The 67,500-nt window shown below is 41.4% G+C and overlaps 2 protein-coding genes across 2 annotated transcripts; both read right to left on the reverse strand.

Moving 5' to 3' along the window:
- Positions 1-11,532: 11,532 nt before the first annotated feature.
- LOC137617143 (uncharacterized) lies at positions 11,533-23,028 on the reverse strand. The gene is made up of 2 exons (XM_068347000.1): positions 22,846-23,028; positions 11,533-12,099 (listed from the first exon to the last, which is right to left on the reverse strand). Exons 1-2 carry the CDS (start codon positions 22,954-22,956, stop codon positions 11,560-11,562), a joined length of 651 nt encoding a protein of 216 aa, XP_068203101.1. The 5' UTR covers positions 22,957-23,028; the 3' UTR covers positions 11,533-11,559.
- A 656-nt stretch (positions 23,029-23,684) lies between these two features.
- RpL24-like (ribosomal protein L24-like) lies at positions 23,685-52,882 on the reverse strand. Its single transcript, XM_068346999.1, has 4 exons — positions 52,724-52,882; positions 40,423-40,609; positions 32,293-32,450; positions 23,685-24,214 (listed from the first exon to the last, which is right to left on the reverse strand). Exons 1-4 carry the CDS (start codon positions 52,802-52,804, stop codon positions 23,837-23,839), a joined length of 804 nt encoding a protein of 267 aa, XP_068203100.1. The 5' UTR covers positions 52,805-52,882; the 3' UTR covers positions 23,685-23,836.
- Between the last annotated feature and the right edge of the window lie 14,618 nt (positions 52,883-67,500).

Raw genomic sequence — 67,500 nt, forward strand, 5'->3', positions numbered from 1 at the left:
GGATTATCGTCTTCTACTTTACTTTTTTTTCACCGGTTGTAACAAGGCCGTCTCAAATAGGCCTACACTCCAGATGGCCTTGGTTGTAGGCCTACAGAGAAGTCCGTGGCTACAGGCTGCTACAGGTCTGCGCCTTTATGGGTCGTTAATCCTAACGTTAATCCAGACGGACCCTTGTTTTCGGCTGAAGCAGAAAACGCACAGATGAACACACACACAAAAGCACCCAAGCACTCACACAAAGGGATAAAAAAAGCCAGATAAATAACACGTGAAAACATTCAATATACTGTGTATATGTATATATATATATATATATATATATATATATATATATATATATATATATATATATATTATATATATATATATATATATATATATAATATATATATATATATATATATATATATATATATATATATATATATATATATATATATATATATATATATATATATATGTGGAGAATTTTTTGATGGTTATGTTCTGAGTGGGAACTTAGTCCGGGAAAGTCTCCTTATAACAGTTACACAAAGTTCAACAGGGGAGGATAGGAGCACTTACTCTCGGGGCACAAACACCCTGCTAATACTTTACTGTCACAATTCACAAACCAACACTCTAAATACAAATGGGGGAAATTTTACTGTCAAGAGGCCGGAGAACTCCACACAATTTTGAAATAATTTATAGCCTACTCTAGCTTTGTCAGGGCTAGAGTCATCTCACTCTAAGGCTCTGTTTCGATTCCGTCCCAGTGACCCCAATGAGATGCTGGACAGTTATTTTACGTTAATGTAAGGTAGACAAAATCCAAAATGGGAGCAGTGATGTAAAGTAGTTTAAAAGTTTAAAGATAAGGATCTTTACCTTCGAAGCAAATATATTAATGCAAAGTTCCTCGCTGTTACCACCTATAGACTTACTTAGGTTTTCTCTTTAAATATTGGGTACTTTGTCCCGTGAACAACTATTCATTTCACACATTAAAATAAATGAGGGAGCAAAAATACTAAAGAGGTTTAATTAACCTAATATTGATTTATTCACAAATTTACATCAAAACACAACGGACATCTTAACAAAGACAAAAATGGAATTAAAAGAGATGCAATTCAAAGCAATTCAAAATTATAAAGATGATGGTTTAGACACGCGGTCTGCAATAATCAAAATCAAAATGGGGTCTGGCACGTGGCCCACGTGACCCAGAGACTATGTTAGTCTCAAAAGGCAAAAAATTGTATAGAAAAAATATATACACACAATCCCACCGCACACAGTCCGAATAGTGTAACTAGCCAGGTTCCCTATAAAATTAAAATTAGTCTAAGCTAATGAAAAATGGGGGAAAACTAAATGGCCATTGATGTAGTACCTGCACTCCTTTGAAGTTTAGTCCTATGCCCGAGATAGCTGCTGACCTGGTTGTTGCACTAATTTCTTGCCTGGCTCACCCCAAGAATTCTCACTGTAGCTGTAACTAAGTACATCAGGGTCCTCTTCTTCTCAATCTCTCCGACCGGCAGCCACCTTTTGTGAGTCGAGTTTTGGGAGAGAGAGTGCGGGGGGGGGGGGGGTGAGCCAGAAGTACTCGGGTTCAATGACCAGGCAGGTCAGCAAGCCAGGGCAGCTTCTCGTAGAATGTCATCGACACAGAGGTCGAGGAGATCACCTGGCTTCACCTTGCCAAACAAGTGACGGTCATGATGCGCATGGTAATCCATTGGGGTTGCCATATCGGGACTTAAGGACAGGGCAATATATTGTTGAAAGGAGTGCAGAGGAGGCAGGATTTTGTACTAAATACTCAGATAAATCTTGCTGCTCTGAGGGAGGTTATATATACAATAATCCTACCTATTCTGGCTTGCTAAAAATTAATATTTAAAATGATTAACTAGCAATGGACTGGTACGATGGGCATACATCTTAAAATTAACAAACCTTAATTGGTATTGAGAAATATAAGATGCATTAATTCAGCAGTATTGGAATTTATATAAAAATGTAGTTTAGGAATTTTAATCTCGACCCATGTAGTTTAAGGAAAGAACCAACATACGCCGTGGTTACACTAAGGCCCTCTATCGTGCGTATCTACGCTGTGACGTCACGAGCATGGCGTGCGCCGCTGTCAACAAGTTTAAGTTAGTCCTCCCTATGTTTCATTAAAGAAAACTAGATGTAGGAGAGAATGTTTAAGGGGTAGCTATAGTATTAGTAGAAGAGAGCTAAAAATACGATTAAAAGAAGAAGAGTGAAGAAAATTCTTCACACTCTGGGGATAAAGGGGAGAAAAAAGGGAGAGGGGTTAGTTCCGGCAAATGTGATTCAACTACTTGTTAGTATGAGTGAGATAAGGTTACTGGCTGAATGATGAGTGAAGTTGTTCTTCACATCATCGTCCGTTTAAAGTTAACAAAACGCTGTTGGCGTTAATTAAAATCAATCGAGTCAAAGTTATGCTTTCACGTGAATCTGGGGAATATCGAACCACGCAGGCAATGCTTCACGGAAGCGTTAAGATAAGTAAACAATCAGTGTTAACTTTAAACGTACGATGCAATAATAACAGAACGATTAAAAGTACTCGGTTCTTCCCACCCTAGGGGTACGGATAGAGCAAACAAAACGTAAACCAATATCGGTCGAGTTCAGCAACAAGTCAGGCCAAATGACAAATTAAAAATTATGGGGGTGAATCCCAATCCCGGTCTGACACCCAACGTTTTACATGAAATGTCTTTACATATAAAATGACTGGCGTGATGAAAAGTTGGTATTCATTGCCTGACAAAAGGAGAAAAGTTAATTCCTTCTCGGCGTTACAAAGTAAAAGGTTATTTGACACTAGCCTGAATAATAAAATGAGACAAACTAGGTCCATGGGGACATCGTCTTTCTGACAACTAAGGTCTTGGATGTCATCTTCAAGGGAAACGTTTAAGATGGGAACATAAAAAACAAAACTTAATTTCAGCACGAGCTGAAGGATGTCAGGGGGATTATAGCAACATGACAAGTTATCAAGGCAAAAATTGAATTTACGCTTTGAGGTTAAAGCAAGGGATTGACCTGGAAAATGCTGCTGTACGACTTGGCAAAAATAATAAAGGTTTAATGTGACGTCATATAGGACTGAATAAAAATAATGAATGGTGTTCATGGTACCGTTATCCTTAAGCAAAGTTATTTGTAAACACGCTCTAAGCTCTGGTGCTAGGTCTACATGTGTGACCTTCGCTAAATCCACCGTCAGTGCGCAAGGTTCATTTTTGACTGCTAAGGTCTTAACCTTGTGATCAGGCGGCTCTTCCTGAGGGCTGATTTCAAATCCTGACGGGGATGTCTTAGCGTCGACACGGGTAGGAGCGGAAGTTACTGGCTTAAAGATAGGACGATCAGGCAACGTGGGCACTGGTCCATGGAATGGTACGACTTTAATGATTGAATCTACAACCGGTACAGGCCTCTGCTGGCCATCACGCACACGGTTAAGTTGTGGGGTATTTGAGCTACCACGAGGGGGGTCCATGACAAGACAATGAACGGTATTTCCTCCGGGACGGACTGTCACCGGCGGCAAAGACAAAGGGGGTTGAGGGCGATGGAACGCTGGTGGCTTAAGGTTTGGAGATGAGGACGGAGCACGTGTGACTGACACAAATTCACTAATCGTATGCCGTGTTGGCAACATAGTATTGAAATGTGATGATTTTACTGGTTGGGGAATTAAGACAAAATTATGAACATTGGGCTTGACTGCCATAACATTAAAAGGATCAACTAAGGGATCATTAATGACATTTTCAACGGGACGTGTCACTGAAGGTGTCGTCCTCGTTGAAGAACAAGACTGATTAGGTTTAATTATTAAATTGGGATGAGCCATGAGGCTATTAAAAGCAATCTCAATTTTACTCGACCAGGCAGCAAGTACGGGATAATTTAATTTAACAATGGGATGGTCGTAATGACGTCTCCAAAAATTCTTGTAATGGTTAAGTTCATCTCTTACTTTACCAATTTCACTTTTAAAATGACCCACGGCTTCAGGACCCATGTTGGGAAAATCTACAGAAGCAAGAGCATGAAGTGCTAGGTCTGCGTCCTCACACACAAAGGTGAACGTCAACTCCTGTTCCTTAAGCCTAGCGTTAATCTCCTCTGGGCTGAGCGATTCCGCCTTAGGCGTTGGAGGGATGTTTACGTTACTAGTGAAGTCCGCCATCTTGGAATGACCACGTTTTGATGAACGGATTCGTAAAAGCAAACAAATGGTAACTGAATTTTCAAAAGGAATGTAAAAATGAAACTTTACAAATTTACAAGGTTGATAATTGAACATTTAAATTTACTCATGATGAGGAAAAAGTTAAATGATGAGAAACATATAAATCATGAAATTACTTTAAATTTCAAAGTGACCGGGTCCAACAAAGCAGACGATGCCCAGGTCACGTGACTTTAGACTTTGCTAAAAATGAATTATTTACGCACGTGGCGATAATGACTAATCAATTTACTTTAAAGTAGAACATATTAGAAAGCACATGGGCTTATGAATGCAAAGATTCAAGTTAAAATAACAGGTCGAGGCTGACACTGTTGTGACGATTTCACAATTACGGGCGCACTAAGGCAGCCACTGATCTATTCAAAATGTAGATTGGCGCACAAGGCAGCGACTTTAAAGTGCACTCTCGTGGAGGCTAAACAAATATAAAATTTCCCTCACGCGGAGGTAAAACAAAAATATCCTCGCTAAAGGACAAAAACAATATTTCCTCGCTAAAGGAAATTAAATTAACTACACGCAGTAATTTACTTACGGTAGCAAACAATTACGAACCCTTAGTTTGGGCTGTAAACAAGATCCGCCATCTCGGAACAAACACGTGGAATGAAACGGACTTGGTGAAATTAAGTTTCTACGTTACTCGTAAGAAGACTTAAAATTATGTTACGCCAATTCGCTCTTTAGGACAAGGACACGTGCTAGGTATACGGTGATGTTAGTTAGAAAAGTTAAGGTTGGTTAGGGAAGGTAAACGACACAAAGGAAGGTAGACCAAGGTACAAAATGTTACAAATTAGATGCTTAGCTAGCAAAATTAGTTGACAGGACGAGTACACCGGCGCTCTAGCTGAGCAGTAAACACGGGCGTCTGAACAACAAAAAACCTTAGTTCAAGTAGCTTAGAACTTTCTGGTATAAGAGGATTCCGCCACACGTGGGTGAACGGATCCGAGATTAAGTGAAGTTCCTACGACAAATTCTAGTCTTTCTGTAGAGAACATTCAAGCAACAAATTAACCTGGTTACGTAGCTCTTTCCTTAAACACGTGGTCGATACAAAAAGATCATGTTGATTACAAATTTCTCTTCCCAATTAAAGTCTGGGCATTACACATTCGACAAACTGGCTGTGTGCGTGTGGGTAAGTGATATAGCGAGTTACTATATGCTTAATCAAGCTGATTAATTACGTTAATGCTTCACAAGTCAAAGGTAAAAGATCCGGTTCGAAGGACCACTCGTGATGTAAAGTAGTTTAAAAGTTTAAAGATAAGGATCTTTACCTTCGAAGCAAATATATTAATGCAAAGTTCCTCGCTGTTACCACCTATAGACTTACTTAGGTTTTCTCTTTAAATATTGGGTACTTTGTCCCGTGAACAACTATTCATTTCACACATTAAAATAAATGAGGGAGCAAAAATACTAAAGAGGTTTAATTAACCTAATATTGATTTATTCACAAATTTACATCAAAACACAACGGACATCTTAACAAAGACAAAAATGGAATTAAAAGAGATGCAATTCAAAGCAATTCAAAATTATAAAGATGATGGTTTAGACACGCGGTCTGCAATAATCAAAATCAAAATGGGGTCTGGCACGTGGCCCACGTGACCCAGAGACTATGTTAGTCTCAAAAGGCAAAAAATTGTATAGAAAAAATATATACACACAATCCCACCGCACACAGTCCGAATAGTGTAACTAGCCAGGTTCCCTATAAAATTAAAATTAGTCTAAGCTAATGAAAAATGGGGGAAAACTAAATGGCCATTGATGTAGTACCTGCACTCCTTTGAAGTTTAGTCCTATGCCCGAGATAGCTGCTGACCTGGTTGTTGCACTAATTTCTTGCCTGGCTCACCCCAAGAATTCTCACTGTAGCTGTAACTAAGTACATCAGGGTCCTCTTCTTCTCAATCTCTCCGACCGGCAGCCACCTTTTGTGAGTCGAGTTTTGGGAGAGAGAGTGCGGGGGGGGGGGGGTGAGCCAGAAGTACTCGGGTTCAATGACCAGGCAGGTCAGCAAGCCAGGGCAGCTTCTCGTAGAATGTCATCGACACAGAGGTCGAGGAGATCACCTGGCTTCACCTTGCCAAACAAGTGACGGTCATGATGCGCATGGTAATCCATTGGGGTTGCCATATCGGGACTTAAGGACAGGGCAATATATTGTTGAAAGGAGTGCAGAGGAGGCAGGATTTTGTACTAAATACTCAGATAAATCTTGCTGCTCTGAGGGAGGTTATATATACAATAATCCTACCTATTCTGGCTTGCTAAAAATTAATATTTAAAATGATTAACTAGCAATGGACTGGTACGATGGGCATACATCTTAAAATTAACAAACCTTAATTGGTATTGAGAAATATAAGATGCATTAATTCAGCAGTATTGGAATTTATATAAAAATGTAGTTTAGGAATTTTAATCTCGACCCATGTAGTTTAAGGAAAGAACCAACATACGCCGTGGTTACACTAAGGCCCTCTATCGTGCGTATCTACGCTGTGACGTCACGAGCATGGCGTGCGCCGCTGTCAACAAGTTTAAGTTAGTCCTCCCTATGTTTCATTAAAGAAAACTAGATGTAGGAGAGAATGTTTAAGGGGTAGCTATAGTATTAGTAGAAGAGAGCTAAAAATACGATTAAAAGAAGAAGAGTGAAGAAAATTCTTCACAATATAAACTACTGCATATCTATCGTTAAGCATGTAAGAGAATTAAATCATTTAGCTTTTTTTTCACTGCTGAATAAATGTTTAATTAAGAAGGTTGAAATCGAAGATGAAATTTCCAGGAGAAATTGACATTCATAGGCCTAGCGTGCTACTTCAGCATTCTTTGTTAGAAGAAACTCTATTAATGCCATAGCTAAAGCAATTTGAAAGTAAACCCTTACGACAATTCTATATCATCATTAAATCTCGTAAATTATATTAATATTAATAACTTATACGTTACGTTTACAGCCTCCTCAAAGAAATAAGTGTATGATTAGTTAGAAAAACAAACTGACCACGTGGTCATGGGCGCTTGGAGAAGCCGGCCCACGTTCAAACACAAGAACAAGCAACAAACAAACAAGCAAATGCGTTAAATGACGAAGTAAACAAATATATCAACTAAACCACCATAAGGTTATTTAAACTAAGTGTTACTTATAGAAATGTTTGATTACATTACCGATAAACTTGACTTTTTAATTTCACTTCACAGTTGACTTCTAAACTAAGAATTGAGTGACTGGGACCGTCTGGGTGAGTGGGACAGTAACTGTGACGGTGACTGACTGACCCAAGTTCAAAGTTCAAACGGAAGGACCAACCTCACTCAGGGAGTCAGGGACGGGTAAACAATTTTAGGCCTGGAGGTCCGGCCAAATTTCACTAATCCAGATCTATTTGTTCCTTCAGTACAGAGACTCTAAGGATAAATTTTGTTTGGCAGGCTTTGCCCTCTGGTGTGTAAGTGTGTGTGTGTGTGTGGCGTCAAAGTCCTCTGTGATTGGTCAGATGCGAAAAAGAAAGGTTTGCAAATGGAACTTCTATTTCGAAAACACTTGATGGGAAAATATTAGGGTAGACCTTCATGTAAAGTAATTTATATATATATATATATATATATATATATATATATATATATATATATATATATATATATATATATATATATATATATATATATATATTTATATATTTATATATATATATATATATATATATATATATATATATATATATATATATATATATATATATATATATATATATATATATATATATATATATATATATATATATATATATATATATATATATATATACACACACAATTGATATGGTTGGTAGCACAATAATAGTGTAGACGGTAAATATTTAATTCATGAATACGTTTTCTATAGTTATTTGCGTTATGAATTTACTTTGTTACTGTTACAGCTTCTGTTATTTATCATTATTCCCACCATATAGTAGTTTATAACTAATGAATTGTGAAGAAATGTGGCCGAAGTTAATAAATTGGGATATAATAGGATTGGGAGAAATTTGAATGCGAGATCTTATATCGAAAAAGGCTATATATTTTGCTTCAGAGGGCATGAAAGGAACAAGGAAAATAGGATGGGTTTTCTCATTAACAAAAATATTGCAGGCAGCATAAGAGATATTTGTAGTACTAGTTATATTATTGTAGGATTAATTATCAAACTAAACAAGAAGTATAAACTTGCAATAATTCAAACGTATGCAAAAGAAGAAATTTATTTTTGTTTTGTGTGATTTCAATGCTAAATAGGTCAAAAGAAGAGAGGAGAATTTGCAGTAGGCAAAGTAAATATGGGATAGACTCAAGAAATGACAGAGGTATTATATGCTTGTAGAATTTGCTGAAAGAAGTGCCTAAAAATCATGAACATATTTTTTTCTTCGTCTTTTACGAAAAGGAACATAGAAAATGGAAATAGAGAAACGAAATATGAAATAGATTTTACTCTCAGTGAAAATTCTAATTTAGTTAAAAAAATGTAACCGTATTAGACAAATTAAAGCAACCATAAGATGGCGAGAAACAATTTTTTTTTCAGATCTAGGGAAAAAAATAGAATAATTTTCAGAAAGAAAATAGACACTTCTAATAAGAGAAAATTCTGATAAGTTCAATCGAGAAATAGAAAATAAGTACTCATAGCTTCATTATGAAGTGGAAGAAAATAAAGAATAAATGAACAATAATAACAAAATTTGTATTGGAATCAGCGCAAGAGATAGGTAGAAGAGTTCCAAAATAAGATCAAGGAAAACTATCATAAAACATGAAAAACCCAATGAAGAAGATTGGAAATGAGGGTAAAATCTGAGAGATGAAATATTGTTATCATAAATATCCAAAACAATAAAAAAACTAAAAAAAAAACATGATTATAAACACAATCAGACCAAAATTGAGGAAACACTAAAGAAAGGAAGAAGCATCAAATTGATGAAAAGAAGACTTGGAACTGGGCGCAGATATCGAGGGCTCTAAGGAACATGGACCTTAATGCAGACAGTTTAACATCTGATTTATGACATGAAGTTACATATTATAAGATAATTTGTGGGTTTCCTGTATATCTTAGATTTAAAATTAGAGTTCACACTTGACCTTCTATTATCTAAGAATGAAATAACACCATCGTCTTCTAATTCGACAGTAAAAGTTATGGAGGGGACTAGATTATTATCAATTAAAATTCTATGAATATCACAGCAAGCTTTCAGTAATTAGAGTAGGCCTATGGATCAAAAGTATATAATATACTGCCTCTATTAATGTTAGAAACACCCAGCAATGCATTTTAGATAAGATCAGATTATGCTTAAAGTAAAATTATCTGAAAAATCCACATCGGTGTCTTATCAATCGATTAGGCCTACAGTGACAGATTTTGTCTATCATTATTCCCTATATATTTTCTTTTATTCTATTAATTTCGTTTCGTTCATACTTGGTTATTCCATTACTTCTATTTAATTATAGGCCTAATCTTCTTATATACAAAGAAAATTATGTTTCTTATATTTTTACGGAGGTGGAACTTAAAATAGGTTACATTAATGAACAAAATAATTAAAATGAGATGTCTTAAACTACAGATTTCGAGTTAGCAGTTACTTCGTTTAAAACCTCACAGATTGTTAATTGTAAATCATTCTATCCTTTCAATTGATTATTATCTGTTACAACTTTATTTTAAGCTGAAACGAGGGAAAGATAAAATGATTGCTGTCTGTCCTTTTTGCATCTGAAACAGCAACTCAATTCTCTTTATTTTAGCAAAAGTCTTTTAGTTTAGGCTGCACAACTAATTCCTAAGTGAAAAAAAATGTAACTGAAATATGTGCCTAATAAAAAAATAGGTCAAGCTCACTAATCCACTAACAGCATCTAAAAAAATATAAGAGTAAATAAAAGAAATTGCTAATGTCATGGTTTCAGCAAACAGTAGCTTACACATAAACAAAATATCTTTTCAGCCTTTATTATTCTTTTGACCTTATTAGCAAGGTCAGACACTCGATTCGACTTTTTCCATCCATTTCTATATTTTGCATCTTTTTAACCCTGTTGGACCTCATCACATACATGATCCTTCCATCTGATTCACTGTCACTGACACCAGTCACCCGGCACTCAGCCCCCCCCCCCACCCCCTTAGGGGTTCTTAGCTCTCTCTTCTCATTAAATGGCTAAGCTACTTAATTCTTGGGAAACATAATTGATTTTTGTATCATTGGCCTTCACCCAAGGGGTTAACTACTGTACTGTAATTGTTCAGTGGCTACTTTTCTCTCGGGAAGGGTAGAGGACTCTTTAGCTTTGGTAAGCAGCTCTTCTAGGAGAAGGACACTCCAAAATCAAACCATTGGTCTCTAGTCTTGGGTAGTGCCATAGCCTCTGTATCATGGTCTTACACTGTCTTGGGTTAGTGTTCTCTTGCTTAAGGGTACACTATTCTATCTAATTTCTATTCCTCTTGTTTTGTTGAAGTTTTTATAGTTTATATAGGAAATATTTATTTCAATGTTATTACTGTTCTTGAAATACTTTATTTTTCCTCGTTTCCTTTCCTCATTGGGCATTTTTCCCTGTTGGAGCCCCTGGGTTATAACATCCTGTTTTTCCAGCTAGGTTTGTAGCTTAGCAAGTAATAATAATAATAATAATTGTAATCCGTGTATATAGTATCTAAGGCTTATTATGTCCTGAATAAAGTAAAAAAATTTCATTTAGAAAATATATACACTTCTCACCAAGGTTATTTTCAATTATTCTCTAAAATAGATTATTTAATGGCAGAAGATTTAAGATACATGTTCCCTTAAGCTTTGGAACTCCAAACTAAGCCTCTACTTGGCCAGAGTTTAGAGACTACAGCTTAACTTAAAGGTTGAAATACATTGGATACATGGTCGTACTTGATATAGCGCAGCCGAGTGTCATCATCAAATTAACTCTGTTGCCCAGATAACAGTATGAAACCTAGCGAAAGATTGCCAAATAGTTCATTTTTTTTTCTTTTCATGCTTGTTAATCAATTATACAACTTCTTTTACTATAATGGCCAGGGGAAGTGTAAACCACACATCGTGTCTCTACCGTGGCCAATTGGCCGTCAAACTTACTAATGAGAATAGAGGCAGAAGACTGCCATGAACATTAAAACACTAAAAGAATATCAGCATATTTATTATATCGTATCAAAATGCGGTGTCTTCCAAGTCATTAGGATCACTACCAAGTCTAGTGTAAAGTCTTTGTACTCTACTTGCAGAATCTCTCACAGTAACTACCCACAGGACCAAGAAAGGAAGAAGGAGTACAAAGAATGCTGCAAAGGCCAACACTCTTAGGTCTTCTCTAGACCATTTAGAGGTATGAATTTTTGGTTGAGGCAGTGCAGTAGTAGTGACCGGAGAAGAACCACTGAGCAGAGAAGATAGATGCGTAGATTCTGGTTGGGGTAGCAACATAGACAATGGATCTGCCGAGACTAACGATGAAGGCGGTGGCTCGGCTGACAGTGAAGACAGTTTTGTTTGATATAAAGGTGATGAAATTGGTTCTTCTGAAGGTGATGGTGATGAGACTGTTTCTACAGATACTAACTGATAAGAACTTATTTCTGTAACTGGTGGAGCTACAGCATTTAAAGCCAAAATCGACGGAACTGAAAGTCCTTCTGAGGAGTAGTTTGAGAGCAGTGGTTCTCCTGGAGCAATTGGTGAAGGAACCTCCTCCTGCAAGCAAAAAATAGTAGAATTTAAATGAAACGGAAGATAATTTCAAAATATAAGAATACTGTAGTTTTTGAATAAAATATAATCCTTCTCACAAAGATTATTGTTATGAAGATATTGCACTTATAGATTTAAATTAAACAATGAAATAAAATTCAAGGACTTGTGGTTAGATCAAGCTACCATTCGTTCTCCATCCTTGGTCAACTTTACGTCAGTAATAGCAAAAGGGGGATTATGGCTTAGAGCCTTGATCTTATGATGATGTCACATCTCCACCAAATGATACACGAGGAAATGACTGATAAAGGACTGGAAATTTGACCAAGATCTTATAGATAGATGGACTGGCCACGTGCTGAGAACAGGAGAGAAAATGGTAAGAAGCTATGTAAGTGAAGTGGGAAGGACCAAGAGGGAACTCTGCCACATGGCAACTTTAAAAATGTAGAGTATAGAAAGGATGAGATTATTCATATGATTTCCTACCCTGTAATGAGAATGATAATGAGTCACTTGATTTATAGTTTTACAGTATATATATAATCCGAGTCTTTGCTTTGCATTGCTCAGTTCTGAGATTACGAAACGGTGGTTGTGCTTTGCGTCTTCAATACAAAAGTAGACAAAAGAGGAGATTTAAGTTTGGAGGTAAATGATAACAGAGAAGATTATGAATTTGTATTCGGAGAGTAGCTTGATTTTTTTTAAATCTATGGTTTCATGAGAACAATAATCAGGTGTACACTTGATAAGAAGATTGAGGAGTTAATTGATATTGTAATGATGAAGAGATGAATAGCTGGGGGCATATCTAATCATTATTTGCTAGAGGTGAAAGATAAAGTTGAAGTATGAGGGGTGGAACTGTAGCTGTAGAGATAATCAAGATAAGTTAAATTAGTAACACAATATCAAGGAGAGAATTTACAAAAAATGTCTAAGATTAAAGAAACCATTGAAATAGCACATAAATTATGCAAAAAGGTTGGCAAGGATCATAGAATTTGCAGGGAGCATTCATGTGATTCTAAGAGGGCAGGAGGAAATAAAAGAGTGAGATGGGGAAATAAGAAGCATAGAGAGGGAACAACTGAGGTCACTCAAGGTGTAATTGTAACAGAGACAAGATTACGTACAGAAATAAAGGAGGAATAAGAGGATATTAGAAAAAAAATATGTGAGAAAAATGGGTTGCAGATAAACAATTACTAAATGCAGAAATAAAAGTTAATGAGCAAATGTATCTCAGAAACAATAAAATGCTGGCAGAAGGGAATGCAAAGTCAATGTTGCACTTCCTTCTGTTGTGAAAACAAAGTCAATGTTGCACTTCCTTCTGTTGTGAAAACAAAGTCAATGTTGCACTTCCTTCTGTTGTGAAAACAAAGTCAATGTTGCACTTCCTTCTGTTGTGAAAACAAAGTCAATGTTGCACTTCCTTCTGTTGTGAAAACAAAGTCAATGTTGCACTTCCTTCTGCTGTGAAAACCAAGTCAATGTTGCACTTAGAAATTGCATGATGCAGATTTTTGCATCTCCATCATTCTACAGTATGTTGTCAATGATTTGCCAGTAGATACGGTATGGAAAAAAGCAATACTGTACTTCATGCAGTACAGTATACGACAGATGGTATCACAGACGGTCAGGGCACCAGCCACCCATTGAGATACTACCGCTAGAGTGTTATTGTCTTCTTTGGCTGGCCAGATAGTACTACATTAGATCCTCTGTTTATGACTCATTTTTCCTTTGCCTACACTTACACAGAATAGTCTGGCCTAATATTTCTGTGTTCTCCTCTGTCCTCATACACCTGACAACACTGAGATTACCAAATAATTCTTCGCTGAAGGGGTTAACTACTGCAATGTAATTGTTCAGTGGTTATTTTCCTCTGGAAAGAGACTCTTTAGCTATAGTAAGCAGCTTTTCTAGAAGGACACTTCAAAACCAAAACATTGTTCTCTAGTCTTGGGTAATGCCATAGCCTCTGTACCATGGTCTTCCACTGTCTTGGGGTAGAGTTCTCTTGCTTGAGGGTACAATCTGGCACACTATTATATCTTATTTCTCTCCCTCTAGTTTTAAGTTTTTATAGTTTACATATGGAAGATGTATGTTAATGTTATTACCGTTCTTAAAATATTTTGTTTTAATTTTTCATTACTTCTCTTGCAGTTAATTTATTTCCTTATTTCCTTTCTTCACTGGACTATTTTTCCATTTTGATGCCATTGGGCTTATAGCATCCTGCTTTTCCAACTAGGGTTGTAGCTTAGCAAGTAATAATAATGTAAAGAGCGTAATACATTTCTGATGCTTTAAATGTGAATGAAGAAATAACAGAGAGGTGATTGGACTGATCAATTTGGGCTACAGTCTTGCATTGGGGCTTATGAAGCCATTTAGTTTCTAACTGCCACCGAGAAAAAATCAATTACACCATGAGGTAAAAATGAAGCAGGCATGGAGATAAAGTAGAATGATATAAATCAGGTGCAGCTAAGGGCAAAAATAATGTTTACAGTGCACGGGAAGAAGAAAACCTAATGGCAAGAGAAAAAGACCAATTCCAAAAGTCATTATCCTCATTCTGTAATCTACTAATGGGAATTATTATAAAAGAAATGATATAAAAATCCTTCTAGAAGTCAATGAAAATTGTAAAACAGATCACATTGTAAAATATGAATCCTAATACTAATAAAGGCCAAGCATTACTGTACTATGTTCTCAAACACTCCTAGTACAATATTGTATCCTGATACATGAATAAACTGATGGGTAATGTGACATTGCATGTACTGCACTGTATCTGAATGCAAAAAAACTGGGCAACCTCAAAACAAATGTATTGGTTAATTACAGAAGTTGGATTGAACACTAATTTAATCATGAAATTCTTATTTATGACAAAACCAAAAACTAATAATACTGAATGTATTTCATACCACTTGCAGTTCAAGCATTGAACTAGTTCCACATTACTAGTAACAAGTAAAAGATGTGATCCGATTGGTCAAACCAACCATACAATATATGACTTGAGTTTCTTGTTTATACACCATACGTTTACATATGGCTTTGTGAGTAACAACAATGGATTATTAAAAAAGTTGACCCACCAGATCTAAACTAATCTAAGAATAATTTTGGTTATAAAAATAAAGATCCACAGGAAAATGTGACCTATCTATGTTGGATTATAATGATAATGTTATAAATAATAGATGAATTCTGAAATCAATCTAACATTTATAAGACCTGTATTTCCGTTCAGAGATTCTGAAAATGTACAGTACAATGTACTCAGATTCATGTGGAGTGCTCATGGAACATGTGTGTGGAAATTGCCAAATTTAATTTCTAAACTTTTGAGAATGCAATGAAAATAATTCAAACTCATCTAAGTGAAAATCTTGAAAACAACAATCGCATAACGTACTTAACGGAGTTTAAAGTACAGTACAGTAAAGTACAATGAAGATCCATTGTTGTAACTTAAGTTTTGAAGTACGTCAGATCGCACATAAATACAGTACTGCAAGTAAGCTCCTAAGTCACTCAGCGCTGTACAGTTAAAATTATAGCCATGGACAAGAAAACATTATTATGAAAAACACAAATATTTAGGGAGAACATAAATATGGAGTTTTTATGATAAAACAAAGTTTTATGAATACTTACCTGGCAGTTATATATATATAGCTGAGTCTCAGACTGCGGCAGAATTAAATCGAAAATCGCGGCAACCGCCTTGTGGTGGTTGTGTGGTTAGATGGTTAACAACCCTTACAGGGTGGTACTTGGAATCATTCCCATTTTCTGTTCCTCAGATTATCTTTGCCCGACCTGTCTCCTGAGGGGAGGTGGGTGGGCTTTAAAATATATATATAACTGCCAGGTAAGTATTCATAAAACTTTGTTTTATCATAAAAACTCCATTTTTATGAATAGAACTTACCTGGCAGTTATATATATATAGCTGATTCACACATTTGGAGGAGGGAAACAGACAGAAAAAAAACATAGTTGGGGAAACAACAAAAGAGTTGTAGGAGAACAAACACCTTGATTCCTTACCTGCTAAGGTAGCTGACTTCAAAGGTAACTGCCTCTAGAGTCGCTTTCCCTTAGGAGTGTTCAGCCAGGAGTAGACCCGCTACGCTGCAAACAACTCAATCGAGTATGTCAAAGGGGTAGGACCAACAACTTGACTAGACTTCAGAAAACTACCTTCCCATATAAAAAACCTGCAACCTTACTAAAGCTAACCATCTAACCTTGCAGAAATAGATATAAACTATCTATCTGGACTGAGGGAACCGTACCACAGGACGAGGACCTCAGACAACCGTAAAAAAAAAACACAAACCCATATACAAGTACATAAACTAAGGTTGAGTGGGGGTAGTAACTCCTTTGCCTAATACAGAAGCCGCAGCTACGTAAGGGCCCAAGGTATAACACTTATCGTAGTCCACTCTTACCTCTCTGAGGTAATGAGAAGCGAAGACAGAGTTGCTCCTCTAGAACGTTGTGTCCATGATCTGCTTAACTGACATATTTTTCCGGTATGCCAGCGAAGCAGCAATGGCCCTTACTTCGTGAGCCCGTACTTTTAACAGGGCGAAGTTTTCTTCCTCACAAAAGAGGTGGGCTTCCCTAATAGTTTCCCTCAGGAAAAAGGACAAAGCATTCTTTGACAGGGGTTTTTGAGGATCCTTCACTGAACACCATAAGGAGTTGGAAGCACCCCTCACGCTCTTAGTGTGAGCCAAATACGTCTTGAGAGCCCTAACCGGGCAGAGGAGGCTTTCCTGTTCCTGACCTACTAGATCCGTGAGGTTAGGGACTTCAAAAGTCCTAGGCCAGGGTTTCGAAGGGTTCTCATTCTTGGCGAGAAAGTCGAACCTCAAGGAACAAACCGCTCCATTTAGGGTGAAGCCTACACGCTTCTCGATTGCCTGGACCTCGCTGATCCTCCTGGCAGTCGCTAGAGACAAAAGGAAGAGGGTTTTCTTAGTCAGATCTCACAGAGAAGCTTGCGAGATAGGCTCAAACTTCCTGGAGCACAAGAACTTAAGCACCACATCCAGGTTCCAAGAAGGGGGCCTTAAGTGCACCTGCTTCGTTGTCTCAAAAGACCTAATGAGGTCCTGCAAGTCCTTATTCTGAGATAACTCTAAGCCTCTATGCCTAAAGACGGTTGAGAGCATGCTCCTGTATCCTTTAATGGTAGATACAGCCAGCTTAGCATCCTGCCTGAGGTACAAAAGAAAGTCTGCAATCTGGCTCAGAGAGGTAGAGGACGAGGAAACCTTGCGCCTCCTGCACCAAGCTCTAAAGGTCTCCCACTTTGACTGGTAGACTCTTTGTGAAGAGATCCTCCTTGCCCTGGCAATAGCTTTCGCCGCTTGTACTGAAAAGCCTCGGGATCTAACGAGCTTCTCGACAGTCTGAAGGCAGTCAGATTGAGAGCGAGGGGGTTTTGGTGAAATCTCTCGAAGTGGGGTTGTCTGAGAAGATCTGGACTTGCCGGGAGTCTTCTTGGAAAGTCCATCAGTAACCCTACCACTTCGGTGAACCATTCCCTCGCAGGCCAGAATGGAGCCACTAGGGTCATTCGTCCCGAATCGAGGAGAGCGAACTTCCTGACAACCAGATTGATGATCTTGAACGGGGGAAAGGCATACATGTCCAGCCCCGTCCAATCCATCAAGAAGGCGTCCACTGCAACAGCTTCCTCGTCCGGTACTAGGGAGCAGTAGTTCGGGATCCTCTTGTTTAGAACGGAGGCGAAAAGGTCTATTACTGGTCTGCCCCACAACTTCCAGAGGCTCCGACAGATATGCGGATTGAGAGTCCACTCTGTAGGAAGGACCTGTCCCCTCCTGCTGAGCATGTCTGCCCTGATGTTTCTCTGCCCTTGAACAAACCTTGTCAACAGCTGGGTCTCGTTCTCGCTCGCCCAGAGGAGAAGCTCTCTCGCAGTTGAGAACAGAGAGAGGGAGTGAGTTCCCCCTTGCTTCCTTATGTACGCGAGAGCTGTGGTGTTGTCGGAATTGATCTCCACAGTCTTTCCCGAGACCGAGGTCTTGAAGGCCTTGAGCCCTAATAAAATGGCCATCAACTCCTTCCTGTTGATATGCCAACTGACCTGACTCACTTCCCAAATACCTGAGACCTCTTTGTTCCCTAGTGTTGCTCCCCAGCCTGACTCGGACGCGTCTGAGAATAACACTAGGTCGGGGTTCTTCTTGAACAAAGAGATCCCTTTTCCCAACAGAGCTGGGTCCAGCCACCACATTAAAAGATCCTTGATCTCTGTCGGGATGGGAAAAGAAAAAGTGTCCTCCTGGATCTTTCTGTTCCAAACCTTTGCGAGGAAGTGTTGCAGAGGCCTTAGGTGCAGTCTCCCCAAAGGGACAAACTGCTCCAAGGAGGATAGAGCTCCCAGCAGACTCATCCACTCCTTCGCTGAGCATTCCTGCTTCCTCAAAAAGTCTTTGACTTTGTCCAGGCACCTGGTCTGCCTCTCCTGGGAGGGAGAAGCCTGAAAAAGAACTGAATTCAGAACTATCCCCAAATAGAGAATAGTCTGATTCGGCTCGGTCTGAGACTTCCCCCAGTTGACGATGAGTCCCAGGTCCTGAGTGATCGTATAAGTTTTCATTAGGTCCTCCAGACATTTCTCTTTCGACTGTGACCGGATCAGCCAGTCGTCTAGATAGAAGGAGACCCTTATCCCCTCCTGGTGTAACCAGCCTGCCACATTTGCCATAAGTCTGGTGAAGACTTGGGGAGCTGTGCTGAGACTGAAGCAAAGTGCCCTGAACTGGAAGCACTTGCCCTGGAACACAAACCTCAGATATCTCCTCGAAGACGGATGAATGGGGACGTGAAAATAAGCGTCCTGTAGGTCGAGAGAAACCATCCAGTCTCCTGGACGAACTGCAGCCAGCACTGACTGAGTCGTCTCCATGGAGAACTTTGTTTTCTCCACGAAGGCGTTCAGAGAGCTGACATCTAGGACTGGTCTCCATCCACCCGAGTTCTTGGGAACCAGAAACAGGCGATTGTAAAAGCCTGGTGAGGCGAGGTCTTGAACTGGCGCTATTGCTCCCTTGACCAACATCTGGTCGACTAGCTCCAGAAGAGCCTTTCCCAAGACTGCCAAAAACGAGACAGTCTTGCCCCTACTGGAGTCTGGAGGACTTCCATCTCATTTTTTGGACCAAGGCCTAAACGCACCCCTGCTGGTCCTTGGCCCTGACTTGTCTTCTCCCCCTAAAATCCGCTCTCGAGGAGATCCTTCCCCGAAAGGGCTGTTGAAACTTCTTCTCCTCCTTCTTCAGAGGAGCAGGAGCAACAGGTAAGGTCTTCCTAGCCGACCGAGACAAAAGGTCCTGAGTAGCCTTCTGAGCCAGAGAAAGGGAGATATCTCTGACCAGAGCTTCAGGAAAAAGATGATGAGAAAAAGGGGCGTAAAGCAGCTCCGACTTCTGGGCAACAGTCACAGATCTAGAGGTGAAGGAGCACAAATAGGGCCCTCTTCTTTAAGACCCCTGCTGAGAAAAGGGAAGCCAATTCATTAGCTCCATCCCTTAGAGCTTTGTCCATGCAGGACATGATACTCGTCAGGTCCTTCTTGTCCTCCAGGAGTTCAGACTTCCTAGCCAGAGTCCCGAGAGACCAGTCCAGGAAGCTGAAAACCTCGAAAACCCTGAAAATTCCCTTGACGAGGTGATCAAGCTCCGACATGGACCACATCACCTTGGCAGAGTTTAAAGCATGCCTTCTTGCCGAGTCCACAAGAGCCGAGAAGTCACCTTGGGAGGAGGAAGGCACTCCTAACCCCAAAGGTTCCCCTGTCTCATACCACATACCGGCCTTGGAAGCGAGCCGGGACGGTGGAAAAGAAAAGGTGGTCTTGACAGCTTGTCTCCGTTCCTCCATCCAATCAACCACTTTAGCGAGAGCTTTCCTGGCCGAAATTGAAAGTTTCATTTTGATGAAGGCCGAAGATTTAGTAGCTTTCTTCCTGGTAAATTGAGACTGAGGAGAACGAGGGGCCGAAGGTTGAAATTCCTCCCCATAAAGTTCCAAAAGAGAGCGAGAAAGAACCTTGTAATCGCTAGAAGAGTCGGCAGGTTTTTCTTCCTCTTCCGAAATATCTTCGAGGTCCTGCTCAAGGATAACATCCCGAAGAGTTGGGCTGCCAGCAGTCTGGCAGCGAGAGGTGTTTGAATCCTGGCGCCGAGCGCCGCTAACATCCAGTCGGCGAGAGGCGGTATCGTCACGATGACGAGCAGCGGTATCGTCACAATGACGAGAGGCAGTATCGTCACGATGACGAGAAACGGAAGCGTCCTGAAGATGCAGGCTGCCGTCGCCTTGAAAATGCAGACTGCATTCATCCTGTTTCCTAAGAAACGAGGCAGTAACGTCCAGGTGTTTCGAAAGGGAAACGGAATCGTCACGGCGCCGAGAACGAGAGGCAGTATCGTCCTGGTGGCAGGAGGGGGGGGAAGGAAATTCCTGGCAGCGTGCCGATGAAGAGGGTGCACGTTGTCGTACGGCCGACGAAGTGCGCAGAGGTTTCTTGGGAGAGATACTAAAATCTCTCTTAGAAGAAGATCTCTTAACAGGCAAAGAGACGTCCTTACGTCTGACGGACTGAGAAGGGTGGCTGAAAGCTTTAACTAACGATGAAAGTTGTTCCTGCATAACAACCATGAAAGCTTTAGCAACCTTCGCTGGCTCTCGCGGTGCCGAAGACGGCAGTTGTCGTACGGCTTGACTGGGAGCGCTGGCATAAGAAGCAGGGAGTCTAGCAGGATTAACTGGGCTAAGGACTCTCTGTTTCGCCCTTTTAACAGGAACATCGAAATCGTCTTCCGAAGGATCAGGGTCTCTGCTACTCGAACCGGGAGAGGGAGAACGAGACTGCACGTCCCGGTTCCACCCTCTCTTCATTGGTCTTGATTCGTAACGCCAATTACGTCTGGGAGAACGATCAGGCGAAGACACAAACATATCCGACACGCCTTTCCTATGGCGGTCAAGAGCAGCCTGGGAGATCGCAACAGGACTGTCTGAGGCGACGACTGACCGAGGATAAGCACCTCTCACCCCCTTTCGGCTTTCGACGTACCTTCTCCCTTGGTCCTGGGAGCTTGGTAGAGGTCTAGACCTAGGGGTATGACAGATTCGATCAGTCGCCACCTCCACTGCACTTCACAAGCACTAATTTCACCAACACCCTTACCTTCAAAGGCCTCCAACTGTGCTTTAATGGCCTCCAATTCAGCAGCTAATTTAGCATACCCAGGGTCATCCGTAGGCACAGGTCCTGTAGAAGGGGCAGGAGTCACTACATTTGTGGAAGGAATACCTTCCAAAGGGGTTACAAGCAAAGGGTCAATAGATAAATCTAAGCTAGGCTCACTAGCAGACTTTGACTTTGATTTAGCTCTTCTAACTCTATCAATCTCGAGTTTGCGCACATAGCGCTGCATGGCTAACCAATCATTATCACTTAAAACCTCGCATTCCTTGCACTTATTATCTAAGGAACATTCAAACCCCCTGCAACCCATACAGATAGTGTGAGGGTCAACCGAAAGTTTCGGCAACCTCACCTTGCAAATATCATTCGCACAAACACGATAATGAATTTTCTCACTCATGATAATAAAGGAAAAAAGACAAAAAACAAAAACAACACGATTGCCAAATCCCAACACAGTGTACTTCACCAAAAACGAAGTCCAAACAGGCGATGAAGGGAAAGCGATCCGAAAAAACTCTGAAAGGCGGACCAACGATGTTGTCGATCCGGCCGGCAGAGATAATCTGAGGAATAGAAAATGGGAATGATTCCAAGTACCACCCTGTAAGGGTTGTTAACCATCTAACCACACAACCACCACAAGGCGGTTGCCGCGATTTTCGATTTAATTCTGCTGCAGTCAGAGACTCAGCTATATATATATAACTGCCAGGTAAGTTCTATTCATAAAAATGGAATGATAAAATGAGTGACCAATAAATCATACAATTCCTTTATGGGAGCTGTTGTGTCTACGGAACGTTAAGTAGAAACCGTTTTAACCCGAGGATTTATTATATGCAAAGTATTCGATGCAGTTAAATAGTAAAATATTCAATGCAAATAATCTTCATATCATCAGCGATAAAAAAAGAAAAAGAAAAAAAAAAGATAATCTATACAGTACTATGATAAACACTAAAATTTCTATTACGTTTGCACCTTGTTCTATTTTCCGATAGGAACTATTTTAAACTAGAGAGACACTCAGTAGAGTGCAAACCTCCACTGCAGCAGCTTATTTCTCGACCTTAACATGTACACAATTGCCGTGGATTTTCATACACTCAAATGTGAACCTAGTTTGAAGTCTGTGACAACGATGTCCAAACTTATGGCCGATTACATGAATTTGACATTTTGCTTGACTGTGACCATGACCTTCCAAAATTTAATCATTTCTAGATTTTTACATAACAGTTAACCCTTACAAGTTTCATTACTCTATGATTAAAATTGTGGCCAGAAAGGTGTTTACAAACACACAAACAGGTGTAAAACATAACCTCCTTCCAACTTTGTTGGCAGAGGTAATAACTTTTTCTTATACCTTAATAGTGAAAATAGATAATTTAAATTTATAATTATTGCATCATCTTCCCTTAAAAAATTACAGCATGACTCACCTCATCATCATACTGGCCCAACTCGTCAGCCTTCGAAGCCAATGTTAGGCACAGACACTCACGAAAACATAGAACCAAGAACAACAGACCTAAAATTGTTCTGGTAATCATTCTGGCCTCTCAATGGTTTACCTGAAGGCCATGACAAGCACTCTGTACTGTACTTTATTCTAAACTCCCCGCAAATTATCTTCATGTTTATCTTATCTTATTGCTCTTTCTATCTTTATAGTGTTGCTACTACAATAATCTTACTGCCTTTTATCTGATATGGTTACAGTTACATTGATTATAAAGATAAAGATTATCCACTTATTTTCATCCTTAGTAAAGTCACGTATCTAAGTTTACCGGCTTCATTTTGCATGATCAAAATTTCCTATCATTATTGTATACACAAAGTTTTACTCTTTTTACCTTTTTATAAATGGAAAATGTTTCTGTAAAATTTTGCATGACAACTAGTAAAATAATGTATACACAGCATAATACAAATACAAAACAACAATATTAATAATGCATGATTAAAACGACATTATAGATTAGTGTTGAAGTTCTCTCTAATTTGATAGAAATTTGCAAATACTGTACTGTATTACCAAATCATCTTGAACCCTTCATGTACAGTATTGTGTATATTTCCACATTATTGTTCATCAAAATTATTATTGTATTATCTGAACGATACTAATAAAACAAGAAATACCAATAATGTACTATACATTTCAAGAGTAACTTGATGACCTAACCCAAGAATCAAAATATCATTCAGGGCTTTTAAAAAAGTCTAAATACTGTATTCACTATCATTGCTCTTACAGGCAAATAATATGCACTAATCATCTCAAAATTTTTATTATCATACAGTACTGTATGTTTGCATTATGGAACGTACATTGAAAATATCATAATGTATTCTATGCAACAATCACAGCTTTTCAGTCACTTTAAAATCTATAAAACATATAAACGAAACGCAAAAATGCACCATTTACTCTTTAGTCTCCTCCTCCTCCTCGTCCATCTCAACATCACTGTCCATGTCCTCATCATCGTTGTCATCTTCCCCCTCATCCTTATCTTCATCATCGTCATCATCATCATCATCATCATCATCATCATCATCATCGTCTTCATCCTCCTCATTATCGTCGCCATCATCATCATCACTTTCCGCGTCAGAATCCTTTTCTTTGTTGTTGTCATCATCTTCCTCAATTTTTTCTTCCTCAGACATGTCTTCTTCCTCAACCAAGGTCTTCTCTTCTGTACGCTTCTTCTTCGATTTGGTCTTCTTCGACACTTCGGCAATGATCCTTTGCATGACATCCTCCTCGAGGTCTTCCTCGTTGATTACGACATTTCCTCTCTAAAAGAACAGAAAATGAATATATCAAAACCAACAGAATCAACATTGAAATATTTCGATACACATCCACATAGCATGACCTTTAATAAATACATTACTACTGTATTATTCTAAAGTAGCCACTCGAATCAACAACTACTTTGGGGTCCGGTGTTTAGGTTAAAAAAAAAAAATAATAAACAAACAAACATTAACAAACAACAGCTATTGTATATCCCTCACTTGTACCATCTTCAATGAAGTAATCAATATCAGTAAAGAAAGGTTTAATTAAAACCATTACTCGTTACTTAGAATATACAGCAAAGGGCTCACACGACCGAGGCCCCCTCTATAACTTGGGCCTCATTGAAACAATACAATTAAGAAATAGTCTTAAGTAGGGCATTAACAATGAGGGTTATTACAGTATTATCAAAAGGAAGGAGATTAACCAGCCAAATGAATCCAACTATACTCAACTAACTTGAAAGATGACAAATTTTAAGTCATAGAACCTTAAAAAATCGCCAATAAACTTTTTTTTTGCAATGTATAAACAATCAAGGAGAACATTTATAACAAAGTAATTTGTATTTTTCATAACTAAACAAACCTGAGTTATTCACATAGAAGTACAACTTCAGCAGAACTGGAACACTGCTTTTAAAAATTTCAAAGTTTTAACAATAACAGGTTGTTACCAGTCAATAGCAGGGAGGCAATGCCCCACGTCAACTCACTACGACTTCATTTTGATTTCAGACAGGACTTATGGGAGTAGTAAGTGATGGTGAGTAAAGTTATTGTAAAGAACCTAGATTTGTATCATCTCCTACGCCTTTTGATGCAAAGGCCAACGGTCAGATTTCGCTAGTCGTCTCCATCAGTGAGTGAGTGTAAGAACATATCTACGTGAAACATCTGTGACTATGTCTCAGGCAAAATGCGTGCAAAGGTTTGTGTACACACACAGTAATACCTAATACGAAAGTTTCTGTAAATAAAAAATTCATAATACTAAACGAAATGCGAAGATTTTTCCGCCTATTATGAAAAAAATCTCATAATACGAAATGAGATACAGAACGAGATTTGCCCATCCGCGGAGGATAATTTCATATTTCGCATGGCGCCAAACTGTAAACTCCCTACTCTGATGCTAGTTACCACCGAAAGTTTCCACTCGCCTATTGGTCATCATCTATCTCATCATGCACCAACATATGGGAGTTCCTCGACCATTTCGATTCTGAAGTACTATTGTTCATATTGGATTTGGGTTGGTGATTTCGATTTCATGGTTTTGTTTACTGTACAGTACTGTATCGTGTTATGTTTTTCAACTCATACATTATTAGACAAGGGTCCTAGGAATGTTGCTGATGTTCAGGGAAAGAAGAAGAGGATGCTTACTATGGACACGGAGCTGGAGAAAATCAAGAAGTATGAGACTGGTATGCGGTTGAGTATGATCGCTAAGGAAAATGGCCGAAATACATCGACGACAAGCACCAACCTCAAGCAGAAAGCAGCCATCAAAGCAGCTACATCTTCTAAGGGCGTGACTGTTTTCTCCACCATGATGAGCTGGAGAGACTGCTTCTCCTTTGGATTAAGAACAAAGAAATCGCTGGAAACACAATCACTGAGATGACAATCTCCTACAAGGCCAGTGCCATTTTTGGTGATCTCGTGCGTTCTCAGGCCAAAGACACAGGAGAGGGGATATCGCAGGTGGCATCTCTAGAGTTCAAGACTTCTCGGGGGTGGTTTGAAAAATTCCTTCAGTGGTGCGGCATGGGGAGGCTGCCCGCTCCGACACGAAAGTGACCGAAGCCTTTGTTAAAACGTTCAGCGAGTTGACTATCAAGGAAGGCTACTGTCCCCAGCAAGTCTTCAACTTTGACAAAATGACAAATTTGGAAGTAATTTGTATTTTTCCTAACAATACAAATCTGTTGCTATCTATAGGGGATACTACATTTGGCGACGCTGAAAGACGAGCCATAAGACTTTTAGAGAGGGTTAACCACCCAACTGACAGCTAGCGGGGTTGGTAGGGGAAGTCTGCTACCCCGCTCACTCACGCACCTGGGCTGAATAACCACTTATGCTTTGAGGTAGGACTTATAGGGGGATATTTGCTGGTGGGCCAATCTGTATAAATAGCAAATTTGTATTGTTAGGAAAAATACAAATTACTTCCAAATTGGTCATTTGTTCGGTCACTAATACAAACCAACGTTATTTATAGGGGATGACTTATCCCTTAGGAGGGTGGAAGTCTGTGCCAACTGGCTTCTTGGCATTGACCCAGGGTTTCCCTGTACGTGCTCTGCACGTAACTAGTAGAAACCCTATGGCTAGCTAAACACCTACGCAAGCTGTGTGCTTGTGATGCTACCAATGTGACTGTCTAAGTAAGAGCTCTTCGAGTTGTAGTAATCTTCCGATGGTACCATAGACATTACCCAATCCCCCCTCGCTAGGGGTATGGGTTACACAAGGATAACAGTTTACCCTGCAGATAGGTGAGGCCAGCTTTGCAGATGAGCCTGGGTGTTGATTACTCTAGGGAGGGGGAGGATGAAAGAAAGTGTCATTCATTCTTATGCATTTATCCCGCCACAGGACCAATGGAGAACGTCTCCATGTTCCTGTGGATCACGTCTTGCAGGTAGTGGGCGGTGAATCTCGTCCGATGCTTCCACTCACCCGCGACACATAGTAATTTCTTTTAAATGGTAGGTAGGTTGCAATGCCCCTAACATCACAAGCTCTGGGTCGTCGTATTGGAGGGTGGTCGGGATTCGGAGCCAGGTCAATGACCCTACAAATCCAAGTAGAGATGGTGTTCTTCATGACCCTCCTCGTGCAGACAAAGAGTGCTGACACTAGGGGGGTGAGCTGCTTATCTTCATTTGAGGTAATACCACAAACTCTTTACTGGGCATATTATTATGGATCATCTATTACAGTATAAAGACTCACACTCCGTTGAGGCACGAATCTAGGATCAACTACTCCCAGATTTTGAGTCTTAGCTATGAACTCAGGGATGAAGTTGAGAATTACCTCCCCCCATCCCATCCCCTAGAATGGGCGATGTCGTAGGCCAGACCATGCAGTTCACCAACTCTTTTGGCCAAAGCCAAGGCGAATAGGAACTCCATCTTCAAAGTAAGGTGGCGATCTGTTGCCTGGCATAATGGTTCGTAGGAAGTACACTTCAGAGACTGAAGGACTATGGAGGAAGTCTAACTTCCAACTGGGGCATGTAAGCTCGTAGCTTCGTATGAGGAGAGAAAGTTCCAAGGAAGAAATATTGACTCCTTTCAGTTTGAAGGCAAGGCTCAAGGCTGAGCGGTAGCCTTCCACTGCTGAAACTGAGAGGAGCATATCCTTCCAAGGGTGCAAAAGGAACTTGGCTATTATTGGAATAGAGGCATCAAGGGGAGAGATACCCCTTCCACGACACCAACCACAAAAGACAGTCCACTTATAGCCTGGTAGACTGAAGCTGAAGATCATTGAAGGTGTCCGGCCATCGAGTTGCGAAAATCCTTTCTAAGTGAGGAGATGCTGTATAGTCTTGAGACGTGAAGTCGTAGCGAAGCTACGGCTTTGTGGAAGATGTTCGTGATTGGCTGCTTGAGTAGATCGAGTCGTGAAGGGAGTTCTCTCGGAAGTTCCGGGAACCACTCTATGTGAGAGTAATTGAGATTGTCAGATGATCTGGTCTTGTTGAGTACTCTTCTCATCAGGCAGAGCTGGGGAAAGGCATAAACAAGGATGTTGTCCCACTGTTGTTGGAACATCTTGCCAGAGAACGTAGGGAGCGGTAAAGCGGGAGCCTAAAGTTCAGGGATGTCGCAAACACACAAAATCAGGACTGTTGGCTACTAGACGATTCAAGGACCACTCAAAGCCCACTATCTAAGCTGCTCTGCTCAGATTGTCCGCGAGCACATTCCTCTTGGCTAGAATGAAGCGGGCCGATAGGGACATCGAGTTGTCTTCTCTTCATCTCAGTATCTCTGGTGCTATATGGCATATGGACTGCAAAAAGGTACCACCTTATTTGATTATGTAAGCCACTACTGTGGTGTTGTCACTCATAAACAACACTGAAAGATCTGTCAGGAACTGGTGGAAGGCTCCCCTCATCTCCAAGAAGTTCATGTGCTGGCACCCTTCAAACTCAGACCAGAGGGCTAAGGTCATGTGGTGCAGCATGTGGGCTAAAAAAATTGTTGTTTTCTTTGTTCTTAGGGAGTAGTTGACTCTATCACTACCAATGGGAGATTAAAGATAGTGGGAGTATCTATTGAAAACTCCTACCTAGCAGTCTTTCGTTCGATTGTCATGAGCTGACTGACTCCTTTAATGAGGTGGATAAAATTCAGATATTTTCAGGCATAAAGATTTCAATAACACTGAATGTGAATGAAACAGTTCAAACTTCACAACCAGGGCGGAATCAATTTGCTGCCATGCACATGCTTGGTGAATTCGTTAACTCTGTATTGTACCAGGAAGGAGATGCATCATAATGTGTTTCTTTTTAACTTTGGAATGACAAGTGCTTTGCACAGGCATACCTAAATTCCTCCTTTCTAATGTCAGGGAAGAATGAATGAATGAATGATTTTAAAGTTTTCTGGCATCCTGATACCGAAGGTCATTGACGCCGGTCAGGGAAGAGTGCCTGATCTAGAATGCATGATCGTAATTGTGCAACCACGAAAAAGAGAAAGATTACAAATCTAAAAAAAAAAAAAAAAGAGAGAGAGAGAGAGAGAGAGAGAGAGAGAGAGAGAGAGAGAGATACATATACATATATATATTAGTAAGGAAATGACCTATCTCCTGATAACCACCTCTCTTGTTCAGAAGAGAGATTTGGGCTCCGGGAGGAATTTGTTTCCATAAACAAAGAATTATGTAAACCCTTCAAGTCAACCAGTTTCGAGCAGGGAGAAGGTCTACTGCTCATTTTCAAGAGTGAACCGAGGAGAGATGGCATTTGCTGGAGCTCATATTCAAATTCCTGTTTTGACGTCGGGTCTTCATTTGTTATGGATTGCCTGAGGGCAGTCGGAAGTATCTGGAAGACAGTTACCTCTGGCAGGTCTGCATGAAAAAGAACTTCATGCACAACTTATTCGCCTGGAGAGTGATTGGGCTGATATCCAGACCAGCGCTGTTGACCGAGCACGATCTTGTGAAGAGGTCCTTGGATACATTGAGAGGAAAACAATAATCCTTACAACACAGCGTAACTGAAGACCCTAACGAAGGCCAACTACACAACGACCACCAACAACAAAATGATCTACCCTACCTGGACAATATCTCCTGCCTCCTTGATCAACTAAAGAAGAAAAACCTGGAAAAATTGGCTGAAACAGTAATAAAAAAACTCATTAATATTAACAGAGGCAAATTAAGGATCCTAGAGAAGATGAAAGAATATGTAAACCTCATAAATTATGTCCTTACCTCTGCTCAAGAAGAGATACAGTACCACATTTGGGTCTGAACTGCCACTACATAACAAAACTCCTCCTGACAACATGCAAGAAATTGAGCATAGTGGAGCCCTCGTACAGCAGATGCCCCTCTACTCTTGGCAGAAGCCCTCAGCGATCGGGGCCAACACTGAAGTGGAATTGTTACGAAGGAGATGATGGATACTGCCAAGGCCCTCAGAATGCTAAAAGGCGTCACCGTACGTCATGTAGATAAGACCGCCACCTTCGTCCTCATGAATACGGAGGAGTACCATGAATAACTCAATATGATTTTGGCCGATAACTCAAAATTCAAACACCTCTCCAGAAACCCAACCAAGAATATCAAAAGAGAAGCAATCTGGATTACACAAGCCATCAATGACAACCATCTCTGGCGATCTCTAGCCTATAATCAACCAGTGCCCTGCACCAACATAACAGCTAGCAAAGAGACTGTATGGCCTTCTCACAACTTACGTTTCTACTGAATATTATGCAAGGTGCATGCATTCGAACGGGGACGAGCAAGGCAAAGGTGCGAGCTGTCATAACTAAAGAACACTAAATCTTGCCAGCACTTCCCCCTTAGATAACGCAGGAAAGGGCTGTGACTACAGGGTGTTGACAGTCACGATCACCAGAAAGCTCAGAACTAGAGCACGACATATAAACGAGTCGAAAATCCTCTTCCAAGGCACTCGGAGGGGAGACCATGAGGAAGCCCTCTCACGCTGGCGAGAAGGGCAATCCACCTCGGAGAGTGGAGTCAATAACTTTGTGCTGAACAAGCTCAGCGTGTGTGCTAACCCATTAGGATTTGTGGGCATGGCTTGGACTCTGTAGAAAAACGGCCACCAACTCCTCAGGTGGGCGGGGAGGGAGGGGGGGAGAGGCCATGGCCAATCGCTAAGGAGGCAGCTCTGCACTCCTGCACCTCTACAAACCAAGAGTTGCAAAGGAGGCCAAACCTGACACAGCATCAAGAGAGGTAGACTACCCTAAAGGAAAGGGTGCCATCGCAATGCTCGGGGAAGCAAAGGCCTTCTCCGGACCAGAGGGTTGTCCGGGGTCAAACGGTCATCTTTTGCTCAACCGCCCTCTGGAGGAGGCTAAACGAGCAGAGAAAGCGGGGAGGGAACAAGTTGCTGGATGAAAATCATAAAGGCGAAGAATCCCTTTTAGACTTATCTTCAGTCACCTACCGTACCACTCCCACTGGGAGGATTATTATCATTACTATCCAAGCTACAACCCTAATTGGAAAAGCAAGATGCTATAAGCCCAGGGGCTCCAATAGGGAAAAATAGCCCAGTGAGGAAAGGAAATAAGGAAATAAATAACTGAAGAGAACAAATTAACAATAAATCATTCTAAAAAAAGTAATGTCAAAAGAAATATATCATATATAAACTATTAACAACGTCAACAACAAAAATGTCATATATAAACTATAAAAAGACTCATGTCCATCTGGTCAACAAAAAAGCATTTGCTCCAACTTTGAACTTTTGAAGTTCTACTGATTCAACAACCCGATTAGGAATGATCAATAACGACACTCTTCACAGGGAGAGACCCGAGTACGTGATTGTCTTCTGTACGCAAGAAAAAGGTTGTGAAGATCAGTCTCCCATGTTGACATAAATGTGCCTCAAGAGAAGCCAGATATGCTTGGACAAACCTGCATATTAGTAGTCTTTGGAGAAAAAAAAAAGGTACAAGAAGAAAGAAAACCAAATGAGCTTACGGCCAGAGACAACTGGGTTTACAGGAGCGAGAGACGGCACGTCTTCACTCTACCTAGCCAAAACCAAAAGTGACGTAATGCACTGGGTAAGTGTGAGCAGGGGGGAGGGGGTTAGTCTACCCTCCCCCAACTAACTAGTGGGGGGTCGTTAACCTCATTTAACAGTTTATGGCTAGATTCCTGCTACACCGGACCTAATATCCACATTAAAGAAAGGAAGGTTTGTGTGTGTGTAAGACCAAACAAATAACTGTGAGCGTCTCAATAAATTGATTATTTATGTTAAAATTAATGGTATATTTTTTTCCTTAATTCCACATATGCCAGCCCCTACAAAACCCACTAAATAAATTACTAGTGCTGAAATTACATTATTTAAATCTAATCACCAAAATATGGTCACAGAAAGTATGAAAAATGCACCAATGAAAGTTTGCTTTGGCATCGTGATAGCAAAATACATTACCATATTTTTCATGGCAAAGTAACATTTCTCAATTCAAACCTACAGCACTATACAGTACTATGCAGACAAACATTTGATAAAGTATCACATACAATTTAATAATAGCTTCTTCATGAGCAGACACCAACCAAAATCTGCTTGATCATTACATTGTGCCTGATCTTATTAAACTCAAAACAGCACAGCCTGCGAAATAATTTTACTTGCAATGACTTCTAAACCTTCATATGGGACCAAAGACCATTCCTAAGAGAAGGATTGAGTACTGAAGTACTTAAAAAAAAGTACCCGAGGCCTGCAACATACATTGCAAGCCTGGTGAGTACCATTAGAGTAAATAACATAAAAAAAAAACATTAAAACTTACTCTCAACCCAGCTGCTGGAGAACGAACAAGACACAAGTGATCTCTCACGAGATTCTTATTGGTTTGGCGCTGATTGTCAAAGTCTTTCACCAGACGATCCATCACGAACTTGCGCTCTCTTCTCTCGCGGATCTCTGTGATTTTCTTTACGGCCTCGACTGTTGAGTGCAAATTAAAGAACCTTTACAAGTGCAATTTTGCAAGAGCATAAAATTTATATTTCTTCTATAAAAAAAAAAACGGTTATCAGATTTTATTTTTTGTTTGCATGATTGTAAATCTAAACTAAAGTTACTGAAAACTTATTTCTCTTCACTATATAATAAATACATTTACATACATTAAATATCATGCATACTCATTATATACATATTGTCCCACACATCAAATATATTATAAGATTGATATACAGTACTGTACAACAAATTTTGAATGATTGTAGTTAATTCATGCAGAGAATCAACGGTGAAGGTCAAATGCATAGCAAAATATCAGTTCCTAAAGCAAATTGGAAGTAAACTTCTGTCCAAATGCCAAGTAGTGTACAATACTCTAAAAGTAAATCTGTTTAAGATTAACGAGCAAGTAAATATGCAAGAAAATTTTCAGCTTTTCATATTCTCTTATTAATCACTGGAGTTGAAAACTATACTAGATCTAAATGCAAAAAAAAAAAAAACCCTAAGAATACGTTTCCATTTTTGAATTTGTGATAACGCACTGAGGCAATGATCCTGTATCTATACTGTATTTTATTTGGAAGGAATTTGGGTATATATTACTTCACTCTTCAACATACCTTTTTGCATAAAAAAAAACTTAAAAAAATAAACAAATAAATAAAAGTTATTTTTGATATTCCAGGTAAAATCAGACATCTGTTGCCCTTACAACGTTTGTTAGAAAATGTTATTTTTATTAATAAAATAAATTTTTGAATATACTTACCCGATAATCATGTAGCTGTCAACTCCGTTGCCCGACAGAATTCTATGGAGGGATACGCCAGCTATCACAATACTAGAAGGGGGTGTACTTACCAGCGCCACCTGTGGCCAGGTACTCAATCATTTGTTGTTGACACCTCCTCAATTATTCCTCGGTCCACTGGTTCTCTCTGGGGAGGAAAGGGAGGGTCGATTAAATCATGATTATCGGGTAAGTATATTCAAAAATTTATTTTATTAATAAAAATAACATTTTTCAATATTAAACTTACCCGATAATCATGTAGCTGATTCACACCCAGGGAGGTGGGTGAAAACCAGTGTACATGATTAAAGGATAGCTAAGTATCCCATATTTCATATAACAGTTATCTCAAATAACAATGAAATAATAAGTACCTGGTAAGGAAGTCGAATAGAACCGTTACTCTGCCTTTTATTTAAAGTTCGTCTTCCTTACTGAGCGCAGCGTTCCTCTTGGAGGCTGAATCAACCCAAAGGTGCCAAAGTACAAGGGGTTGCAACCCTACTAAAGGACCTCTACCAAACCTTTAACCCAGGCGCTTCTCAAGAATGAATAGACCACCCGCCAAATCCAAGGATGCGGAAGGCTTCTTAGCCTACCGTAACAACCATAAAAACAACAATAAAAGTATTCAAGAGAAAGGTTAAAAAGGTTATGGGATTAAGGGAATGTAGTGGCTGAGCCCTCACCTACTACTGCACTCGCTGCTACGAATGGTCCCAGGGTGTAGCAGTTCTCGTAAAGAGACTGGACATCTTTCAGATAAAATGATGCAAACACTGACTTGCTCCTCCAATAGGTTGCATCCATTATGCTCTGCAGAGAACGGTTTTTATTAAAGGCCAACGAAGTAGCTACAGCTCTTACTTCGTGGGTCCTTACCTTCAGCAATGCAAGGTCTTCCTCCTTTAAGTGAGAATGTGCTTCTCTGATCAGAAGCCTTATATAGTACGAAAGCCCATTCTTGGACATGGGTCTCGAATGTTTCTTGATGGCACACCATAAGGCTTCTGACTGTCCTCGAATAGGTTTAGACCTCTTCAGATAATATTTGAGAGCTCTGACAGGGCAAAGAACTCTCTCTAGTTCGTTACCTACCATGTTGGAGAGGCTAGGTATTTCGAACGATCTAGGCCAAGGACGTGAAGGAAGCTCGTTCTTTGCTAGGAATCCAAGCTGAAAAGAACATGATGCAGACTCGGTTGTGAAACCAATGTTCTTGCTGAAGGCATGAACCTCACTGACTCTCTTAGCTGTTGCAAGGCAAACGAGAAAAGCAGTCTTGAGGGTAAGATCCTTGAAGGAAGCTGACTGGAGAGGTTCGAACCTAGATGTCATAAGGAACCTTAAGACTACGTCTAGATTCCAGCCTGGAGTGGAAAGACGACGTTGTTTAGACGTCTCAAAAGACTTGAGAATGTCTTGAAGGTCCTTGTTGGAAGACAGGTCCAAACCCCTGTGGCGGAGAACTGATGCCAACATGCTCCTATATCCTTTAATCGTAGGTGTTGTAAGGGATCTCTCATTCCTAAGATGAAGAAGGAAGTCAGCTATTTGGATCACAGAGGTATTGGTAGAGGATATTGAATTGGCTCTACACCAGCTTCCGAAGACCTCCCACTTAGACTGGTAGACTCTACGAGTGGAAATTCTTCTAGCTCTGGCAATCGCACTGGCTGCCTCCTTCGAAAAGCCTCTAGCTCTAGCGAATCTTTCGACAGTCTGAAGGCAGTCAGTCGAAGAGCGTGGAGGTTTGGGTGCAACCTGTCTACGTGTGGTTGACGTAGAAGGTCCACTCTTAGAGGTAGAGTCCTGGGGAAGTCGACTAGCCATTGAAGTACCTCTGTGTACCATTCTCTTGCAGGCCAAAGGGGAGCAACCAGCGTCAGCCGTGTCCCTTCGTGCGAGACAAATTTCTGCAGAACTTTGTTTATTATCTTGAACGGAGGGAATGCGTACAGGTCGAGATGGGACCAGTTCAGAAGAAAAGCATCCACATGAACCGCTGCAGGGTCTGGAACAGGGGAACAATAAAGCGGAAGTCTCTTGGTGATGGAGGTGGCAAACAGATCTATGGTAGGTTGACCCCACAAGGTCCAAAGTCTGTTGCACACACTCTTGTGGAGGGTCCATTCCGTGGGAATGACCTGATTCCTTCTGCTGAGGCGATCCGCTGAAACATTCATATCGCCCTGGATGAACCTCGTGACCAGTGTGAGGTTTAGACCTCTTGACCAAATGAGGAGGTCCCTTGCGATCTCGTAAAGGCTCCTCGAATGGGTCCCTCCTTGCTTGGAGATGTAAGCCAAGGCTGTGGTGTTGTCTGAATTCACCTCCACCACTTTGCCTAGCAGGAGGGACTTGAAGTTCAACAGGGCAAGATGAACTGCTAACAGTTCCTTGCAGTTGATGTGGAGTAATCCTTGTTCCTTGTTCCATACTCCTGAGCATTCCCGTCCGTCCAAGGTCGCACCCCAGCCCGAGTCCGATGCATCCGAGAAGAGATGAAGATGGGGGGTCTGGATGGCCAATGATAGACCCTCCTTGAGAAGGAGATTGTGCTTCCACCACAGGAGAGTGGTCTTCATCTCTTGGTTGATAGGGATAGAGACTGCTTCTAGAGTCGAGCCCTTGTCCCAATGAGCTGCCAGATGGAATTGAAGAGGGCGGAGGTGGAGTTTCCCTAGCTCGACAAACAGGGCCAGTGATGAGAGGGTCCCTGTGAGACTCATCCACTGTCTCACTGAGCAATTGCTCCTCTTCAGCATGCTCATGATGCACTCTAGGGCTTGGTTTATCCTGGGGGCCGATGGAAAAGCCCGAAAATCCCGACTCTGAATCTCCATTCCCAGGTACACAATGGATTGGGAGGGAATGAGTTGAGATTTCTCTATATTGACTAATAGACCTAGGTCTCTGATTAGATCTAAAGTCCAAGAGAGGTTCTCCAGACAACGACGACTCGTGGAGGCTCTCAACAGCCAGTCGTCTAGGTAGAGGGAGGCTCTGATGTTCGATAAGTGAAGGAATTTCGCTACATTCCTCATCAGATGAGTAAAGACCATAGGAGCTGTGCTTAGGCCAAAACACAGGGCTTGGAACTGATAGACAACCTTTCCGAAAACGAATCTCAGGAAAGGTTGGGAGTCTGGATGAATGGGAACGTGAAATTATGCATCTTTCAAGTCCAACGAGACCATCCAGTCCTCCTGTCTGACCGCTGCTAAGACCGACTTGGTCGTCTCCATTGTGAACGTCTGCTTGGTGACATACTCGTTGAGAGAGCTGACGTCCAGCACCGGTCTCCAACCTCCTGTCTTCTTGGCCACAAGAAAGAGACGGTTGTAGAAGCCCGGGGATTGATGGTCCCGGACTATAACCACTGCCTTCTTCTGCACAAGTAGCGACACCTCCTGTTGCAATGCTATCCTCTTGTCCTCTTCTTTGTAGTTGGGAGAGAGGTTGATGGGCGATGTGGTCAGAGGCGGTTTGAGGCAGAATGGAATCCTGTAACCGTACCTCAGCCAACTGACAGACTGTGCGTCTGCACCTCTCTTCTCCCAGGCTTGCCAGAAGATCTTGAGTCTGGCTCCTACTGTTGTCTGGAGAATCTGAGAGTCAGTTCTTTCCCTTAGATGTCCTGGGTCCTTTCCTAGACCTGCTCCTGTGAGAGTCTGGACGGGAGCTTCCTCGGCTGGGGGCTCTACCACGAAAGGGCGGTATGAACCTCGTAGCCGGGGTATCAGCCACTGGGGAGCGATAAGTCTTGGGGACAGAGGTGGTAACCTTAGACTTACGAGCCGATGAGGCTACAAGATCGTGCGTGTCCTTCTGTATCAGGGCAGCCGACAAGTCCTTAACTAGCTCCTCAGGAAAGAGGAACTTTGAGAGGGGAGCAAAAAGGAGTTGTGACCGTTGGCACGGTGTAATGCTGGCGGAGAGGAAGGTACACAGTTGCTCCCTTTTCTTCAACACCCCTGATACAAATAACGACGCTAGCTCACCCGATCCATCTCTGATGGCCTTATCCATGCAGGACATAATTAGCATGGCAGAATCTTTGTCCGCAGGAGAGGTTTTCTTGCTGAGGGCTCCCAGGCACCAGTCGAGAAAGTTGAACATTTCGAAAGCTCTGAACAACCCTTTCAGAAGATGATCCAGGTCTGAGAAGGTCCAACAAACCTTCGAGCGTCTCATCGCAGTCCTCCGAGGCGAGTCCAACAGACTTGAGAAGTCAGCCTGGGCAGAGGCAGGTACTCCCAAGCCTGGTGCTTCCCCTGTGGCATACCAAACGCAACCTTTCGAAGCGAGCTTCGTTGGAGGGAACATGAAGGAAGTCTTGCCAAGGTGTTGTTTAGACTGAAGCCACTCCCCTAAGATCCTTAAAGCCCTCTTGGAGGATCTAGCTAGGACAAGCTTAGTATAGTTGGACTTAGCCTGTTGTACGCCCAGCGAAAACTCAGATGGAGGAGAGCGGGGAATAGCAGAGACGAAGTGGTCTGGGTAAATCTCCCTGAGTAGAGCCAAGACCTTGCGAAAATCAATCGACAATGGAGAAAGCTTAGACTCTTCCACGTCTGATGAGGGATCAAGGTGTGCCTCATCATCATCCGACACCTCATCAACAGAGGGTAGCGAAGCGATCGGACCAGAATGCTGAACCGCAGAGTCAGAACGGGTAGGAACAATAACAGCGGTTTCCTCTTCCTGAGGGAAAACCTGAGGCTCAGACTGCAAAGTCTGAACAACAGACGAAGCAGAAGGCAGGCGCATGGGTGAAGGAGGTTGACTCCTAGCAAGAGTTGAACCCAAGGATTGCACAAGCTGAGCGGAGGACGGAGGCGGAGTAGTTCGTTCCTGTTCCTGTGAGATGAGTGGAGCATGAAGAGGTTGAGGCTGCGCAGAACAAGGTAAAGTTCTCGCAAGCTGAGGCTCCTGAGGCGCAAGTCCAGGGTGTAGAGGAGCTTGCCTAGAGGAGGGTTGAGCTCGCTGCAGCGATGGTTGAGCAGACAGACTCACGGAGGGGAGAGGTTGTTGTACCCCAACCGAGAGTTGCACCACTGGTGGAGCAGCAAGGGGAGGCGGAGGAAGAGTGGCATAACTCTCCTGATCCCAAAGCAAGGGTTGCTTTAAAGAAGGCTGAGGCTGAACAACACTGGGAACAGCGAACTCCGAAAGTGGCTCAACATCGTACGCCTGGCAGATGGTGCTGCGACCAGGCGGAGCAGGTGCAGGCTGGGCGAGCACAGGCGGAGCGAGTACAGGTGGAGGGAGTGTAGGCGGAGGAGGATGTGCAACACTCTCAGCCCGACACTCACGCATCAAGTCCGAAAGCTGAGGTTGCATGGACTGAAGCAGGGTCCACTTGGGGTCGGCAGAAACGATAACAGACTGAGGTAAAGTCACAGTCGGGCTCTGTTTTGGCAGAACCTTACTCCTCTTGGGCGGAGTACAGTCGACCGATGACTGAGGCGAGTCAGAGCTGAGCCAATGACTGCAACCTGGCTGAGCACTCGCGGACTGAACTCTACGTTTAAGCGGTCTCGAGACCTGAGACCAACGTTTCTTCCCTGCTAGTTGATCAGCGGACGAGAAGACGGGCTCAATCGTCTGCAGGTGGGAGTGACGGTCTAAGGAAGACACGCCCGCAACCACCGAGGATAATTCTGTGCGCCTAACAAGGCCTGTCGAACCCTTAAGCCCTTCGACATTGCTTCTCCCCTGGGCATGGGAGCTTGCAAGAGGTCCCGGACTGGGAGGACGACTGGCTCGCACAGAAAAATCCTCACGCACCACACTGGCACCACTAGCACTTGGCACTGCACCGACACTAGCACTCGTCACAGCACTGGCACTATTTCCACCCACTGCACTCTTGACCTTCAGTTCTTTAACCTCGGCCATCAGAGACTTATGGTCACTTACCACTGATTCTACTTTATCTCCTAAAGCCTGAATAGCACGCAAAACAATTGACATATCAGGCGGAGGGCACACAGTAGGTTCAGGAGTAGCCACTACAGGGGTAGGAAAAGGTAGGGGATCATGAGGTGAGGAAAACATAGAAGAGTGAGAAGAACTTCTCCTAACTCTACCTCTCTCTAACTTATATGAATATTTTAAAAGACGGACAAATTCCAATTCCGAAAGTCCGGTGCACTCCTCACATCGATTTTCTAATAGACAGGGCCTGTCCCTACAGTCAGAACAAGCGGTGTGAGGATCTACCGAGGCCTTCGGAATACGCCTATTGCAAGACCTACATCGTCTATGGGAGGGGGCTTGCGAAACGTCAGACATCTTGTTTCAAAGAGTTAGCCAAAGGGTGATCCAAAAACAAGCAAAAATTCATTAACCGTTAATCAGTATTATATAAAAGCTATCTAGCTAATATAAAAAGGATTCCAGTAAAGCGACAGCCGTTAATCTAAGAGAATACTTCACCAAATATCCATGAATAAACTCGAAGACCATAAGCGTATCCCAGAACGTCTAGCCGGAAGCACGACAGAGGAATAATTGAGGAGGTGTCAACAACAAATGATTGAGTACCTGGCCACAGGTGGCGCTGGTAAGTACACCCCCTTCTAGTATTGTGATAGCTGGCGTATCCCTCCATAGAATTCTGTCGGGCAACGGAGTTGACAGCTACATGATTATCGGGTAAGTTTAATATTGAAAAATGACACTTAAAATTCTGGTTGTTTGATTCTATGGTTTATGAATATGGCCAGAGACAGACACTGGGACCTGGAAGGCTCTTTAGAGTACACTTGCAATATGAATGAAGAGCTAAGAAGCTGGATAGCAACACAAAAGAAGGAAGCGGGAGCAAGCAAGGGTTTAGTAGCCGTATAGAAAGTGAGAGCATCTATGGGCCGAAAGAATGTTGCAAAAACTTTCAAGTAATACCTACGGAGCATCACTCAAGGAGCACAGATAACACCAATGCTACACAGGGTATTTTGTTTCTATTTAGACAGATAAAGAAAGACCATAAACAGACGGGAGTGGAAGGACATGTCTCGGGCTTTGTCCGGCAGTAAACTAAAGTGGTTACGGATGACGATGACAACAATAATGATAATATGGTAACAATGGTACTGTACCTGAAAGGTAACCATCCATGAAAATAATCTCAAAGTAACAAGCACTTACAAGTCTTAGCCCACAACTCTCTGTTGTACTTGATGGGAACATGTCGTCTTTTCTCAAACTCGAAGGAAGGATCGACTGCCAACTCCTTTCCTGCTGCTTTACGGAAGGACTTTGTCCAGCGGGTCTTCCTCGGGTTCTTCTTCCTGTTGAACAGCCTGCGGCATTTAGACCGGCAAAATCTGAAAATCTTTAAGAGAAAAAAAATTTAGAGAATGCGTATAGCATATATTTCAAGGGCATGCTTAGGCTATTCAAAGGATTATGAGCACAGTATTACAAAAATGGTTAAGCAACACAAATTTGCATACTAATACTAGAGTTATTGGTTCCTTTGACTGGCTAAATATGTTATTTCTATTAGTAAAATAAATTTTTGAATATACAGTACTTACCCGATAATCATGTAGCTGTCAACTCCGTTGCCCGACAGAATTCTATGGAGGGATACACCAGCTATCACAATACTAGAAGGGGGTGTACTTACAGCGCCACCTGTGGCCAGGTACTATAGTACTTCTTGTTGACACCTCTTCAATTTTTCCTCGGTCCACTGGTTCTCTATGGGGAGGAAGGGAGGGTCAATTAAATCATGATTATCGGGTAAGTATATTCAAAAATTTATTTTACTAATAAAAATAACATTTTTCAATATTAAACTTACCCGATAATCATGTAGCTGATTCACACCCAGGGAGGTGGGTGAAAACCAGTGTACAAGATTAAAGGATAGCTAAGTATCCCATATTTCATATAACAGTTATCTCAAATAACAATGAAATAATAAGTACCTGGTAAGGAAGTCGAATTGAACCGTTACTCTGCCTCTTTTTTAAGTTCGCCTTCCTTACTGAGCGCAGCGTTCCTCTTGGAGGCTGAATCAACCCAAAGGTGCTAAAGTATATAGGGCTGCAACCCCTACTAAAGGACCTCTTCACAACCTCTAACCCAGGCGCTTCTCAAGAATGAATTGACCACCCGCCAAATCAAAAGGATGCGGAGGGCTTCTTAGCCTACCGTAACAACCATAAAAACAACAATAAAAGCATTCAAGAGAAAGGTTAAAAAAAGGTTATGGGATTAAGGGAATGTAGTGGCTGAGCCCTCACCTACTACTGCACTCGCTGCTACGAATGGTCCCAGGGTGTAGCAGTTCTCGTAAAGAGACTGGACATCTTTAAGATAAAATGATGCAAACACTGACTTGCTCCTCCAATAGGTTGCATCCATTATGCTCTGCAGAGAACGGTTTTTATTAAAGGCCATCGAAGTAGCTACGGCTCTTACTTCGTGGGTCCTTACCTTCAGCAATGCAAGGTCTTCCTCCTTTAAGTGAGAATGGGCTTCTCTAATCAGAAGCCTTATATAATACGAAACCCCGTTCTTGGACATGGGCCTCGAAGGTTTCTTGATGGCACACCATAAGGCTTCTGACTGTCCTCGAATAGGTTTAGACCTCTTAAGATAATACTTGAGAGCTCTGACAGGGCAAAGAACTCTCTCTAGTTCGTTACCTACCATGCTGGAGAGGCTAGGTATTTCAAACGATCTAGGCCAAGGACGTGAAGGAAGCTCGTTCTTTGCTAGGAATCCGAGCTGAAAAGAACATGTTGCAGATTCGGTCGTGAAACCAATGTTCTTGCTGAAGGCATGAACCTCACTGACTCTCTTAGCTGTTGCAAGGCAGACGAGAAAAAGTGTCTTGAGGGTAAGGTCCTTGAAGGAAGCTGACTGGAGAGGTTCGAACCTAGGAGACATAAGGAACCTTAAGACTACGTCTAGGTTCCAGCCTGGAGTGGATAGACGACGCTCCTTAGACGTCTCAAAAGACTTAAGGATGTCTTGAAGGTCCTTGTTGGAAGAAAGGTCCAAACCTCTGTGGCGGAGAACTGAAGCCAACATACTCCTATACCCTTTAATCGTAGGGGCTGAAAGGGATCTCTCATTCCTAAGATGTAGATGGAAGTCAGCTATTTGGGTCACAGAGGTATTGGTAGAGGATATTGAATTGGCTCTACACCAGCTCCGGAAGACTTCCCACTTAGATTGGTAGACTCTACGAGTGGAAACCCTTCTTGCTCTGGCAATCGCACTGGCTGCCTCCTTCGAAAAGCCTCTAGCTCTAGCGAATCTTTCGACAGTCTGAAGGCAGTCAGCCGAAGAGCGTGGAGGTTTGGATGCAACCTGTCTACGTGAGGTTGACGTAGAAGGTCCACTCTTAGAGGTAGAGTCCTGGGGATGTCGACTAGCCATTGAAGTACCTCTGTGAACCATTCTCTTGCAGGCCAAAGGGGAGCAACCAGCGTCAGCCGTGTCCCTTCGTGCGAGATGAATTTCTGCAGAACTTTGTTTATTATCTTGAACGGTGGGAATGCGTAAAGGTCGAGATGGGACCAGTTCAGTAGAAAAGCATCCACATGAACTGCTGCAGGGTCTGGAACAGGGGAACAGTACAGCGGAAGTCTCTTGGTTATGGAGGTGGCAAACAGATCTATGGTAGGTTGACCCCACAAGGTCCAAAGTTTGTTGCACACACTCTTGTGGAGGGTCCATTCCGTGGGAATGACCTGATTCCTTCTGCTTAGGCGATCTGCTGAGACGTTCATATTGCCCTGAATGAACCTCGTGACCAGAGTGAGGTTTAGACCTCTTGACCAAATGAGGAGGTCCCTTGCGATCTCGTATAGGCTCCTCGAATGGGTCCCTCCTTGCTTGGAGATGTAAGCCAAGGCTGTGGTGTTGTCTGAGTTCACCTCCACCACTTTGCCTAGCAGGAGGGACTTGAAGTTCAGCAGGGCTAAATGAACTGCTAGTAGCTCCTTGCAGTTGATGTGGAGCCTTCCTTGTTCCTCGTTCCATGTTCCCGAGCATTCCCGTCCGTTCAAGGTCGCACCCCAGCCCGAGTCCGATGCATCTGAGAAGAGATGAAGATTGGGGGTCTGAATAGCCAACGATAGGCCCTCCCTGAGAAGGAGATTGTTCTTCCACCACAAGAGAGTGGTCTTCATCTCTTGGGTGATTGGGATAGAGACTGCTTCGAGAGTCGAACCCTTGTCCCAATGAGCTGCAAGATGGAATTGAAGAGGGCGGAGGTGGAGTCTCCCTAGTTCGACGAACAGGGCCAGTGATGAAAGGGTCCCTGTGAGACTCATCCACTGTCTCACCGAGCAACTGCTCCTCTTCAGCATGCTCATGATGCACTCTAGGGCTTGGCTTATCCTGGGGGCCGATGGAAAAGCCCGAAAAACCTGACTCCGAATCTCCATTCCCAGGTACACAATGGATTGGGAGGGAATGAGCTGAGACTTTTCTATGTTGACTAACAGACCCAGTTCTCTGATTAAGTCTAAAGTCCAGTTGAGACTCTCCAGACAGCGACGACTCGTGGAGGCTCTCAACAGCCAGTCATCTAAGTAGAGGGAGGCTCTGATGTCCGAAAGGTGGAGGAATTTTGCTATATTCCTCATCAGATGAGTGAACACCATAGGAGCTGTGCTTAGGCCAAAGCACAGGGCTTGGAATTGGTAGACAACCTTTCCAAAAACGAATCTCAGGAAAGGTTGGGAGTCTGGATGAATAGGAACGTGAAAGTAGGCATCTTTCAAGTCCAACGAGACCATCCAGTCCTCCTGCCTGACCGCTGCTAGGACCGACTTCGTCGTCTCCATCGTGAACGTCTGCTTGGTGACATACGCGTTGAGCGCGCTGACGTCCAGCACCGGTCTCCAACCTCCTGTCTTCTTGGCCACTAGAAAGAGACGGTTGTAGAAGCCCGGGGATTGATGATCCCGGACTATAACCACTGCCTTCTTCTGCACAAGTAGCGACACCTCCTGGTGCAATGCTAGCCTCTTGTCCTCTTCTTTGTAGTTGGGAGAGAGGTTGATGGGAGATATGGTCAGAGGTGGTTTGAGGAAGAATGGAATCGTGTAACCCTCCCTCAGCCAACTGACAGACTGGGCGTCTGCACCTCTCTTTTCCCAGGCTTGCCAGAAGATCTTGAGTCTGGCTCCTACTGCTGTCTGGAGATGCGGAGAGTCAGTTTTTTCCTTTAGAGGTCTTGGAGCCTTTCCTAGACTTGCTCCTGGAAGAGTCTGGACGGGAGCTTCCTCGGCTTGGGGCTCTACCACGAAAGGGCGGTATGAACCTCGTAGCAGGGGTATCAGCCACTGGGGAGCGATAAGTCCTGGGGACTGAGGTAGCAACCTTAGACTTACGAGCCGATGAGGCTACAAGATCGTGTGTGTCCTTTTGTATCAGGGCAGCAGACAAGTCCTTAACCAGCTCTTCGGGGAAGAGGAACTTCGAGAGCGGAGCAAAAAGGAGTTGTGACCTTTGACAAGGTGTAATGCTGGAGGAAAGGAAGGTACACAGCTGTTCCCTTTTCTTCAGAACCCCTGATACAAACATCGACGCAAGCTCACCAGATCCATCCCTAATGGCCTTATCCATGCAGGACATTAAAAGCATGGCAGAATCCTTGTCCGCAGGTGAGGTCTTCTTGCTGAGGGCCCCCAGGCACCAGTCTAGAAAGTTGAACATCTCAAATGCTCTAAATACTCCCTTCAGGAAGTGATCAAGGTCTGAGAAGGTCCAGCAAACCTTAGAGCGCCTCATTGCAGTTCTCCGAGGCGAGTCTACCAGACTTGAGAAGTCAGCCTGGGCAGAGGCAGGTACTCCCAAGCCTGGTGCTTCTCCTGTGGCATACCAAACGCTCGCTTTCGAAGTGAGCTTAGTCGGAGGAAACATGAAAGAAGTTTTGCCAAGGTGTTGCTTAGTCTGCATCCACTCCCCTAAGATCCTTAACGCTCTCTTAGAGGACCTTGCTAGGACTAGCTTAGTATAGGTGGACTTAGCTTGTTGTATGCCCAGCGAAAACTCAGATGGTGGAGAGCGGGGAATAGCAGAGACAAAGTGGTCTGGGTAAACCTCCCTAAGCAGAGCCAAGACCTTACGAAAGTCAATAGACTGTGGAGAAGGCTTGGATTCATCCACGTCTGACGAGGGATCCAGGTGTGCCGCCTCATCATCAGAAGCCTCATTACCAGAGTGAAGCGAAGAGATCGGACAAGAAAGCTGAACAGCAGAGTCAGAACGAGTAGGAACAATATTAGTGGTTTCCTCTTCAAGTATCTGTTGAGGGAAAACCTGAGGCTCAGACTGCAAAGGCTGAACAACAGACGAAGCAGAAGGAAGGCGCATGGGTGGAGGAGGCTGACTCCTGGCATGAGTGGTTGAACCCAAGGGTTGCGCTTGCTGAGCGGTTGGCGGAAGCGGAGTAGCAAGTTCCTGTTCCTGCGGTGTGAGCGGAGCGCGATGAGGTAGAGGCTGCGCAGAACAAGGTAAATGTCTCGCAAGCTGAGGCTCCTGAGGCGCAAGGCTAAGGTGTTGTGGTGCTTGCCTTGTGGAGGGTTGAGCTCGCTGCAGCGAGAGCTGAGGAGACTGACTCATGGACGGGGGAGGTTGTTGTACCTCAACCGAGCGTTGCATCACTGGTGGAGCAGCAAGAGGAGGCGGAGGAAGAGTGGTATAATCCTCCTGATCCCATAGTAAAGGTTGCCTTAAGGAAGGCGGAGGCTGAACACCACTGGGAACAGCAAACTCAGAACGTGGCTCAACATCGTACGCCTGGCAGGTGGTACTGCGATCAGGCGGAGCGAGCGCAGGCGGAGGGAGTGCAGGCGGAGGCGGAGGCGCAACACTCTCAGCCCGACACTCACGCATTAAGTCCGAAAGCTGTGCTTGCATGGACTGTAGTAGAGTCCACTTGGGGTCGGCAGAAACTACAGTAGGTTGAGGTAAAGCCTTAACAGTCGAGCTCTGTTGTGGCAGAACCTTACTCCTCTTGGGCGGAGTGCAGTCGACTGATGACTGCGGCGAGTCAGAGCTGAGCCAATAACTGCAGCCTGGCTGAGCACTCGCGGACTGGACTCTACGTTTGAGTGGTCTAGAGACCTGAGTCCAACGTTTCTTGCCTGACAATTGATCAGCGGACGAGCGGAAGACGGGCTCAATCGTCTGCAGGTGGGAGTGACGGTCTTTGGAAGACACGCCCGCAACCACCGAGGATACTTCATTGCGCCGATCAAGGCCTGCCGAACCCTTTTGCCCTTCGACATTGCTTCTCCCCTGGGCTTGGGAGCTTGCAAGAGGTCCCGGACTGGGAGGACGACAGGCACGCATAGAAGTATCCTCACGCACCACACTGACACTGGCACTAGCACTTGGCACTGCACTGACACTAGCACTCGTCACAGCACTGGCACTAATCCCACCCACTGCACTCTTGACCTTCAGTTCCTTGACCTCGGCCATAAGAGACTTGTGATCACTTACCACTGACTCTACTTTATCGCCTAAGGCCTGAATAGCACGCAAAACAACAGACATATCAGGCTGAGGGCAAATAGTAGGTTCGGGGGTAGCCACTACAGGGGTAGGAAAAGGTAGGGGATCATGAGGTGAGGAAAAAAGTGAAGAGTGAGAAGAACTCCTCCTAACTCTACCTCTCTCTAACTTAGTTGAATATTTCAAAAGACGGACAAATTCAAGTTCCGAAAGTCCGGCGCATTCCTCACATCGATTTTCTAACTGACAGGGCCTGTCCCTACAGTCAGAACAAGCGGTGTGAGGATCTACCGAGGCCTTCGGAATACGCCTATTACAAGACCTACATCGTCTATGGGTGGGGGCTTGCGAAATGTCAGACATCTTGAATCCAAAGAGTTAGCCAAGGGGGGTTCCAAAATCAAGCAAAAGATCGATAACCGTTAATTAGTACTATATAAAAGCTATCTAAGCTAATATAAGAAGGTTTCCAGTAAAGCGACAGCCGAAATCTGAGAGAATACTTCACCAATTAGCCGTGAAAAAACTCGAAGATCATAAGCGTATCCCAGAACGTCTTGCCAGAAGCACGACAGAGGAAAAATTGAAGAGGTGTCAACAAGAAGTACTATAGTACCTGGCCACAGGTGGCGCTGTAAGTACACCCCCTTCTAGTATTGTGATAGCTGGCGTATCCCTCCATAGAATTCTGTCGGGCAACGGAGTTGACAGCTACATGATTATCGGGTAAGTTTAATATTGAAAAAGTGCATTTTTCTTTTGTGTAAATATACACCGAATAGTCTGACCTATTCTTTACATATTCTCCTCTTTTCTCATACTCCTGACAACACTAAAATTAACCAAAAAATTCTTCAGTCAAGGGGTTAACTACTGTATTGTAATAGTTTAGTGGCTACTTTCCACATGATGAGGGTAGAAGAGACTCTTTAGCTAAATAAGCAGCTCTACTAGGAGAAGGACACTCCAAAATTAAAACATTGTTCTCTAGTCTGGCGTGGTGCCATAGCCTCTGTACCATGGTCTTCCAGTCTTTGGTTCGAGTTCTCCAACTTGAGGGTATGCTCGGCAACACTGTTCTGTTTCCATAATGTATTTCCTCTCCTCATTAGGCTAGTCTATTTTCCTTGTTGGAGTTCTTGGGCTTATAGCCTCCCGGTTTTCCAAATAGAGTTGTAGCTATAATAATAATAATAATTAAAAAAAAAGCCTTTTGGATTTCCCAATGTATTTTTGGTTTCCTAAACATCTAGTGATGCATAATTCACAATATGAATAAAATCCACAGTCTGGATAAATTTTGGGTCATCACTGGTACTCATGGAAGCCACTGGGAAGAAAACTTTGAATCCGTTCTACTAAGTAAATTTTGAAAAGGTTGGACAGCAAGATGTAATTAAAAAAAAAAAAAAGCAAGAACAACAGCAAAGTAGATACCTATAAAGGAGGTTCAATGACTCCAACTACCCCACTACAGGGACCTTGAAGGTAAATCTAAATATTCTAATGAGCGTCTTCCTCAACTGGACTGGACGAGGACGCCTCCATTACACGATGATTAACGTGGAAACCATAAGTACAACAGAAGAGAACAAAGTGCCCAAATGACTCTCTTTATAGTTTATATATGACAGATCTATTTTTACATTGATATTGCTCTTACAATATCTTATATTTTTATTCATTACTTCTCATATATACTGTAGTTTATTAATTCCTTAACTCCTTTCCTCACTGGGATATTTTTCTTGGAGCATTAGGGATTGTAGCATTCTACTTTTCTAATTAGGGTTGTAGCTTGGCAAGTGGTAATAATAATAATGACAACTGATTATTTCCTCCCAAAAATTTGTATTATATTCAGAAAACTTAACAGTAAAAAAGCATATACTGTACTGTACAGTATAATGAAAATTAAAAATAAAATGTTGAAATACTTCTAAAGCAATGATTGGTATACTTTATATAACTTTTCTCTTAGGCAAACTCAACTAGCTAATGGGCCAATTTCTTAGTAGAAAAAATATCTAATAAATTCAGCATTAATTTTAGCATAACAAAATATAATTCATATTTTCTTAATAATTACGGTAATGATAGGATTCATCTATATCTTTGTTTACAGCACAACAAAACCATCTCTATTCTCTTGGCTCCTATTTCTTGACTGGACGTTTTGAAACAATAGTGACCGTGTTCATACGACATTCGACCATTACTGTACATGAAGGTAACTTTACCTGTGCACTGTTCAGAGATACAGTAAGAACATGGCATCCTGGGTCTATTTAGCAAAGTATTGAACAGGGAAGCATAAGGCAAAACTTCCTACATAATGATTAAGGAAGAGGACATTAGGTTGGGTTGAATGCATATGAAGTTCTGATGTTTAAGGGAGACAACGTGGGGTAAAGATTTACCCACTAGACAAACTAGCAGTTTAGAAAATAAATGACCTAACCTTCTATAAATATAAGATTTCAAGGTTAAAACAATGACAGAATGCATACTTGGATAATAACATCTCTTAACTGAGCCATGGAAGCTTTTTATACATGTAAAATCATACCTCCATCAAATTCTAGGTTAGCCTATTGAAAAGATACCAAGTTTGATGAAGCTAACGATAGTTTGGCATGCTGTGAGAGAAAAACCATAGGGATACAGACACTAACCTTCCCTAACCTTGGTAAGCGAGGCCTAATCTGACCATGAGGCCACTCTAACCTCACCCAGAGATTTAACATATTAGTCCAGTTTCTATAATTCAGACTGTATTCGCTCTACAAAATTACCATAGTGCATTGGCACTGCAAGAGAATGGTCACAAACACTTTTGTATGATAAATAGTTACCAATGCACTGTCACCATTAAACATCAAAGCCTCATGTCCTACCAACCCTAACCTATGACGTTACGTCCTTAATCATCTTGAGTGAAAAAATTGCCCACAAACCAAAACTGAAAGTTACCTTGAAAGGCAGTTTCTTACTCTTCCAATACCTTAGCAATTGAGGACCCACCCCTCAAATTGACACTGAATTCTGGTTTCTTATTGGTCAAATACCTATGTACCTCTGATTGGAGGACAGAAAGTTATACCCTATCAAATAGGATACTGTATACTCAAACCAGCTTTAAACTGATTAACAGAAAGTGGTCTAATAGACAAAAAGAAGCCTCAATATTATGTTAAGATATATGACAGACTATTCTAAATTTTATTGCCATTGAAAAAGTATTTTTGTTATAGAATTCAAAGAATTATTATCCATGTCAAAAGCAGAATAGAATGGTAGAGAGCCTTTGTATATCAGAAGCCAGATCCTCCAGCGTGCATTAAAAATGGACACCAACTAACATAAACTTACCCCACCCTAACCTAACCTACAAGCCATGTCCTTGCCTAATTACCTAACGGGTTAGCCCCCTTACGACACCCCTTACGTTACAGTATTCTTAGTTGGCCAAACCATATATACAGGTGGTCGCTATCATGCATACACCCCAATAGCAGTACTATAAACAAAACTTTTAATAAAATCTCAATTTATATAATGCTCTAACATAATGATGTTTCAGAAAAAACAATACATTTAGATTTATTTATCGCAGAGTTTGAAGGGCCAAGTAATGTAGGGGTGACAGAAAATGGGGGAGGATGCAAGGTGAAAACTCCCCAATCCAACAGAAACTTCATGTTTTTTTCTAGATACTGCACATCAATCAGAATAGCTAGTACACATGATTTATTCTATTTATGGCTTCAACTCTACTTTTTCCATTATCAAGCACATAACTTTCATAACATGAATCCAACATTATCTTATCAATGACAATTAGATTAGACTATGAAATGATATCAACTGCAATTCCAATGTGCATTTTGTACTTCATAAAACATGTTAATCAACAATTACACTCCAAAATCCAAGCTATGATCTACCATAAATAGGTTCCCTTACTCAAACCAGCTTTAAACTGATTAACAGAAAGTGGTCTAATAGACAAAAAGAAGCCTCAATATTATGTTAAGATATATGACAGACTATTCTAAATTTTATTGCCATTGAAAAAGTATTTTTGTTATAGAATTCAGAGAATTATTATCCATGTCAAAAGCAGAATAGAATGGTAGAGAGCCTTTGTATATCAGAAGCCAGATCCTCCAGCGTGCATTAAAAATGGACACCAACTAACATAAACTTACCCCACCCTAACCTAACCTACAAGCCATGTCCTTGCCTAATTACCTAACGGGTTAGCCCCCTTACGACACCCCTTACGTTACAGTATTCTTAGTTGGCCAAACCATATATACAGGTGGTCGCTATCATGCATACACCCCAATAGCAATACTATAAACAAAACTTTTAATAAAATCTCAATTTATATAATGCTCTAACATAATGATGTTTCAGAAAAAACAATACATTTAGATTTATTTATCGCAGAGTTTGAAGGGCCAAGTAATGTAGGGGTGACAGAAAATGGGGGAGGATGCAAGGTGAAAACTCCCCAATCCAACAGAAACTTCATGTTTTTTTCTAGATACTGCACATCAATCAGAATAGCTAGTACACATGATTTATTCTATTTATGGCTTCAACTCTACTTTTTCCATTATCAAGCACATAACTTTCATAACATGAATCCAACATCATCTTATCAATGACAATTAGATTAGACTATGAAATGATATCAACTGCAATTCCAATGTGCATTTTGTACTTCATAAAACATGTGGAGCCTTTGTAGGGTGACAGCCAGATCCCGTAGAAAACGGGAATATTCTGAACTGTGGCCGTCGTTCTAAAAACGATTTTGGCGAGAGAAGCTAACTTAAAAAACCCACCTAACCTATGCTAAAAGCCGTATCCTTACCCAGGGGGCTTCGCTCTCCCGGACACCCCCCTTACACAACAGTTTCCTTACCTACGAGTACGACTGGAGAAGCTAACTTAAAAAACCCACCTAACCTATGCTAAAAGCCATGTCCTTACCCAGGAGGGCTGGTTCCCCCCCCCCCCCCCCCCCCCGGACACCCCCCCTTACACAACATATTTAAGATCCGTAGACCATTTCCAAACGTTTTTATTCTATACTAGATAACAGTAGGAGCAATAATAAGCAAATTAGGACGCTTGGCCGTAGCGCTACAAACTACCCAAACGTGTTAATCAACAATTACACTCCAAAATCCAAGCTATGATCTACCATAAATAGGTTCCCTTACATGACCAGGGATCAACATAGATTGGTCGGTAAGATTATAGTTACAGACGGAACATTTTTATTAGAAAAGTAATGGGGTGTGTGTGATAGCGGCCACCTGTATGTATTATTATGTCTAACTTAGAAAACGGCAGTGTAAGGGGGGTCAGAGGGGGGCGTCAGCTCCAACACTAGGTAAGTAGGTAAGGACAAGGCTTGTAGGTTAGATTAGGGGGAGAAAGTTTAGGTTTATTGATGTCCATTTATATTCAACTTGTGTGGAACTGGCTGCTGATATACAAAGGTTCCAAGATAAATTTACCGGTGGTAAATGTGGTCACTAAATTAGATAATTAAGGTTGCATCTGCAGAGAAAAAAAAAAGTCATTTTCGAAAAATCGGAAGTTTTTCTAAGTGAAAAACCGGTTTTCTATCGGAAAATCTTTTCCCGTCCGGAACTATAATAATACCGCTTGGGGCTAAAGCCCTACCGTAAATTATATCTATAATGGAACAATGCAAGGTTATTAATACCAGTTCCGCTGATTAGTAATAATGAAATTGGATCAAAATAATAATATTCAACATCACATGAACTTAAATAAAGGTAGAATACTGATAATTACAAGTACATGTGGTAGTGAAATGCCAGCGGTTTGGGACAAGCCAAGACATGGCCTCTAATGCAACCTTAATTAAACGTTAATTCAAATTCATATAAAACTAATAACTTAAACATACCTTACAATCATTCCTCACAAACATCATCCCATGTCCAGGATAAACTTTACTGGAGCAAAAATAACACCTTTCGATCCTCATTTTGGAGGTTTATTTGTTTACGTCTTGGTGTTGCCCCAGATGGCCGAAAGGACTTAACGGAGAACCTTCCACTGTGATTGCAGTCACAATGTATAATAAGTATATCTTATTGATTTGGTGACCAAAAATTAATTAAAATTAATTTTTGTATAATATTTATATCAAATATAGCATTTATACCCTTTATTTATATGTATATGAATTTTAATAGACTTTAATATATTATTCTTGAGTCATTACAATTTAGTCAAAGTAAAGCATAGACCATTTACCAACCTCCATGTGGGAAATCGACAGCATAGATACATTCAAAATAGAGTATGTCCCGATTATACATATATGGGATTTTTTTTTTCTTTATAAACGCAATTGCATAAAAACTTAAAAAAAAATCTGTAGATAAAAACGTACCGTTTATAAAGTTATACATTCAATGCTTGAAGAAAATAAATGCCATTGGTTTTCCAGAAAAGAAAAGAAAAATTTTAGAATAAAAAAGCGATGTAATATACCAAAAAAAGATAAGAAAATACATAAAGTAGATTGTTTTAGAAAGTGAGACTAACAATTAAGGATTTATAAATTAGATTGTATGCCATATCAATCGTGTCCAGTTCTTTCTATCAGAGTTATAGCTAGAACAAAGCCAGTTACTATTTAGGCCTTCAGTCAAGATCGAAGACACTCCCTTAAAACTAATGGGCTAAAAGAAAAACATCAATGAAACAAATTTAAAAGACCAGTCATACTATATTATATTAATTGTTTTCCTATAAGCTGCCAGTATCATCATTATTATTGATTTGATAACACCAGTGTAATTCATTGGACTAATGCATATAAATCTGAATTGAAATACACATCACACATACAAAGTGTGTGTGTGTGTGTGTATGTATATATATATATATATATATATATGTACATATATTTATATATATATATATATCCTCCTACGCCTATTGAAGCAAAGGCCCTCGGTTAGATTTTGTCAGTCGTCTCTATCTTGAGCTTTTAAATCAATACTTCTCCATTCATCATTATCTGTTTCACGTTTCATAGTCCTCAGCCATGTAGGCTTGGGTCTTCCAACTCTTCTGGTGCCTTGTAGAACCCAGTTGAAAGTTTGGTGAACTAATATATCTTAGGGAGTGCGAAGAGCATGCCCAAACCATCTCCATCTACCCCTATCGTGATCTCATCCACATAAGGACAGGACAGGAATAGAAATGAAAATATAAGTGATTACCCTAGTGCCTTATATATATATATATATATATATGTGTGTGTGTGTGTGTGTGTGTGTAAGTATTTGTGAAACATCCAATTACTTTGATCTTTCTAAAATTGATCTCAGTCTAGTTAGCCTGGGGTTGAAGTTAGTAAGAAAATAACTTAGAAGTTTTGTGAGTATATATATATATATATATATATATATGAGAAGTTTTGTGAAAACATATATATATACTCACAAAACTGTCCTTACAATATATATATATATATATATATATATGAAATCTAATCACCTGAAATTACATAAAAAATCAGGCTATATATCAGTTACTGTATGGACATGGAGTCGTGGTGTGACAATGAAACAATATCCTACAGATTTTGTAGATTTGAGAACAAAGCCCTTAGAAGGATATTGAGAGTTAAATCGTAGGATGGGATTATATATGAAACTTTAAAATAGATTACGCGAGTGCCATATGTAGATGAGATCATGGTGAGGTGAGGGGTAGATGGAGATGGTTTGGGCATGCTCTTTGAACTCCCCAAGAGAGATTAGTTTATCAAACGTTCACCTGGGCTCCACAAGGCACTAGAAGAGTTGGAAGACCCAGGCCTTCATGGCTGAGTACTATGATGCGTGAAGTAGATGATGAGTGAAGAAGTATTGATTTAAAGCTCAAGATATAGAGGACTGGAGAAATTAATCTAACCGAGGCCCTTTGATTCAATAGTTGTAGGAGGTGATGATGATGATGATACATACACACACACACACACACACACACACACACATATATATATATATATATACTGTATATATAATCTATGTTACAATGTGGACAAATAGATTGAAAACTAAGCATTTTACCATTTGTCAACACCTTTTACAGCATTGGAAAGGGATTTTCAATTACTTAATGCAAAGCTTGTTACATTGGAACATTCTAAATTAATCTTACCCAGCCACATTTCCCAATTTTTTTTTCTTTCCTGCCATCAAGCCAGTTCAACGTTGAGCCGAGTGATATTATGGGAGAATTTAAACGAAATTTTGGCCTTAAACACTTGCCATTTTGTCCATAAAACATCGTTTAACTGTTCAAACAGAATATATCTTCGTCACTTTAGCAACTTGAATTTAAGCAAATCAGGTGATGGATTTTCAATTTTTATTAGAATAGAGATGCTAGAAGATGAGAACTTTAGAGAAACATTCGGTAAAGACGAAACAATAGGCCTACATGTGGTTGATATAAATATAATCAAAGTAGTTTGTCGTTTAGTACAAGAAACATTTCTTAATGCCTACATGAACACATTATTATATTATCCCTTTGCCAGTAAGAGTTAATTCTATTGCGTTCTTGCTTTCTTTTTATTTTTTAATTTTTTTTACTCCGCTCGTGTAAGTAAAAGGATTGATAGAAGATTACGACTTTTTTTTTCTTTTTTAGAAATGATTCTAAAATAAAGGTAAAGAAGAAGCAACGATTGAAATAGAGCGAGAATATTCTGGGAATAATTTATTGATAACTGGAAACGAAAACTTCAAAGCATCTTATACAAGAAGTATTAAGAGAAAACATGGGTAATATAAAAAAGGAAGAATTTCAAAAGGTAATTATTAAACTTGTATGTTTAGAAGCTTTGAAGGGGGAAGGTTTAATGATAAAAAAACAATAAATTTTTTGGAAGGAAGGTCTATTAACAGGATCTAACTGAGTGGTAACCTCAAAATAATTAGAGGCGAACTACTAGAAGAGCGCGTTCGTTAGATGTCTGGAAAATAAGACAAATTGCAAAAGGTAAAATTTAGTAGAAATTAGAAACTGAGATTACGAGATGAGCAGATATTCAATTACTCATTGATAAACATGCAAGGTACAATAGAAATCACCTAAATAAATTTAACATTGAAAAGTATAGTAGAAAGATTAGAGCTATCCGAGAAGCAAAGAGAGAGCACGCTATATCAGTTGCACTTGCGTTTATGCAAGATTACGCCATCCTGTGTAAACCAAAGATAGTAAAAGAAAGAACGAAAAACTCCGTTACAAAACAACCATGCGCATTGGCGTAACTGCGATCTACGCCATCTATTGACAATGCACCCAAGTACAATTCAACTGTTGTTTTAATTTAAGCCCTTAACAACAGTACACTACTGTAGGCATTTCTTTTCTATAACATATGCATTTTATTTATTATTATTATCACTATCAAGCAATACATTAATGATAAAACAATGTAATTAATTAGGAACGCTTGTTATTATTTTCTCAATTTCAGGTGTAAAAAAAATAAACAATGATCAGAGACATCTGTTGCCAGATGGGACTAAAGAAGAAAAAGACTAACAGAAATTCTAGCTATTTTTCTATCTTTCCTTTCTCATCTTAGCTGTAAACTCAAGTATGGCTCTTATTATTATTATTATTATTATTATTATTATTATTATTATTATTATTATTATTATTATTATTATTATTATTATCATTGAGCTAAAACCCTAGTTGGAAAAGCCAGATGCTAGAAGCCCAGGGGCCCCAACAGGGATAATAGCCCAGTGAGGAAAGGAAACATGGGAAAATAAAATATTTTGAGAAGAGTAACAACATTAAAATGAATATTTCCTAGCAAGTTACCAGTCTTGTTATTAGCACGCCATCTCTTTGACGAATACTATAAAATATTACTTCGTACTCAACATGGAATTATAATTTTTCGAAGAAATTAGGAAAGATGTAACAATAAATAAAATATATGCGTATACAGACACAAAATATACCGAGGCCAAAGCAGAAGAAACCATGTTTAGCTAAATACAGAAACATTACTCTGCTACGTGTGAACTTCGGTACCCAAACAGCATGGAAAAATGCGTTAATAGCAATGATAATATCAGCTAGTAGGTAGTAGATTGGCCAGGTCACCAGCCACCTGTTGAGTTACTACTGTGAAGAATTTTCTTCACTCTTCTTCTTCCAATCTTATTTTTAACTCTCTTCTACTAATACTATTCAAATTAATTACTTATCAGATCATAAAACAAGTAGAAAAGGAAGGTAATGGTTTTAAAAATGATATTATAAAGCTAGTAGTATTATTTTTTGCTGATGATGTCCTAGTGCTTGCTGAGAATATAGAGGATGCTGAATTGAACATAAGGAAAGTGATAGATATAGGAAAGCAGTGTGGTTTAGACATAAATAGAGACAAAAGTAGCGTACTTATATATAATATGAAGGAGAAACCAGATAATATAGAGGGAATAAGAGTAGTAAGCAATATTAAATACCTAGGTATCAAGGTAGATGATGGTAGGAATATGTTCAAAACACAGAAAAGTGAAATGATAGTTAAGGCGCAAAAGCTAGCCAATCTTACATATTCGATCATAGAAAAAAGCTGTAATAAGATACTGATAGGAAAAACATACTGGAAAAGTGTAGCACTACCCTCTATATTATATGGAACAAATGTGATTAACTTAACAGAAACGGAAATAGAAAAGTTGCAGAGAATAGAGAATGGAGTGTATAGAAGGATGTTAGGGGCTGTAAAGAATACAGCAATTGTAGCCTTGAGAGGGGATGTAGGAGCATCAGCTATGAAAACAAGGGTAATGGATGGTAAGCTGAGGTACCTTAATAGCATTTTTAAGGGAGAAAAGGACCTACTTACAGCAATAGTCAATGATATGGAAGAAAAAGAGAGGAAGTGGTGGATGCATGTGAAGAAGTATGCTGAAGAATGTGGGATGGCGATGAGAGAAGTCAAGAGATGTACGAAAGAGGACATAAAGAAGAGAACAAGAGAATGGGACACAAGCAAATGGAAGAGTGAAATGGAGTGTAAGGAGAGTTTAATTTTGTATAAAAACTGGAAAAGTGAAATCAAGGAGGAGGAAGTGTATGACAATACATTTTCGTCAATTTTATTATTTAGAGCAAGGGCAAACTCATTGGGCTTGAATATAAGAAACAGACACCAAGATGGAAATATAAACTGTGTATTCTGTGATGTAGAAGAAAATGCTAACCACTTTATATTATATTGTCCACAGTTTAGTGATATAAGAATAAAAGCAATTGAGCTTCAACAACCATACGAAGAAGATAGTGCACAAACAGTTGGAAAATTCCTTTTTTGTGAAGAGAATATTGAAAATAAGAAAAGTATACTACAACAAATGTGGATGAAAAGAGAAAAACTAGTGAAAATAAGGAACACACAAAACTAAAAGACACAGAGGCGCCGTTGTAAAGGCTATGCCTCACCCCAGAACCTGAACCTGAACCTGAGCTACCCCTTAAATGTTCTCTCCTACATTCAATTTTCTTTAACGAAATATAGGGAGGACTATTCTAAACTCAAACTTGTTGACAGTGGCGCACGACATGCTCGTGACGTCACAGCGTAGATACGCACAACAGAGGGGCTTAGTGGTAACCCCGGCGTATGTTGGCCCTTTCCTTAAACTACGTGGGTCCAGATTAAATTCCTAAACTGAATTTTTTTATATAAATTCCAATACTGCTAAATTAATGCATCTTATATTTCTCAATACCAATTAAGGTTTGTTAATTTTAAGATGTATGCCCATCGCACCAGTCCATTGCTAATTCTCATTTTAACTATTAATTTTTAGCAAGCCAGAATAGGTAGGATTGTTGTATATATAAACTCCCTTAGAGCAGCAAGATTTCTCTAAAGTATTTAGTACAAAATCCTGCCTCCTCTGCACTCCTTGCAACAATATATTGCCCTGTCCTGAAGTCCCGATATGGCACCCTCAATGGATTACCGCGCGCATCATGACCGTCACTTGTTTGGCAAGGGGAAGCCAGGTGATCTCCCCGACCTTAGTGTTGGGCCCGCCGCCCATTCGACTAGAAGCCGGCCTGGCCTACTGACCTGCCTGGTCAGTGAACCTGTGCACCTCTGGCTCACCCCCTCTCCCAAAACGTGACTCACCAAGGAGTTCTGTGGCTGCCGGCTGGAGACAGTGAAGGAGTGGAACCTGGAAACCTATTGCCACAAACGAGGATTCTTGGGGTGGGCAGGTAAAGAGTGCAAAGTGCAACCAGGTCAACAGCTATCACGGGCAAAGGACTAATCTCAAAGGAGTGCAGGTACTACAACAATGGCCATTTAGTTTTCCCCCCTCTTTTCTTAGCTTAGACTAATTTTAACTTGATAGGGAACCTGGCTTTTACACTATTCGGACTGTGTGTGGTGGGATTGTGTGTATATATTTTTTCTATATAATTTTTTGCATTTTGAGACTAACACAGTCTCTGGGTCACATGGGCCACGTGTCCGACCTAATTTTGATTTTTAATTATTATAGACCACGCATCTAATCAACTATTTTTCATTTTTTGAATTGCATTTCTTTTGATACCATTTTTTGTGTTGTTAAGATGACCGTTTTATTTTAATGTAAATTTGTGATTAAATCAATATTAGGTTAATTAAACCTTCTTAGTATTTTTGCTCCCTCATTTATTTTAATGTGTGAATTGAATAGTTGATCACGGGACAAAATACCCAATATTTAAAGAGTAAACCTAAGTAAATCTATAGGTGGTAACAGCGAGGAACTTTGCATTAATATATTTGCTTCGAAGGTAAAGATCCTTATCTTTAAACTTTTAAGCTACTTTACATCACTGCTCCCATTTTGGATTTTGTCTGATTACATTAACGTAAAATACCTGTCCAGCATCTCGCTAGGGTAGCTGGGACGGAGTCGGAACAGAGCCTGAGAATGAGATGACTATAGACCTGACAAAGCTAGAGTAGGCCATAAATTATTTCTTATTCTACGTGTGGAGTTCTCCGGCCTCTGGACAGTAAAATTTCCCCTTTTGTATTTAAGAGTGATGGTTAGTGAATTGTGACAGTAAAGTATTAGCAGGGCGTTTGTGCCCCGAGAGTAAGTGCTTATTATCCTCCCCTGTTGAACTTTGTGTAGCTGTCATAAGGAGACTTTCCCGGACTAATTTCCCACTCAGAACACATAAAAAATTCTCCACAACTACTGCTAGAGAGTTATGTGGTCTTTTGACTGGTCAGACATTGCTACATTGGATACTTCTCTCTTGTTACGGTTCATTTTCCCTTTGCCTACACATACACTGAATAGTTTGGCATATTCTTTACATATTCTCCTCTGTCCTCATACACCTGACAACACAGATATTACTAAACAATTCTACTCTCAAGGGGTTAACTACTGCACTGTAATTGTTCAGTGGCCACTTTCCTTTTTGTAAGGGTAGAAGAGATCTTTGGCTAGGGCAAGCAGTTCTTCTAGGAGGACACTCCAACATCCAACCATTGTTCTCTAGTCTTGGGTAGTGCCATAGCTTCTTTACTATGGTCTTTCACTGTCTTGAGTTAGTTCTCTTGCTTGAGTGTACACTCGGACACACTATTTTATCTTATTTCTCTTCCACTTGTTTTGTTAAAGTTTTTATAGTTTATAAAGGAAATATTTATGTTAATGTTGTTACTGTTCTTAAAAGATTTTATGTTTTCTTGTTTCCTTTCCCCACTGCTGGAGCCCCCGGGCTTATAGGATCCTGCTTTTCCAACTAGGGCTGTAGCTTAACAAGTAATAATAATAATAATAATAATAATAATAATAATAATAATAATAATAATAATAATAATAATAATAATAATAATAATAATAATAATATAATAATAATAATAATAATAATAATAATAATAATAATAATAATAGTAATAATAAATCAGTTTTTGTACTTAGAAATTAAATCAACCCATCTCCACCATTGCAGCTTATTGGTAAGTTTATTCTTGGCTTTGATTAATGATAAATCTTTAGCATTTGAGTTTAATGAAAGATTGAAAAAAGCAAATCAGGCAATGGCTAGGATAAGTAAAATTTGGCAATCAAATCACCTGAAATTACTTATAAAAATCAGGCCATATATCAGTTTAGTGAGATCTGTATTTATGTATGGATATGAGTTGAATGGCATGACAGGATTAGAAATGAAACCATAAGAGAGATCACTCGAGTGCCATATGTAGATGAATTCATGGCGAGGTGAGGGGTTGATGGAGATGGTTAGGGGATGCACTTCGCACTCCCCAAGTGAGATTAGTTCACCAAACTTTAAACTGGGCTCCACAGGGCACTAGAAGAGTTGGAAGACCCAGACCTACATGGTTGAGGACTATATAGAGGGAAGTAGGAGATGATGAACGGAGAAGAATTGATTTAAAAGCTCAAGATATAGAGACGACTGGCAAAATATGACGTAGGAAATGAGCGTGATGACATTGATGATATATGTATATATATATATATATATATATATATATGTAGATATATGTATATATATATATATATATATATATATATATATATATATATATATATATATATATATATATATATATATATATATATATATATATATACAGTATATATATATATACATATATATATATATATATATATATATATATATATATATATATATATATATATATATATATATATATATATATATATATATATATATTGCAAGGACACCGATCCCTTCGTCGTCCAGAAAATCGACAAACTACTTATTTATTTGAATTCTCTTTTCGCCACACTGTGGTTTCCCATGTATATATATTCCACTCTACCAGAGCTACATTTTGACATATGTATCATTTCATTACATGTTTCTGTTAACCCATAATTCGTATATTTGTAAGTGTAAGAAAAACACATATATTTTGGCGGGCACTCCAATCTGATTTGGCGCCAGCGCCATCCTACCTTTCCGTCCGCACCTTGTAATATACTCCCGTGCACATTCGAATAAAGTATCAGTTGATCTTGGTGACGCTTGTCTCACTGTCCTTACAACTGGCGACCCCGGAGTTGAAAGTAGCATCAGCGGTTTTGGCTTTGCCATTAACGGACTTATTACGGCCGTGCTACCTTCTCCATACTCCGTTACCTTAGGCACGAGCCTGCCTTTGGTTCTCCCACACTTCGGTGAACGTAAGGCAGTAGGATGAGCTTAACCGAGATATCAACTTCTCACCTCTTCGCCGACTCGTCGTCTGGCCACAATGCAGGAAGCAACACGCCCATCGCACCCAACGGCCTCGCCTCCACGCCCAAAGTCAAACTGCCGCCCTTTTCTCAACACAACACCGCTTCCTGGTTCCTGAGAGCGAACGTACTCTTCCGCGTCGCTAGACTCAGCGACTCCTGCGCCAAGGCTGACATCGTTCTCACCTCCATACCTGAAGAGGTATTCGACAAGATTTCCCCATGGCTCGACGCCCAGGCCGGCCAAGTTTCATACGACGACCTGAGAACGAAACTCATCGGTATCTACTCCCTCTCCGTCTCAGCAAGGGCACAGAAAGTACTGGACCTCGCCGGCAAGCCCATGGGTGACACCTCTCCTGTCGAGGCGTGGGACGAGCTAACCGGCCTGCTTATGCTCCCCGAAACAGACAGCAACGGCCGACGACGTGAGATTAGCTTATCTCGCGAAATCTTTCTTCGACGCCTACCACATGACGTACGGGCCCAATTGACAGACGCCGACACGCTCCCGATGAACGAACTCCTGTTGAAGGCTCAGAAGTTCCACGAGGCCTCCAAAGCATCTCGCCTCGGAGCATCATCGTCAACACCGCCTCCGTTCTCCTCCCTCAGCAGCTGCTCTTCCATAGACTCCTCGGCAATGGCCCTTGAGGACGACGAGATCAACATTCTATCAAGAAAGAAACCACCGCAACCGACGCGACCGAACCCTAGGACTAACCCAGCATGGGGCTTCTACCACCAACAGTTCGGCAGTGACGCCAAGAAATGTAGAGCACCATGCAGTTTCCCTAGAAGATGACGCCAGAAGCCTCCACCTGCCACCATCGCAGCAGCAGTTAACCAAAAGAAGAATGGTTTCTATATCCTCGATACCATTTCCAGCCGTAGACTCATGGTGGACACCGGCGCAATGCAGTCAACGTTCCCACCTTCCAAGTCCGACCTAGACCGTGGTCCCAACAAAAACGCTCCCTCACTCATCGCCACCAACGGATCTCCCATACGGTGCTATGGGATCAAGACCCTCAAGATATCTATCATGGGCCGTTCGTATTTTTGGCCCTTCGCTATCACTGACGTCAATCGCCCCCTCCTCGGTGCGGATTTCCTCACCCACCATGGACTCCTCGCCGATGTCGCCGATGCCGCCTCCCGCCCCAGAAACTGAAGGATGCCAAACGCGCCTTCGAGGACATGGAACGCATGGGTATCTGTAAGAAAGCATCGAGCCCCTGGGCATCACCCCTGTACATGGTTAAAAAGCCGGACGGGTCCTGGAGACCTTGCGGCGACTACAGGCGCCTCAACCTCATCACAACTCCCGATCATTACCCGCTGCCCAACATGCAGGACCTAACGAACGCGTTGCACGGCGCGAAGTATTTTACCAAGATGGACCTCCTCAAGTCTTATTTCCAGGTCCCCGTATTCTTGGAAGACATCCCGAAAACTGCCATTGTAACGCCTTTTGGATCCTACACCTTCGCATACTCAACCTTCGGTCTACGCAACGCCGGGGCGACCTTCCAACAACTAATGGATAGCATTCTGGGTGAACTACCTTTCTGCGTCTGCTACGTCGACGACATCCTGATATTCTCGAAAACCAAGGAGGAACACCGGGGGCACGTCCGCACCGTCCTCAAACGCCTACAGGAGAACGGCCTGGTCGTACGCTTCGACAAATGCACGTTCGGTGCGGAGGGAGTGGATTTCCTTGGTCACCGCGTATCCTCGCGCGGGGTAAAACCCATGACAACCAAGGTCGATGCCATCAGGAAGTTCCCAATGCCTACGACCATCCGCCAACTTCAGGAGTTCCTGGGAATGGTCAATTACTACAGGTGCTTCATCCCCAACATCGCACAAACCCTGTCACCCCTCGACGACGTCTTAAAAGGAAAAGCAAAAAAACTCGAGTGGGGTTTGCCCCAGAAACAGGCATTCGCTCGGACGAAGGATTCCCTTGCGAATGCCACCACCCTGGCTCATTTCGACGACAACGCGCCCCTGCGACTAACGACCGACGCCAGCAACGTCGCCTGTGGGGCTGTGCTGGAGCAACTCGTCGATGGTTCTCCTCGACCGCTGGCATTCTTCAGCAAGAAATGGAAACCCGCCGAAACAAGATACAGCACCTTTGATAGGGAACTCCTCGCCATCTACCTCGCCGTCTGCCACTTCAGGCACATCTTGGAGGGTACCCCCTTCACAATCGCGACGGACCATCAACCCCTTGTACACGCCTTCACGAAATCGACAGATGCATGGTCCTCCCGACAACAACGTCATCTCGCATCAATCGCCGAATTCGAGTGCACCATGCGTTACGTCCCAGGAAAGAAAAACCCACTCACGGACGCCCTTTCAAGGATTGAAATTGACGCGATCCACCTGGGAATCGACTACGCCAATCTCGCAACCGAACAACGCACCGACCGAGAAGCACAGGATCACCTGACGGGGCCATCCGCGCTCAAGATAAGTGCGATTCCCCTCGGACCAGCAGGAGTAACTATTCTTTGCGACACCAGCACGGGCCGCCCACGTCCCTGGATACCAGCCTCCTGCAGAAGGAAAATATTCGATATCATCCATGGACTTTCACACCCCTCAGGACGCACCACCGTTCGCCTTCTGTCTGAAAAGTTTGTCTGGCCAGGGATAAAAAAGGACGCCCGGGAATGGGCGAAGTCATGCATCAACTGCCAGTCAAGCAAGGTCAGCCGTCACACCGAATCGGGGGTAGGTGATTTTTCCCCAGCCAAAAAGACGTTTCGGCCATATACACATCGACGTCGTGGGACCATTGCCCCCTTCTGGATCTGCTCGCTACCTGCTTACGATCATCGATCGCTCCACGAGGTGGTTGGAGGCATCGCCGATGACCGAAGCTACGACTCAAGCATGCGCCGAAGCCCTCCTGTCAAGCTGGGGCGAGCAGGTTTGGCGTTCCTGACGACATCACGACAGACAGAGGCCCTGCTTTCCTCTCAGAAATATGGCTCGCTTTGGCGAACCTGATGGGGACGACGCTCCACAGCACCACGGTATACAACCCCGCGGCAAACGGCATGGTCGAAAGAACTCACCGCGCCTTCAAGGCGTCCCTGATGGCGAGCTGCACCGACGGGGACTGGAAATCACGACTTCCTTGGGTACTCCTCGGCCTTCGCACCGCCCCTCGCGCAGACGGCGAACCTTCGCCCGCCGAAAAGGTTTACGGAGAAGCGCTCGCAGTTCCTGGCGAATTCTTTCCCTCATCAACCGACGACACCCAGCTGGATCACCTAAGGGACATCGCCAGGAAGTTCAGGCCGTGTCTCAAAACTTACCAGGACAGAACCAAGCACTTCAAGCCAAAAAGCCTGGATGACTGCGGGTACGTTTTCGTCCGTGTCGACGCTCATCGACAACCACTAACTAGACCTTATCGAGGCCCCTACCGGGTAATTAAAAAGACAACGAAAGCCTTCCTTCTCGACGTCCATGGCCAAGAGGACTGGGTCTCGATAGACCGCGTGAAACCAGCGTTTCTCGAAGGAAGCGACACCGCCTCCGCCGGACCTGGCAGATCCAGAGTTCCACCTCAAAACAAGCCGCCCAACGAAAGAAAAATCATCAAACGACGACAAGAGGAGGAGATCCTTACACCAACCGCCAGCGCGCCCCTCCGTTCAAAAACAAGAGGAACCCTCCGACGCCCGAAAAGATACGAAGACTGATCATCAGCCCTCTACGCCGGCCGATGTCTTGGGGGGGGGGGAGTACTTGTAAGGACACCGATCCCTTCGTCGTCCAGAAAATCGACAAACTACTTATTTATTTGAATTCTCTTTTCGCCACACTGTGGTTTCCCATGTATATATATTCCGCTCTACCAGAGCTACATTTTGACATATGTATCATTTCATTACATGTTTCTGTTAACCCATAATTCGTATATTTGTAAGTGTTAGAAAACACATATATTTTGGCGGGCACTTCAATCTGATTTGGCGCCAGCGCCATCATACCTTTCCGTCCGCACCTTGTAATATACTCCCGTGCACATTCGAATAAAGTATCAGTTGATCTTGGTGACGCTTGTCTCACTGTCCTTACAATATATATATATATATATATATATATATATATATATATATATATATATATATATATATATATATATATATATATATATATATATATATATATATATATATATATATATATATATATATATATATATATATATATATATATATATATATAATATATATATATATATATATATATATATATGAAAGATAGATTAGCAAAGTTGTACCGTATTACAGGGTCTGATTTCGAACAGGAAATATATGTTTTCCTGTAGTAAAAAACGCGATTTGACCGAATTTGGCCTCCATTTCAACCCCTTTTATCGTAGGATATCGATATTTATATTTCTGAAACTATTCATTTGCGACGAGAACGAGTGCCATTTTCGAAGAGAGCGTAATTTTTTCTATAAGAAAAAGTAGTTTTTTTCCTAGGTTACATTGCCCTGTAATACACTACAATAATACCATATTTTTTTTACTTAACGAATCACAGATGGAAAATGATATGAAGGTGACTGAAATATTATGATAAGGATGTCTTATCAAATGGTGCTGCCGAGTGGATCAATTGAAAATATGTTAAAGAAATTAAAATAGATAACGTTTAACAATTTTATAGTGTACCTTAACAAAGTAATAGAAAACGTTAATTATCTAAAATAGAAAACGAATAGTCCGTATTTTACTGTATGTGGGATACTTTACTATTAATTTTCTCTCTCTCTCTCTCTCTCTCTCTCTCTCTCTCTCTCTCTCTCTCTCTCTCTCTCTCTCTCTCTCTCTCTCTCTCTCTCTCTCTCTCTCTCTCTCTCTCAGTGGCAGTGGAACAACTGCCCAAGGTGGTAAGTGGATACGTCCCATTGTAGGCCATGCTAAGAATCTCTGGACTAGAATACCCAACAGGCCACCTTTGGAAACTTTTTGAAACCGAACCTTGCAAAATTTAACGTCAGGACCCAGCCTAAGGAAGAAGATCTTACTGTGTTACTAGAAAAGCTAAAAACAAAAACATTATGATAAAACAGGATATAGGATTGAGTGAAATTAGAAGAATTTGGGTATCTTATATAGAGATAAAAGAGAACTAAAAATTTGCTTCAGAGGACATGAGAGGAATAAAGAAAATGAAGTGGGTTTTCTTATTAAAAATCTTATAGGTGACAGAAGAATTTTGTAGTACTAGTGACAGAACTGCAGGATTAATTATCAAACCAAATAAGAAGTACAAACTGAAGATCATTTAAACGTATGCAGCAACAAAATCCCATAAAAAGGAA

The sequence above is a fragment of the Palaemon carinicauda genome, chromosome 23, assembly GCF_036898095.1.
Source record: "Palaemon carinicauda isolate YSFRI2023 chromosome 23, ASM3689809v2, whole genome shotgun sequence".
Classification (NCBI taxonomy): domain Eukaryota; kingdom Metazoa; phylum Arthropoda; class Malacostraca; order Decapoda; family Palaemonidae; genus Palaemon; species Palaemon carinicauda.

Coding starts and splice junctions, on each gene's coding strand:
- RpL24-like (XM_068346999.1), bottom strand. CDS start 52,804: ATGAGGATCGAAAGGTGTTATTTTTGCTCCAGTAAAGTTTATCCTGGA. Junction 32,451..40,422: donor AGAGTTGTGGGCTAAGACTT/GTAAGTGCTTGT, acceptor TGCACTCAACAG/TCGAGGCCGTAAAGAAAATC. Junction 24,215..32,292: donor CTCCAGCAGCTGGGTTGAGA/GTAAGTTTTAAT, acceptor CTGTTCTTTTAG/AGAGGAAATGTCGTAATCAA.
- LOC137617143 (XM_068347000.1), bottom strand. CDS start 22,956: ATGATTACCAGAACAATTTTAGGTCTGTTGTTCTTGGTTCTATGTTTT. Junction 12,100..22,845: donor TGGGCCAGTATGATGATGAG/GTGAGTCATGCT, acceptor TTTTGCTTGCAG/GAGGAGGTTCCTTCACCAAT.